Source organism: Chiloscyllium plagiosum, unplaced genomic scaffold, assembly GCF_037043375.1.
Source record: "Chiloscyllium plagiosum isolate Xiang-an unplaced genomic scaffold, Cpla_swu_hap1 HiC_scaffold_18, whole genome shotgun sequence".
NCBI lineage: Eukaryota > Metazoa > Chordata > Chondrichthyes > Orectolobiformes > Hemiscylliidae > Chiloscyllium > Chiloscyllium plagiosum.
The window spans coordinates 5,312,227-5,373,174 of record NW_028270156.1 but is presented as its reverse complement, the minus strand read 5'-3'; the positions used below and the strand labels follow the sequence as shown (position 1 = coordinate 5,373,174).

Genomic DNA, 60,948 nt, shown 5'->3' with positions numbered 1-60,948 from the left:
GTTGTCCATTCGCATTGGGTTTGAGTGAGCCTGGCTGGGAGTTCACCTGCGCTTTACCTGGGGCCAGGTGAACTGCAGTTCCCGGGAGCTGCCACTGGGGGTGCGAGCGGTGAGTCCGCGACGACCGCTGGGTGTTGTAGTCCGGAGGTGCGGAGCGTCCCCTAGCGGAGCGAAGGTCGTCCCGCGGGATAAACTACAACCCCCGGCATGCTCCGGGGCAGGCGCACCTGCGCAGTGGCAGCGGCACCCTGTGATTAAAAGCGGCGGGAGGCGGGAGGCGGGGAGGAGGAAGAGGGTGTCTGTGGTGAAGTTTGTGTCGGTTCGGAACAGCCCCCGCGCTCTCATGGAGACCGAACCGCTCCTCGGGAGCCGTCGCTCCGACTCCTCCGGGGTCCCCAGCACCACCACCACCGCCAGCAGCAGCAGCAGGAACTACAGCAGCAGCGGCAGCACCAGCCAGATCGGTACCGGGGGGGGGGGGGGGACAGTCAGGGGGTGGGGTACCGGGGGGGGGGGGACAGTCAGGGGGTGGGGACAGTCGGGGGGGGGAACAGTCAGGGGGTGGGGTGGGGTGCCGGGCTCTGAGGTTGGTTGGGGAGGTTGGTGGGGGAGGGGGTGGGTGGGGTGATGGGCTCTGAGGTTGGTGGGGGAGGGGGTGGGTGGGGTGATGGGCTCTGAGGTTGGTGGGGGAGGGGGAGGTTGGTGGGGGAGGGGGTGGGTGGGGTGATGGGCTCTGAGGTTGGTGGGGGAGGGGGTGGGGGAGGGTGACGGGCTCTGAGGTTGGGGGGGATGGAGAATGGGTACTAGGGTGGGGTGGGGGAGCTATACTGCGGGAGGGTGGAGGTGGAGGTGGTGATGGAGGAACCATGGTACTCTGGGACAGACTGGGTGTGAAGTGGGGTAGAGGTTGGGAATGGGAGGAGTGGAGGTAAAGGAGGGGGCTGTGTGGGGCTGGGAATGCTTGGGGTGGGGATATGGGTGGGGTGTGGTACAGGAGAGTGTGGGTGTTGGTACTAGTGAGTGGAGGAGGTACTGGGAGAAGGTGGTGTTGGGGGGTGATCGGTAATGGGAAGGGGATGATGAATCACTACTTTGCCTCTCACCTGAAGTGCCCCCCCCCCCCCCAGTGTCTGAGGGGTTGTGGACCCATTGTGTTTGTGTATGAGGGGAAAAAGTGGTTGAATGGGAATAGTTTTATGCACTTGCAGTATGTTGTTTTGATTGTCTGAGATAACAGCAGGAAGTGTTGGATAAACTTAGCACTTGTGGGGGGCTCTGAGGAAGAGTTGTATCCGTCTTGAAATATTATGTTTTTCTCTTTCCAAGGGTGATCTGGGTGTGCTGAGCTTCTCCAGCACTCCCGTTTTACGCTTCAGATAATTGTAATATCAAAGTAAAGCAGTCAGAATAAGATGTAGACTTTGTGGCTCTTTTGCAATCGTGTATAGTTTAGATGTCTGTTAGTCTTTTTTTGGATTAGGGTAGTTACTTTTCTTGGTGATGTAATTCATCTGACATGTTGTCCTGAGAAAAATTAATGTTCATGTAATGAAAATTTTAATTGCAGATGTGGTAAAATAGTATTTTAAATAGTTTTGGCACACACCCTTTGTGTCAGAGTCTGGAAACCAAACTAAATTAGTTCCATTTGCATGCGTTTGGCTCATATCCATAACACACAGGACCTGTGTTACACTGCAATGTTCTTCGCAGGTTGGTGCAACATTGAGGGCCGAAGTCAATCTGAAGCCCATCTATCCTAAACTATTCCATTTTCATCCATATGTTTATCCAATGACCATTTAAATGCCCTAAAAGTTGGTGTCAACTAGAAGAAAGTGAGGACTGCAGATGCTGCAGGTCAGGCAGCATCCAAGGAGCAGGAGAATCGACGTTTCGGGCATAAGTTGGTGTGTCTACTACTGTTGCAGGCAGGGTGTTCCATGCCCCTACTAACTAAAGAAACTACCTCTGACATCTGTACTATATTTATCACCCCTGAATTTAAAGCTATGTCCCCTCGTGCTAGCCATCACTAACTGAGGAAAAAGGCTTTCACTGTCCACCCTATCTAATCCTCTGATTATCTTATGTATCAATTAAGTCTCCCCTCAACCTTCTTCAATGATGAAAATAGCCTCCAGTCCCCCAGCCTTTCCTCATGTGACCTTACCTCCATACCAGGCAACATCCCAGTAAATCTCCTTTTGAACCCTTTCCAAAGCTTCCACGAGGAAGCCTGGGGCCTGACTTCCTGCGAAGCTGGGTGGTTGCAGAAGGTGGGGAGCAGCCGGCCTCGGCCATCTCTCGGGAGGCCAGGGGATAGCAGGCTACTGGGAAATCTCTTCAGGAGCCGGTCGAATGGGTGTGGGGAAAGAAGGGAAGACTAAGGACAGCTTCTTGTTGGAATAGGCCTGCACTCTGCATTGTGACTCTGGCTTTCCTTCACCTGGCTTTGATCAGTGCAGGGTTTCTCGCTGGAAGGTTGAGAGCCATGAGGAGAAGGTTTCACACAAACCAGGCCCAAGGCTGCCTTGCGTGTTCTATTAAATCAAACAACCTTCCTATCAGAAAGATGTTGTGAAACTTGGGGCGGCACGGTGGTACAGTGGTTAGCACTGCTGCCTCACAGCGCCAGAGACCTGGGTTCAATTCCTGCCTCAGGCGACTGACTGTGTGGAGTTTGCACGTTCTCCCCGTGTCTGCGTGGGTTTCCTCCGGGTGCTCCGGTTTCCTCCCACAGTCCAAAGATGTGCAGGTCAGGTGAATTGGCCATGCTAAACTGCCCGTAGTGTTAGGTAAGGGTGAATGTAGGGTTATGGGTGGGTTGCGCTTCGGCGGGTCGGTGTGGACTTGTTGGGCCGAAGGGCCTGTTTCCACACAGTAAAATAATGTAATCCTTCCTGTAATGTAGTGACCAGAACTGTATGCAATACCCCAAGTGCGGTCGTACCAGAGTTTTTTACAGCTGCAGCATAGCCTCCTGCCTCTGAAACTCAATCCCCCTACAATAAAAGTTAACTCATTGTATGGCTTCTTAACAACCTATCAACCTGGGTGGCAACTTTCAGGGATCTATGTACATGGACACTGAGATCTCCCTACTTATCTACACTACCAAGAGGAGAACGTGAGGTCTGCAGATGCTGGAGATCAGAGCTACACTACCAAGACCCTTGCCATTAGCCCAGGACTCTGCATTCCTGTTGCTCCTTCTAAAGTGAATCACCTCCCACTTTTCCACATGAAACTCCATTTGCCACCTCTCAGCCCAGCTCTGCAGCTTATCTATGTCCCCCTAATCTGCAACATCCTTCCACACTATCCACAACTCTACCGACCTTAGTGTCATCTGCAAACTTACTAACCCATCCTCCTCCACCCTCATCTAAGTCATTTATAAAAATAACAAACAGCAGTGGCCCCAAAACAGATCCTTGTGGCACACCACTAGTAACTGAACTCTGGTTGATGGGAAATGTTCATCCTTAGTCATAGAGATGTACAGCATGGAAACAGACCCTTCGGTCCAACCCATCCATGCCGACCAGATATCCCAACCCTAATCTAGTCCCACTTGCCAGCACCCGACCCATATCCCTCTAAACCCTTCCTATTCATATACCCATCCAGGTGCCTTTTTAAATGTTGCAATTGTACCAGCCTCCACCACATCCTCTTGCAGCTCATTCCATACTCGTACCTCTGCGAGAAAATGTTGCCCCTTAGGTTTCTTTTATTATCCTTCCCCCACCCTAAACCTATGCCCTCTAGTTCTGGACTCCCCAACCCCAGGGAAAAGACTTTGTCTATTTATCCTATCCTTGCTCTTCAAAGCCTGAAAAACTACCCACCACCACCCTCTGTCTTCTACCTTTGAGCCAGTTCTGTATCTAAATGGCTAGTTTTTCCTGTATTGAGATCTAACCTTGCTAACCAGTCTCCCATGGGGATCCTTGTCGAACACCTTACTGAAGTCCATATAGATCACATCTTCCGCTCTGCCCTCATCAATCCTCTGTTACTACTTCAAAAAACTCAATCAAGTTTGTGAGACATGATTTCCCATGCACAAAGCCATGTTGACTATCCCTAATCAGTCCTTGCCTTTCCAAATACATGTACATCCTGTCCCTCAGGATTCCCTCCAACAACTTGCCCACCATCGACGTCCGGCTCACTGGTGTATAGTTCCCTGGCTTGTCCTTGCCACCTTTCTTAAACAGTGGTACCACGTTAGCCAACCTCACCTGTGACTATCAATGATAAAAATATCTCAGCAAGAGGCCCAGCAATCACTTCCCTGGCTTCCCACAGAGTTCTCAGGTACACCTGATCAGGGGATTTATCCACCTTTATGCGTTTCAAGACATCCAGCACTTCCTCCTCTAACGTGGACATTTTAAAAACCACCACCCCCTCCACTGTCGTCTTTCAGACCTTAAGACATGAGCAGAAATTAGGCCATTCAGCCCATTGAGTCTGCTCTGCTGTTCAATCATGGCTAAGTTTCTCAACCTCATTCTCCTGTTTTTTCCCAGTAACCCATGATCACCTTTATAAACCAGAACCTATCTATCTTAGTCTTAAATATACTCGATGACCTGGCCTACATATAGCCTTTTGTGGTAACAAATTCCATAGAGTCACCACTCTCTAGCTGAAGCCATTTCTCCTTTATCACTATTCAAAAAGGTCTTTCCTTTTACTCTAATACTGTGCCCTCAGGTCCTAGTCTGTCCTACCAGTGGAAACGTCTTTCCAACATCTGCTCTGTCCAGGCTGTTCAGTATACTGTGCGTTTCAATTCGATCCCCCTCATCCTTCTAAACTCTGTGTATATATCCAGAGTCCTTAAACGTTCCATATGTTAAGCTTTTCATTCCTGGGGCCATTCTTGTGAAACTCCTCTGTCCATCCTGCAGGGACAGTACATCCTCCTTGATCTGGAGCCCAAAACTCTGCACAATACTCCAAATCCCTCTACTTTTCCTATTCATGTATCTGTCTTTTAAATGTTGTAACTGTACCTGCCTCTGGCAGTTCATTCCATATGCAAAATTTTCTGTGGAAAAAATTGTTTCTCCAGTTCCTCTTTAAATCTTTCCCCTCACCTTAAAATTGTGCCCTCTAGGTTTGGACTAGCTATCCTAGGAAAAAGACCTTGGCTATTCACCTTATCTAATTACCTCATCATTTTATAAACCTCTAAGGTGACCCCTCCACCTCTTACATTCCAGGTGTTAAAAAGTTTTTTGACCAGATTAGATTCCCTGCAGTGTGGAAACAGGCCCTTTTGGCCCAACAAGTCCACCCCCCCCCCCCCTCTGCAGAAGAGCAGCCCACCCAGACCTATTTCCCCTCTGACAAATGTACCTCACGATATGGGCAATTTAGCACAGCCAATTCACCTGACCTGCACATCTTTGGACTGTGGGAGGAAACCGGAGGAAACCCATGCAGACACTGGGAGAATGTGCAAACTCCAAACAGTTGCCTGAGGCTGGAATTGAATCTGGGACCTTGGTGCTGTGAGGCAGCAGTGCTAACCAGTGAGCCACCGTGCCGCCCTATCTAATTCCAACCTATTTAGCCTCTCCTTTAAAACTGAAACCCTCCAATCCCAGTAGTGTCTTTGTAAATCTTTTCTGCACCCTTTCCAGTTTAATAACATACTTCCTGTAGCAGGGTGACCCAAAAATGTAAGCAGTACTTCAAACATGGTCTCCTCAATGTCCTGTCGAGCCACAGCATGATTTGGAAACTCCGATACTCTGATCAATGAAAGTGATGAGATGTGAGAAAATCTTAGCCTCCAGATGCAAATGTCAGGCTTTGGAAGTCTATGGGAGTAGTTCCTGGCTACTGGATTATGGATAGGCTGGATGAGGGTCTGAAGCAGCAGCTTTGAGTTCTAGGGAGCTTTCCTTGTGGAATGCTTTGATGCATTGGTCTATCCTGTCTACCATTTCTTTTGACATTTTCAAATTTAGTTTCACACTCAACCTTTTTCTACAGAGCCCTGGAATTTAGGGTTTTTGTAACAATAGTAATTGCTTTTTTATTTGACTTGTTAAATTGCTGAGGTAGCAGTAAGTACTTTGGGGAAATAACTACTTTGAGGTGATATTGATTTGAAATAAAAATTTGTTCCTAAATTTTGTTAACATATTTTTGCAGCTGAATGCAGATTATCTTTCATTTTTAAACAAACTCTAGTGTTTATTGTAGCACATGTATTTGAGGACTATTTGTTGGATTATAGCCTGGTGTTGTGATTTTTAACTTTGTACACCTGGGTTCAACACCGGCAGCTCCATTTGAGGACTAACATCCATTAGTGAAATGAAGTATTTGTTGGGTTCTGATCTGGTAACTGAGTTGATTTGCTTTTCATAGGCTGAAAGACAGCACTTTTTTTTTAAATCGACAGATGACCTGTACATACAGCAAGCTGCTGTGTTTATTGAAGACGCAATACAGGTCTGATCTTACCATTATTTTAAAAATAGTTTTCCATTTTTCACTAATTAATGGTTCTTGAATTAAATCAGTTCTGTTGCTTTATGAAAATTTTAGTACCTGTTTATATTTAGGATATGATAAATTTGTTTATATCAGGCAAGCACGTGACTGACTTGAATGTCTTCAGTTAACTGTTGCAGTTATCTTCCTGCAATGTTTTGGAGGTGTTTGGGTGAAACCCAAGTGATTATTCAGTTTTAATAGATACCACATTTCACCCATTAATCACGCCAGCACTCACTGGAGAGATTATCATTATTATTGCCTTAATTTTAAAACTTAATCTCTTTACTGCACCATGAGAGAATTGTCATGTTGATTGGTGTTTGGTTATTAATTCAGAAGTTTTAAAATGTTTGTTGGCACCATTTGCCAAAATCAGTAATCACTGTCTTACAGTAGGGATAACAAAAGTTTAATTTAAAGTGGTTTTGCTGATAACAAATGTTTGCTCAAATATTACTGTTGATTCAAAGATTATCTTTTATCTTTAAACTATGGTGGCAGTAAACTTTCAGATCTGCACATTACACTGTTACTGGTTTTGCAGGAACTGATGCATGAAACTTCTAACGCAGCATAATACAAGATAACAGGAGTGGGAGGAAGTAGTACAAATGATGGTTATTGAAGCAGGAGAAAGCATGCACACTCTCCTTTGTACAATACCTGCCATTTTCCTGTGTACCATGAGCTATCCTACCAATGGATTAATATTCAAACTGTCCTGATGCCCATTAATTTTGAAACTAATTATTTACCCACCTTAACTTTCCCTAACCTTTTTTCTTTTTACTTTGAACTAACCTTAAATATGCAGCTAGTTGTGAATTTGTTGTCTAATCTGGCTGTTTTAACTTTGCTTGCAGTATCGTACCATCAATCATAGAGTAGATTCCCAGTCCCTACGGCTTTATCGGTGGTACTACTCTGAGGCTTGTCAGTGGTAAGACCTGGGGTGTTTAAAAACACTCTTTCCATTAATCATAGAAGTATTGTGGTACAGAAGGAGACCATTTGACCCACTTATATCTGCACTGGACCAATCTCTCAATAAATGGATGCCTCTTATGACTGTTTAATAACCTTACTGTGCTTTTACAATTGCGACAACCTATTGAAGGGTGCTGTAGTTAGTGTTTATAAACATAACTGTTAGTTTTGTCGATCTAAGGCAGCATATATAGATATTAAGAAGGTACTTTCTAAGTTCTCCATCATGAAAAGCTTGTTAGAAAATTGTAGGAATATGGGTATAAAATTAAATAGAACAATGTGGATAAAGAAAATATTTGGACAAGAAATACAGTTGGGGGGGGGGGGCGGAATGTTTGTTAGTAACGTGCAATGTAAATGTGTTTGGCGGGGCGGGTGGGGGGGGGGGGAGGCGGGGCGTGAAGAAATGTGTTGAAAGGTTGGATGTAATGTACCTCCCAAGAAACTGAGTCTGTTTCTATCCTGTACGTTTGGGTAATTTTGTTCTTCCTGTGTCCATTTCAAGCTTCATAGGCTTGTAAATTAAACATAATAGTTTAGCAAGTCTCTAAGACTTTAAAGACCCAGGATTCATTCAAACAGCCTGACATCACTGAGAATGTCAGTTTTTACCCTTGCACTTCACACGCATATTAGCAGGAGGCTAAGTTGCAGCTCTGCCTCTCCGGTTTCTTTTTACACCATTCTTGCGTCTTTCATTCTCAGGGTTTTGAGCACTGCTATCTTTGTGGTTTTGGCCTTGGCCTTTTTTGAGAAACCTTCATCTTTGAGTGTTACATCTGATCTCCGACTCCGCCATGTACTTTGGGAGCCTCCTTGTGGACTTACGGAAGGCATTGAAGTATTTTGTCTTGTCTTGTTCATTATCGATGTAGTGATAAAAGTAAGTATGTTTTTTTTTCTTAACCCCCCCCCCACCCATCTCAATGTCCTTTCTGAAAGGCCAGGAGTCATTTTTGCTCAGTCTTAGATTGTAGTGTGCTTGCAAGATTTTAAATTGAGTATTTAGCTAAACTATAGTTAGACTGGAGTGTAAGCTAGGATTTATCTTGTTCATAGAATAGAATGGTGCCATTGGATCCAACAAAATCTTAATGCTTCTGACAAAATTATCCAAAAATTTTCTGTCAAACCAGTGAAAGCTGAACAGTGGATTAGTGCTTGAAGTTTAAATTTGTCTATTTTTCATTGTCAAGGGCAGGCGTGGGGTTAGATCTTCTGGAGCGACCTGAAACCAATTGCCCCCTTGACAAAAGATGGCTAAGTGGGACTCTTGTTGGTAGGCCCATAGAGAACCTAGTGTGTGCACATTACTGTTGTCCAGTACATTGTGACTTTCGCCCTGATTTCATTTGGAGTTATTTCTAGCAGGTATATACCCTTTTCAGAAGTCCATCCCTTTTGCTGTCAAAGCACTCCATTAACCCACATCCCAGTTCAGCACTGACGTAGATCTGAAATTGGGGCTGGAAAGAGATGGGTAAGGTTAACTGGGTGAGCAGTCTTTTGTTGAGAATGGGGAAACCTAAAACTAAAAACGGTAATAACTTTTCAGCTTGATAACTGAATGCATCACTCAAGGGTCATGTCTTTGGTTAGTTTGAAGCTGCTTTGTAAATTTGTAAAGCTGCTGTTTTTAGATTTGGTGAACACTGTGTGTTTCTATTGTGCTACTGGCTGAATGAGGCTACAGCATAAATCTATGTGCTCCCACAATTGGCAAAAGATGCCTCCTAGTTGGGTTTTCTGAAGCTATTGGAGCGCAAGTTGTCTACTATTGGGTCTGATACTATGCCTTTTAGCACCAATTAGTGGTTTTGGTGGTTTTATGCTTCATCTAAAGCACCACAATAGCAAATGGGGTGTGAAAATTCTTAACTTGGTTCACAGGATTACAAAAAACTGTTTATTCCTTTCCAGTGTCCATGTGGTTTGCAGGGCACGTCTGTGTCCGCTTATTTACTAGCGCTCTTTGCATCCCGGAGCTGATCTCTCTATTGATTCTTTCAAAATGGCATTTTTATACAGAGCTATTTAATTGGATGGAAAGAATTCCAGAAATCAAAATGGCTGATTGCCTATGCTCTTGTACTTGCTGCTTCCATTGTGGACTGGACCGTGACTCTTTGCTTATTTTGTGAGGAGGTAAGATATAAGTTCACGAAAGCTCCTGATGTATTATTTTCTTCATACCTTAATAGGTTTTGTAAAACCAGTGCATAAAAATGAAAATAAACAAAAACAAATGTAAGAATCTCAGAAGGTTCCCTGTACCTGAAATATTAACTGATTTCTCTCCTCAGATGCTGCCAGACCTGCTGAGATTTTCTGGCAATTTCTGTGTTTTGTTTCAGACTTCCAGCTTCTGCAGTTGTCTCAGGTTTTTTAAAGTGGGAATATGGCTTCAGCTATATAATCTGAAGCCTTGTGTTATACATCAGCAGTATATTTGAATGGTTTAGTGAAGTCATGTTACATGGTACGGAATTTTGTGTCTGAATGACATGGCCATCGGAGGAAAGGTTAGGAAAATGTAACAAGACAGACTTTCAGCATTGAGGGAAAAAAGGTTCGAATAGCTAAATGGGAATCATGCTAGTAAGTGGTGAGGGCCCTATTTGCATATGATGGACCAGACCAAATCCCCTTCAAATAGATGAAGGAGATGTAACTCTTCTTGTTTAAAGAGAAGTGTAAGATGCTGTGTTCCAGATGTAATTTCTTAGTGCTTGGCTTTAAGAGAAGGACGTTTTATTCTTAGCCTACTGTTTAAATTATAAACCAAAGAAAGGAGAATCTATACACTTTAACTCTATTGGGAAAATGTAACAGGATAATAGATTTAACCACTAAACAGCAATTATTCCAAAACACCCTTGGCAAAGGCAAATTCAGTGTATTGATTGTTCGATGCGTGATTCTGCGAGCAAGAGAGAATCCAAGCCTTTTAGCTGTAGCAGAGGGATTAATAACAGCTTTTGGAGGTAACATCAAAACCCCAACAACTACTGAAAACTAAACTCTGCCTCTGGTTTTGTGGGACCCTGACTCCACCCATTGTTTCAGCTGTGAAAAAGCAAGCCCGAAGGCCACACAATCTGTTTGCCTTACTGGCTTGGAATGGACCACCCGACAACTATGGATCAAATGTTGGGGTGGGGGGGAAGAAATCAGGACCAAATACAATCAGGACAATCGTATTGTCACAATACACTAAGAATTTTATAAAAATGTGGCAAGAATAGCTAATGAAGGCCACTAAAGGGGTGCAACAGATGTGCAGAGAGATTGAGGAAGTATAAAGCTGCTAATTTCTGAATAGCCTTCATGTAGCATCCCTGCAGAAGGTCCCTTTCAGGATGGAGAGGTTATTCCAGAGGCCAAAAATTTACAGACCTCAACTGTTTGCTCCAGATAAGTGAAATTGTCACTTGGTGACAGCATTACAATGCTCTGGGACACTGTTGCAGACTTGTCATCTGAAAGAATGGGTGTCCATCCTATCGCAGTGGTCACCAAGCTGACTGTAACACTTCGAGCCACTGGGGACCTCTGAATTCCCTCAGTTGCCCATCCAAAATGCTTTCGGGCTGTTACTGATGCTATTTGTGCCAGCTGATGCTGTCTTACTCCTTTCTTTGTGAGGAGGTCAGTGTTGCATCCCAGTCGGTCAGCTTTGCCAACATAACTGGCTTCCTCCCAAGTGCAGAGCACGAGGGATTTCTGCTCAAGATTTTGGTGCTTCATTTGGTCTGGTGTTGGGGGGACTAGGAAGAGGCCTTGCAGTGCACTCTAGTGTGCGTGTACTCCTAGTATACCATGCTGTACACCATTGGAACAGAACCTGTTGGTCCAGTTTTTGACTTTCGTTCTTGTCTATTTATTTGAGTAGATTTTGTGATGGTAAGAAGGTTAGTACACTCAATGCAGTTACCATGGTTAAGAAAATCACACTTTTGTGACTGATATCACTCTTGGCTTATCCAGCTACAAACTCTCACTTGCTCTTTTTCACAAGGGCAGCTTTCCTGTACTGCCTCACTATCTAAAACATGCAGTCAGCATTCTTTTCTGCCATGTTTTAAATAAATGAGTAGCTAGCTCTTTTGACAGTACTTTCAGGTAGATTTGTCAGCTTAAGGTTCTACTTTTGTAGCTTTTGATGCCATCTTTGCAGAGCAGGCGACAGTGAGGACTGCAGATGCTGGGGATCTGATTTAAATGTGGTGTAGGAACAGTACAACCGGTCAGGCAGCTTCAGAGGAGCAGGAGAATTGATGTTTCAGGCATTAGCCCTTCGTCGGAAGCTCCTGAAACATCAAATCTCCCGCTCCTCGGATGCTGCCTGACTGGCTGCGCTTTTCCTGCACCACATTCTTCGACTCTTTGCAGAACAAGTTGGAAAGCTGTATTTACTACATTGTCTATGATCAAGTATTTGAACTGCACTAAGCTTTGGATGATTTCTGTATTTTGCTTTTTTTAATTGAAGAAAGTAAGAATTAGAAGACTTTTGCGGCCATTTTTCCTTCTCCAAAACTCCTCACTCATGAAAAAGGCTTTTAAATGCCTACAACAAACAATACCACAAATTACAAGGTAAAAACATGAGGTATTTAAAAGCTGCTTTTCCTCTCTCTCTTTCTTTACTTTTAATGTAACAATGAAGAAGGATGTTCTAAGCAATGCTCCTAAGAGAGGGACTAGGTTATCATGAGGGGTGTGGGTAGGATAAATGGGCAAGATCCTTTGCTGTAGTTGGCAGGGGGATGTGGGTGGGGGAAGAGGGAAAGAGTCCAGAGCTAGAGGGTGTAGGTTTAAGGTGAGGTGGGAAAGATATAAAAGGGATACAGAGGGTGGTGGATGTATGGAATGAGCTGCCAGAGGAAATGTTGGAGGCTGGTACAACTACAAAAGATGTTTGGATGGGTATATGAATAGGAAGTGTGTGGAGGGATATGGGCCAAATGCTGGCAAATGGGATGAGATTAGTTTGATATCTGGTTGGCATGGATGAATTGGACTGATGAGTCTGCTTCCATGCTGTACATATCAATGATTTTATCTTGGGATAAGAAGTTTAGTAGTCTCAGACCAGAAGCGTGTGGATAAAATGCTTTGAAATGGTGTGTTAAACCTGGGTGTAGGATGGTTTGAGAGAAAGGTTGTTATTATTAGATTTTCTAGATTGGGAGCTTAAGACACAGTTTACTTAAGCCTACTGAGGTGTGAGGGAAGAGATTTGAGTGCTACACGTGATGTTTTTTTTGGATCTGTAAAGGAGTGTTTTGATTAGTGGGATTGTTTGTTTCAGAATCTCTTAAAGGTATATTATGTCTAAATATTTGCTCTATTAATCATCTTGTGCTTAATAAAAAGTTTCATTGTTAAAACCACATCTGCAACATTGTGTGCTTCTATTTCAGTGAGAGCCCAACCATCAAATCTGGTTTTTGGTTTTACCAAACCATAATTCAGTCTGGGATCTGACATGACCAGTGCTGATGTCAGCTGGAATCAAAATGCTGTCAGTTCCTTAACTTGCAAAAATAATTCACGACTGGACTCTTGGGGTTTTGCAGGATAAAGCACTGGATCTGCATTTTTGGGCAAGAACTTGACAAATAATGTTTGTTACTTTAATATGAGGATTTTCTTTTAGAACACACTGCATGTTTGCAAGATGCAAAATAGCAGTTAGTACAAACTACCAGGGTTGTTAGAAAAGCGATTCTTTGGAATATAATTGACCCATTTTCATACTGTTTTTGGTTCAATCCAAATTTTTTGATTTGCAATGAACCAACTTTTATTTCCTAAATAGGATCCAGTGAGTATCCCAGGTATTTAGAACAAAGTTGCAAGATTCCACTGTTCTGAACAAGAAGTAATGAACATTGTATTACTGTTGTAACTTTTAACGTAATATACAATAGTATCATATGAGACTTTAATAGGCAGAATTAGCCTGAGGTAACTAAAAAAGATGCTAGGGGACACCCTATAGAGCACATTAAATCTTAACTTTTCATCAAGACAGGTCCCACAAATTTATTGTTAGTGATCCTGGGACATCAAAGCACGCCAACTTTACGAGGGTTTCCAACTGTTCTCTTATCAAAAGACCTAATGTAAAAAGTCCCTCAAATAACACTCAATTACGGGCTGCCTCAATACAGAGGAACTAGGTAAAAACAAGGACTGCAGATGCTGGAAACCAAAATCGAGACTAGTGTGGTGCTGGAAAAGCACAGCAGGTCAGGCAGCATCTGAGGAGCAGGAAAATCGACATTTTGGGCAAAAGCCCTTCAAGAATAGAGGCAGGGTGCCTGCAGAGTGGAGAGATAAATGAGATGAGGGTGGGGAGAAAGTAGCATAGAGTCCAATAGGTGAATGGGGGTGGGGATGGAGGTGAGAGGTCAGAGGGGATAGGTGGAATGTAAGATAGGCAGGTAGGACAGGTCATGGGGATGGTGCTGAGCTGGAAGGTTGGAAGTAGGGTAAAGGGAAATGAGGAAACTGGTGAAGTCCACACTAATGCCCTGGGGTTGAAATGTTCCGAGGCGGAAGATGAGGCGTTCTTCCTCCAGGTGTCGGGTGGTGAGGGAGCGGAGGTGGAGGAGGCCTAGGACCTGCACTACTTCGGCAGAGTGGGAGGGTGCGTTGTAATGTTGGGCCACAGGGCGGTGGAGTGTCCCAGAGATGCTCACTAAAGCACTCTGCTAGGGGGTGTCTAGTCTCCCCAATGTAGAGGAGACCACGTCGGGAGCAACAGATAAAATAAATGATATTGGTGGATGTGCAGGTAAAACTTTGGATGTGGAAGCCTCCTTTGGGGCCTTGGATGGAGGTGAGGGAGGAGGTGTGGGCACAGGTTTTGTAATTCCTGCAGAGGAAGGGAGGGTGGTTTGTTGGGGGGGGGTGCACCTGACCAGGTAGTCACGGAGGGAATGGTCTTTGTGGAAAGCAGAAATGGCTGGGGAGGGAAATATATCCCTGGTGGTGGGGTCCGTTTGGAGGTGGTGGAAATGTCGTCGGATGATGTGGTTTATGCGAAGTTTGGTAGGATGGAAGGTGAACCTCAATTATCCCAATGACATGGGTGGGGAATATTTTGTTTGGATAATTGAATGCAGGATAACAGTTTAGCCAATCATCGGGACCTTGCGATCTTGTCTGGATAATCAGAGTTCCTCTGTAAATGATTGCTTAAGTTCTAAATTGCCGCCTTTTCGTAGACCCCGAGATAACCACCAAACTGGTACTGAGTCTGGGTTTCTCAGAACATTAGCATCTCTCAACTACATAAGGCAAATACAGGCTTGTAGCATGTTTCGCCTTATTTTCTGTAGTATTGATGTATCAATTGCATACTAGCTGCTTTATTACCCTTTTGTGGCTCCTAGGATTTTTTCCCCTGAGGCTTAACTGTACAGAACTATCAAACACCTCCTGGGATTTCTTCCTGAGCCCCAGAACTGTGTTCTCATAGCACGACCAAGACAACTTCCTGTTCAGAGGCTGTTGAACTGTTTCGCAAGATATTAAAACATTTTTAGAACAAATCTGCCCTGAGTAAGCTGAACCAAGTGTAGTAACCAGAGCTCAAAGGTGGCTAATATTGAAACACGAAGTGCCCTGAATGTTGCATTATTGATTAAAAATAATGGTGGGGTGGGGGCAGATTGAAGCTGTTAAAACCATATTGTTTCTGCATTGAATTTTTTTACCATTACTTTTAAACAGTGTTATGTTGCTGTTAGCTTTGCACCTGTTACTGTTTACTATGATCGCCATGCTGTTGTTCACTCGAGTCCAGGTAAAGCAACTTTCATATTATCAAGTTACTTGTCATTAAAATATGTGCACAGGATGATTGAGAAAAGACAAGCATATTTGCAAATTGTTTGTTCAGTTCTTATTTCATGAACAAAGTTTTTAATAGGTTGGGGTTACTGAGTTTTGAGAAGACTTGTAGTTCAGGTTGAGGTTCTGGATGTAGGTTTGTTCGCTGAGTTAGAAGGTTTGTTTTCAGATGTTTCATCACCATACTAGTAACCTCTCCAGTGAGCCTCCGGATGAAGGGCAGGTGGTAGAGCCTGCTTTCTATTTATGTTTCGGTTTTCTTGGGTTGGTGTCACTTCCTGCGGTGATGCCATTTCCTGTTCTTTTTCTCAGGGGTCATAATGGGATCTAAGTCGATGTGTTTGTTGATAGAGTTCCGGTTGGAATGCCATGCTTTTAGGAATTCTCGTGCATGTCTCTGTTTGGCTTGTCCTAGGATGGATGTGTTGTCCCAGTCCAAGTGGTGTCCTTCCTCACTTGTATGTAAGGATACCAGTGGGAGAGGGTCATGTTGTTTTGTGGCTAGTTGATGTTCATGTATCCTGGTGGCTAGTTTTCTGCCTGTTTGTCCAACATAGTGTTTGTTACAGTTCTTGCATGGTTTTTTGTAAATGACATTAGTTTTGCTTGTTGTCTGTATAGGGTCTTTCAAGGTTGGTGTTTTTCTAGCTTTTTAAAAACTAAACAAGCGCACATGCCTGATTTTAGTTATTGCTATAATGTTACTGAATGTTCCCTGCTGAACTATTTTAAAAACCTGTAAAGGAAATTTATCAGAAACCCACTGTACTTGTTTTCTACTTTTTTCTGTACATTTTCACTCTTGAATTCTTTGAGCTCTGTCAGCTGGTTAACTTAAAACCTAGTATGATGCATGTTTAAACCTCTGCTGCGCTCTCAATTGGAGTGGGGACCAGCCTGAGTGATGGTAAGGTGCCTTCAGGGAGGAGAGTTTTGTATATTTAGATTTTGGAGCCTTGTCATGTCACTTGCCTCTATTTAATTCTTAGTGCCAGGCAGTCACTTGTGTAACTCTCCATTAGATTTAACAATTTCTATTCTCCTGAAAGACTAGAACATTTTTTGGTTGAGGGAATGGGGGGAGAAGTTAAGGAGGAAGAACTTTTAAACAAAAATGGGATGTTTGTGACGATTGTGTTGGAAAATTGTTCCAGACAGTGATATTTCAGTCAGAAATTGACTCCCAAACCACCTGATTATAAGGGAATTACTGAGGCAAAAACAGGACTAGACTTTTTACCTTTGAATATGACTACCTCTTATGTATTTTGCACAAGTTTCCCTACATTTGGTCTAATACTTTGTCAAACAATTGTAAAGCCTACGGAACCTGGGCAGCACGGTGGCACGGTGGTCAGCACTGCTGCCTCACAGTGCCAGAGACCCGGGTTCAAATCCTGCCTCAGGCAACTGTCTGTGGAGTTTGCACATTCTCCCCGTGTCTGCATGGGTTTGCTCCACTTTCCTCCCACAGTCTAAAGATGTGCAGGTTAGGTGAATTGGCCATGCTAAATTGCCCATAGTGTAAGGTGAAGGGGTAAATGTAGGGGAATGGGTCTGGGTGGGTTGCTCTTTGGAGAGTCGGTCTGGAACTTGTTGGGCCGAAGGGCCTGTTTCCACACTGTAAGTCATCTAATCTTAAAAAGTGTATTCAGTGCAAATTGCTTTAATCAATCTTGAAACATCCTGCAGACGGCTGAAGATGATCAAGAGTGGAAGACTTATTTCCGAAATTTGCCGGAATCTTTGACCTCATTATTAGTACTGCTGACGACAGCTAATAACCCTGATGGTAAGGGTTTTTGTTTTCAATGTTAATCTTCCTGCTCACTAAATTTTTGGATTGCCACCTGACATGTAGATCATTCATAGAATGCAATTGAAGGGAAACCGGTTTAATATCTTATCTGAATGAAGTGCAGGTAATGAAATAACTGATTCATCTTTCAAATGTAGCATTTTGTTTTATAAAATGCTTTATAATTTATATTTTACAAATAAATCATTTCCTATTTTATCAGTTCTAACTTCTTCTTTGCTTCCTCAATAAATTTAGGAGGACTGGGCTATTCAGCCCCTGAACCTGTTCTACAGTTGAATTAAATGGTCAGCAGGTGTTCAGAAACTTTAATATCTTGATACTTTTTTAGTTTCATAATTTTAAACGAACCGATATTGAGATAAAATTGACCTAGCATCAATGATTGTATGTGGAAGTGTTCAAAACTACTTTGCCTACCAAGGTTATCTTGTTTGTTGCATGTACTTTGTCTTTTTTACCCCATGCCTTGCAAAGGCCATTACTATGAATCCTCCGTTGTTTTGGTTTCAGTAACAGCTAAGGTCAGTGACTGTTCTTTGAACCTTGGTCACTGAGTATGAGTGAAGTGAGAAAGGGCAGGAGGGCACTATATTCTTCCCTGGTGTTGCACTGAATGGATAATCACTGGGATGTGATGGACAGAATCTACTACTTGAAATTGCCTTTCGAAAGGTACCCTTGTCCCAGACTTTGGTTGACAACAACTGAGCTGACATGATTCACAACTCCTCAAAAACCAGGCCTCACTCCCTGAAAATGGGTGGAGTTGTACATATTATCGCTGCAATGGAGTCTGACAGATTGGAAATGCTGGGTGCAATGGTGTGCCCTCTGTCAGCCATGTCTTTAGACACTCCTGAAAATCAAATGGTCCAGGAATAGTGTTGGGCATGTTGCAGTTGTGACTCGCCCACCACTTTTTTAAAGGGCTCCTGTGTCATTCCTGACTTGGCAAAAGTCCAGGCCTTGATCTTTAAGGTTCTTGTACCTGGACTAAAGGGGCAAGATTGTGTGCACTTTCAAACTGAGGAGGAAATGCTCTCCTGCAGTTGGTGTGAGAATGTAACAATAAATGGTGGGGTTTTTTTTCCCTTTATAGATGTTGATTCTAAATATTAAGTAGCATGAGAAATTTTTGTAATGTTTGACCAAAAATAGCTTTGAATCTGCGACACTTGGTCTGGATGGTGTTTAATAGTGTCACCTGGTTACAGTCATTCTTGGATAATTAAATTTGTTTTTCACTTCTGGTTATCTGACATTTGAAATTAAAAGATACAGCATTGCTTTCTGGCTTGCTTGCTCGCTCACTCACTCTCTTTCTCTCTTTCTCCTGATAGTGATGATCCCAGCCTATTCACTCAATCGAGCCTATTCATTGTTCTTCATTACCTTCAGTCTTATTGGTAAGGCTTTGTTTTTAACTTATGTACAGACATACCCTGAACAAAAAATGTGCAAGCTAAAAGCCTTAAAACAACATTTGAACAGGTAATACTCAGACTATGTATCCTTCATTTTTGATTGTGGACCGAATTGGTAAAAGGATAATTTTATGACAAAGATTTGAGGAAGGAATTTGCTGTACTCTCTTAAAAAGCAAGTTGCTGAAACTTACTGTGGGTGGCATTTGCACTACTTCTTTGTTCAAACAACAGGGGAAGATTTTTGTACACTGCCCTGATGGTTTGGGGGTGATGGTAACAGGCTGTACAAAGTGAGATGTGCTGGCAGTTAAGCTGGTGGATGTTAAGTTGGTGGAGTTTTGGGCACCAACAGCCATCTGCCTTACAAATTATCTTGCTCTTGGGTAGCTGAACAGTGCTGATGTTGTAACTCCAGTGAAATACCAAAAATCTGGTGAAAGCCAGTTGCTGTAGGTTGTTGCTTTTAACTAATAAATCAGACGACATTTGTGAGCCAGTTGGTCTGGTGCCTTCCATGAGGAGCAAATCATTGTGAGCAACTCTGAAGGACCAGGTCAGAGCAGAAAGATGTGGAAAAACAAAAAAATTGTAAGGTGTGACATTAAAAACTTTGTATCAGTTAACCTAAAGACCTAACAGAATGAGAAAGAGCACCTTTTTTTTTTTTGGCCCTCAAGTACTTGCCTTTGTTTTCCCCTCCCCTTACTCCATTGTTGGCTCATCACCAGAGCCTTGAGTGCCTCTGGCCTGCTGTTTTTTTTTTTTTCCCCAAGCATTGCATATTTCTCACTAGTCCTTAGAAAACCAAAGATTATTTTCTCTCACCTGTTTGGGACACTGTGTAGGTTATGTAAAAAGATGCTGCATAAAACATCTTAATTTGAGTATGTGCATCCACCTTTTTCCAAATGATAAGTGAATATAATAGAATATTCTGTATCGGAGTGTGAGTTTTAGCCATTTTGACTTCAGATCAGTATTTTAGTCTTTGGTTACCACTGCATGTTGTTTAGGACTTGGAACTGCTTGCCTAATGATGACCTTGTAAGCATTATTAATTTGTTGGGGCAGCTTGGTGGTTCAGTGGTTAGCACTGCTGCCTCGGTGCCAGGGACCCGGGTTTGATTCCAACCTTGAGTGACTGTCTGTCTGTGTGGAGTTTGCACATTCTCCCCGTGTCTGCATGGGTTTCCTCCTGATGCTCCAGTTTCCTCTCTCAATCCGAAAGATGTGCAGGTGAGGTGAATTGGCCATGCTACATTATCAATAGGATTAGGTGCATTAGTCAGAGGGAAATGGGTCTGGGTGGGTTACTGTTCAGAGGGTCAGTGTAGACTTGTTGGGCTGAAGGGCCTGTTTCCACACTGGAGGGAATCTAATCTAACTCTAATCTAAACTGATCTGGGTCCACTCATGTTCCTTTATCTTTGGACCAATTTTTCTTCCCTTACCTGGTCACGTCGACATGTGGCTCTAGACCCATAGCAGTGCGTTGACTCTAACTGCTATTGGGCATTTGGGGGTTGTGGGCGATAAATGCTGGCCTAGCCAACGTTCTAAAATGTGGAATGATCCTTTCATGCAACTAGCTTTATGCTTTTTTTGTTCTTTTTTTTTAAAAAAAAAACCCAGAATATTTGAACAGGAGTAGGCCATTTGATCCTGAGTCTGATAACCAGTGTGATCATGGCTGATTGTCCAACTTCAGTCCCCTGTGCCTGTCCTCTGCCCGTATCCTTTGAATGCTTTAGCCTGAAGATCTATATTCAACTGACTTGATAAGTCAATGTTCTGGCCTTAACCATTTTCTGAAGCAGCGAATTCTGTCACGCTCTGCGTGAAGTAGTGTCTTGGTCCTAAATGGCCCATCTTGTATCCTTATGCTGACCCCTGGTACTGGAGTCCATAGTCATTTATCCTGCCTAGTCCTGTTTTGAATTTTCATAGGTTTCTGTAAGATCCTCTCATTCTTTTAAACCCCAAGTGAATATACTCCTAAATAATCCAGACTCTCTCTGCTCTTGTTAATCCTGCCATCCCAAGAATCAGTGGTAATGTAACTGGTAATGGTAGATTCTACATTTAATTGAAAGTTAGCAGCTTCTAAAAGTCTTCTAAAATCTATTCTTTCATGTAACTGAACATGCTTAATTTCTGTATCCTTCAGGGACATACTTGTTAATGAATTTATTGACTGCGATAATATACAACCAATTTCGTGGCTATTTACTGGTAAGTAATCTGTTCTAGGCATTTCAAAATGGCAGTTGTCTTCAGATGAATTTCCACAGCAATGTCAACATGTTTAATTTATTGCATGTCTGTAATGAGGCAGCCAACTGTGTAGTTTGGCTATTTTCACTGTTCACTTTCAGAATTCTGAATCCAGAAATGAGGAAACACACTGGGTATCTAGTAAGTGATTCCTCTTAATTTTGAAGGTTGGAGAAAATTTGACTTCAATGTGTTTTTTTTTAATTTTCATCTTCCAAGTTTTTGGATGACTGTTCTGAACTATTATTCAAGGCAGTAAATTGGCTCCTTCACTTCTTGTTTATAGTTCCTTTGACTCTCCCAGTGTATAGTCCATGTTTTCCCCTGATTAGTTCTTCATACAATGTGCACCAGTAGAGTCTGCCCACTTTTTAAATTTAGGGAGTGATTAGTCTCTCTGCTGTAAGTGTTCATATTACTGGATTGTAAACCAAACATGAATGCATGTCTTGGTCTACCCATTTGTAATTGGGATTGGTGTAATTTGTGATGCATATGTTTTGTATCTGGTTGAAGAGAAATTTAGTGTCTGCTTACAAGACTTAGTCCACTTCAAACTTAAGGTGAAAGATGGCATTTTTACACAGATGCTTAGCATTTTGAGATTTTTATAACACTTTTATGAAATAGTGAGAGTAACTATTTGAAGGCATTGTATCTTAGTAGCTTTTAAAGGCACTAACAAAAGAATGCATGTCCGTCTGGTAACGGATTTTGAATATTGGATTATTTTAATTATATCGCCATTTTTTTGAAGTGTTACGAGCATCTTGTTTTCAACAAAAAATTTGAGGACATCTTTTTTTTTAAAAAGAGGAGAAACTTATTTCTTAAAGTAGAATTATTTACTTATCATTCAACTTGTTGCCAACATTTCAAATTACAAACCAAATTCTGCTCTGAACTTCTAGAAGTTTTACCACAGCCTCTATTAAATTAAATGCTCTCCTGGTTATATTGAACTGTACAGCTTGAGGTGGTAGTGCCTGAGATTCTCTAGCTGTTATTGAGGACCAACCTTTTCAGTCTCAACAGGTTTACTGGTACTTGAGAATTTTGCGTAACTGCTTTGAGTATGAAAAGAAACTCTTTAACTTGCTATATATTCAATTGAATCTCAATATGAAATGTTTTTCTTTTCTTAAATCTAACAATAACCCCAACAGTAATTGTGGAAAAGTCAGCTAAGGCAGAATTTTTATTCCAGGTTGTTGAATTTCAAAAGCCAAGACCTTTAACTAAAGAGTAAGTTTTTAGTTCCGAGTCAATCAAGGATTTTTTTGGATTTTGAAATTTTTTGGCAATACATGTATATCTCTGGTTTTTCTTTCAGCTTTCAGAAGATCTCTAATTTTGGCCTTTATAAACATCATAAATATTAGTGGTACACCTTTTCTTTGCTTTTAGCTCAAACTTTAAGTTGAAGGGCACTTTCTCTCTTTCTCTCTCTTCCCCCCCCCCCCCCCCCCCCCCCATAAAATGGATTAGTCATTGAGTTATTGTAACTTTTTTTATTATAAGGGCTTGCATGAAGTTGAGATTGCCAGCTCATGCTAAAAATTAGCAGTATGAAATGTTTTGATCATTCAGCTGAACTGTAATTTTACAGGTCCAGGATCACCTCTGTTTTCTATTTCACTGCACAGCACTCTCTATTCTTCCTGAAGTGTGGTTAGGCATGATTTCACAGAACATCGCATATAGGCCCTTCAGCCCCCTAGTTCAACAGGTTGGCGCAACAATCTGAAGCCCATCTGTCCTACACTATTACAATTTCATCCATATGTTTATCTAATGACCGTTTAAATGCCCTTGAAGTTGGCAAGTCTACTACTGTTGCAGGCAGTGCATTTCCATTACCCCCACTTACTACTGGGTAAAGGAACTACCTCTGACATCTGTCCCCACTCAATTTGAAGCTACATCCACTCATGCTAGTCATTACCATCTGAGGAAAAAGGCTCTGTCCACCCTATCTCATCCTCTGATCAGCTTGTATGTCTTAATTAAGTCACATCTCCTCAACCTTCTCCCATGACAACATTCTCAAGTCCCTCAGCCTTTCGTCCACAAGACCTTCCTTCCATACCAGGCAACATCACAGTAAATCTCCTTTTGAACCCTTTCCAAAACTTCCACATCCTTCCTATAATGTGGCAACCAGAAATGTACGCAATAGTCCAGGTGCGGCCGCACCAGAGTTTTGTACAGATGCAGCATGGTTCCGAAACACTCTTTCTCTACCAGTGAAGCTAACACACTGTATGCCTTAACAGCCTATCAACCTGGGTGACAACTTTCAGGGATCTATGTACATGGACACTGAGATCTCCCTGCTTATCTACACTACCAAGAACCTTACCATTAGCCCAGGACTCTGCATTCCTGTTGCTCCTTCTAAAGTGAATCACCTCCCACTTTTCCACATGAAACTCCATTTGCCACCTCTCAGCCCAGCTCTGCAGCTTATCTATGTCCTTCTGTAACCTGACACTATTCACAACTCTACCAACCTTCTGCAAATTTACTAATTCTGCTATGCCATCAACCAGGTCATTTATAAAAATGACAAGCAGCAGTGGCCCCAAAACAAATCCTTGTGGTACACCACTAGTAATTGAACTCCAGGATGAACATTACCCATCAACCACCATTCTGTCGTCTTTTTGACTTTGATCCAAACTGCTAAATCGCCCTCAATCCCCTGCCTCTGTATTTTGCACAATAGCCTACTGTGGGGAACCTTTATCAAATGCCTTATTTAAATCCATATACACCACATCAGCCACTTTACCCTTATCCACCCGTTTGGTTACCATCTCGAAGAACTCAAAGTTTGTGAGGCACGACCTACCCTTCACAAAACCATGTTGACTATCCCTAATCAACTTCATCATCAAGATGATAACCTTTTCCAACACTTTACCCACAACCGAAGTAAGGTTCACTGGTCTATAATTACCAGGTTGTCTCTACTCCCCTCCTTGAACAAGGGGACAGCATTTGCCACCTCCCAGTCTTCTGGCATTCATCTTGTAGACAATGATGACATAAAAATCAATGCCAAAGTTTGTGCGGTCTCCTCCCTGGCTTCCCAGAGAACCCTAAGAGAAATTCGGCCCAAGGAATTAATCTATTTTCACACTTGCAGAATTGCTAATATCACCTCCTTGAACCTCAATCCCACCTAGTCTAGTAGTCTGTATCTCTGTATTCTCCTCAACAATATTGGTCTTTTTCCAGTGTAAATAATGACAAAATTCATTTAGTGCCTCCCTTATCTTCTGACTTCACACGCAGCTTCCCACTGCTATCCTTGATTGGCCTTGATCTTTGTCTATTTATCCTTTTTATTCCTGATCCACACATAGAAAGCTTGAGGGTTTTCCTTGATCCTATCTGCCAATGACTTCTCACGACCCCTCCTGGTTTTTAGTGCACTCAAATCTTTCCTGGTTAACTTAATTCAAGTGTCCTAACTGCACCTTCACATAAGCAGTCTTACTCTTGACAGAAGATTCAACTTTAACCACAGTCCTTGTGCTCAACCACATGCTCCCTGCCTGACAGGTACATGCTTATCAAGGACATGCAGTAGGTGTTCCTTGAATAAGCTGCCCACTTCAGTTGTGCCCATCCCCTGCAGTTTCCTTCCCCATTATATGCATCCTAAATCTTGCCTAATTACAACATAAGAACCTTTCCCACAGCAATAACATTTGCTCTGCAGCATATATACCTATCTCTTTCCATTGCTAAAGTAAACACCAATGAGTTGTAATCACTATCACAAGTGTTTATTTACCTCCAAATCTAACACCTGGCCAGGTTTATTACCCAGTACAAATCCAGTGAGGCCTCTCCCCTTTTGGTGTGTCTACATATAGTGTAAGGAAACCATCCTGCACATGTTGGACAAAAACTGACCCATCTAAATACTCAAACAACAGTATTCACAGTCAATATTTAGAAAGTTAAAGTCACCCATAACTATCCTGTTACACTCACTTATATCCAGAATTATTTTTGCTATCTTTTCTACATCTCTGGGACTATTCAGAGGCCCATAGAAAACGCCCAACAGGGTGACCTTTCCTTTCCTGTTTCTAATCTCGGCCCACACTACCTCAGTAGATGAGTCCAAGTGTCCTTTCTGCCACAGTAATACTATCCTTGACTAATAATGCCACACCACTCCCTTTCTTACCATCTTCTTTGATCTTACTTAACATCTAAATCCTAGAACCTGCGACAAACATTTTCTGACTCTGCTCTTCCTATATCTCCAAAATGGCCACAATATTGAAGCCCCAGGTATCAACCCATGCTCCAAGTTCACCCACCTTATTCTGATGCTCCTGATGTTGAAGTAGATGCATTTCAAACCACCTTACTTGCCAGTGAACTCTCGCGTCCTTGAAACCTTCATTTCTGACCTCTCTACTCTCCACCTCCTTACACTGTAACGACAATTTGGGTTCCCTTCCCCCTGCTGAATTAACTTTAACCCTCCCAAAGGCCATGAGCATATTTTCTACCCCCCACCCCCTGTTTGTTATTGCACAAAGTTTCCACCCTAACTGCCTGAATTTCTGCCTTAAATCCTCATCCCTTTTCCTACCTATGTTGTTGGTGTCTGTGGACCATGATTTGGGGTTGCTCCCCCTTGATCCTGAAAGCACAATCTAAGATGTTATGAGCCCTGGCACCTGGGAAGCAACACACCAACAGTGAGTCTCCCTCCTACAATGAGGCGACCAGAACTGAATACAATATTCCAAGTGTGGTCTAACCAGGGCTCTATGGAGCTACAACATAATCTTGTGGCTCTTACTCAATCCCCCTGCTAATGAAAGCCAGTACACCATATGCCTTTAACAACCCTGTCAACTTGGGTGGCAATTTTGAGGGATCTAGGGACATAGACCCCAAGATCCCTTTGTTCTGCTACACTGCCAAGAATCCTGCCTTTAACCCTGTTTTGAGACAAAAAACTGCAGATGCTGGAATCCAAAAGTAGACAAGCAGGAGGCTGGAAGAATGTAGCAAACCAGGCAGCATCAGAAGGTGGGGAAATCAACATATTGGGTGTAACACTACTTCAGATCTGGGGTTGGGTGTAAGGGGCGTTGCAGATAAAAGGGGTAGGTTGGCAGGGCGATGAAGTAGGGATAGGGGAACACAGGGTGTGACCTGGGTTGGTGGGAGAAATGAACCCTGTTGGTGGCTGGCTGGAGGGGAGGGGCTGGGAAGGGAGACAGGTGATGGGAAGGCAATTTGGAGGAACAACACCTCCTCCTTTTCCACCTGGGCAGCCTACGGTGCAGAGGACTCTACATTTGAGTCCTCATTTCAAATAACTTCCCTTCCCATCACCAAACTCCCTTCTAGCCCCTACTCCCTCCTTCCATTCCTCTCATTGACCTGACCTGACTTGTCCTGACCAACTAGGTCATACCCTCTGCCCGTGTTCACCTATCCATACCTCCCCACCCTGTTTCTGTGCCCCAGCTCCCCTTAGATCAACCTTGAAACTCACCACTTTCTCTGCATGGATGCTGCCTGACTTGCTGAGAGCTGCAGTATATACTGTTTTCAGTACAGTTTCCAGCATTTGTAGTGGTTTGCTCCTATCTAGAATGAAGATTAATTTGGCTTGATATCACCTCAATGCACCTTAAATTGAGTGAAGGAACCAAATGGGGAAAATAAATTACTGTATCACAGGATTTTCTACTCTTGAAATTTTGAATTACTATAAGTAGTTATTGCTGATTTTTTTTTTTTTCTTCAGAGTTCAATTCAGACATCGTTAATTCGAAGATGCTTGGGAATTCGAGGAGCATTTGAGGTGCTTTGCTGTGAGAGTCCAAGCAAAGCTGGAAGAAGAGGTTCTATGTAAGATTAGTGAATACTTTTTAAGAGATTTGTTGTGAATTTGTTTCAAAAGCAACATGCTTGAAATGTATCCCATTGCTGAATCATTTAAATTTGCACCATATTTTTATGACTTGAGCGTTGATTGAAGGTAGCTACGATATTGCAATTTTTGACAGGCTGAAAGGAAAAATCTGACTTTATACTGTGATTTGAAATGAGATGTTTTGGAGAATGAAAAATGGACTAGATGTCAAAAATGCAGTGCTCTGGCTGAATCTGGAGTTGATGCAAGATGTGAATGAGTGGACAGATGGATGGTGATTGGCACTAAAGTTTGAGACATTGCCAAAATGCCCACTTTGTCGATTGAATGGGGATGGAAACTCCACTTTTATGCCAAGATCGCAAGTAGAATGCTTGATGTCTACAATTAAATGGTTTTAAAATGGCCCTTTTTTTTTTCAAATCAGTAGAATGACTGTGAGCACCAACACAGTGCTGCAAGTCCTGCAGAAAGTGAAAATGTCTTCAGCGCACAAGCAAGAAATGATAAAGGTGAATAAATGTTTTTTTTTGTAGAGCTGAGATATAAGGGATGATTTGGTGGATCTTTTCCACAAATATGATGGCAATGCTGACTGCCTCCCCATTTTGTTCTTGTAGTCACATGAGCCAAAATTTACTTCAAAGAAATACTCATGAAGCCCTTAGCTTTAGGTGGGGACCAAAGATGATATACCCTAGCCATTGACATCATCCCTCTTGCTGTCAGTCTAGAGCTGAACTGTTTGCCAATCCAGTGTTTTGTCTGACAGCTTGTGCCATTGCTACTTATGGATTTAACTATTAGGCTTTCCCTGGTTCATGTCTTGGCCTCTGACTTTTCAACAGATGCCTTCCAAATCTGCAGCAAGTTCTGAGTACTTATTATCCCAATTCTTGCCAAGTCAAACAAGTCTTGGTTTCATATTTTAGAACTCTTGTCCTCGTTGTTGAACTCTCCGGCTCTACGCCTCCTCATGGTTTTTAAACTTTTCACTATTTACATGGTTGTATTTTGAACCTGTTGGGTACTGTATGTTTTCAGCTGCTGAAGCCTGAAATTCCACAATGTCCTCCCCAAACATCTGCACCCTCATCTCCTTTTGACCACTTAACATGCCTATTAGGTTGGTTGTCTACTCTAATATCTCCCCATGTGGCTTGTTACATTTTTTATATTTTCTGAAACACTTACAAATGCATATCATGTTCTAAAATTCTTGGAAACTGAAAGGTTATTAAATGTTCATCTGGAGTAGATTCGCTGAAATTTAATCCCCAGTTTGTCGATATCTTTTTACCCTAAGACTCTACAAGTGGAATGTAGGAAAATCGTAAGTGAACTCAGTTGGCAACCCTGGTATTTCTGTTTTGACTGGATCTGATTCCATGTTCTGTTATGTCAACTGATTTAGGGAAAGCTTTAAGGTGCAAGACTTAGCCTTTGACTTTTATTTTGGAGATTATTATCTCTTGGATGGCAATTTTCTTAGTCTGGAGGGAGGTGCTTTCAACCACAACCTGAATGACTCTGGAAAAAGTTTGAAATAATTCTCCTTTTAAAAATTTTCTGCAACACATCTACAATTAATTAATTGAAAATAAATCCTCACCACAGCTTAGTGTTACAAGATCTCTCTGGTGGATGTACTACCACAGTCCTTGCATCTAAGGGTCTGCTTGTTCAGCATGATGGTCTAATCAGAAGAGGCTCTTGTCTTTAAACAATAAATTAATCTTGCTTGAGAGTAACTTGGTACAAGTTACATTGGCATGAGGGACAACTTTAGAGACCTGAAGGAGGTCTCGATATTAGGTTTCATTCCATTGAGGTTCAGGCTTGTTTTATTTGCTTGTGCCAAATGAAATTAAAATGGTCACTGCTTAGTGCACTTCCTTGTGTTAACCCTTTTGGTTGCTTATGCCCTTGTGCTATGTTTGTTCATTTAAAATCTTTTTTTGCTTTTTGCAGCAAGTGAAGGCATTCACTCATAACTGTGTTACAGCAGAACAGTTTCGTGCACTCTTTGATGAATTGCACAAAGAGACAATGAGAGAGGTAATTTAGTTCGATTTTGAATGCATATTTAATTTTGAAACTGGTATCAGTCCCTGGGCTTGAAATGCCAACCTAATTCTGTGGAGGATACCTGGCATTTAATGTCTTTCATCAGAAATACCTGCGGATTGAGTATACTGCAGTTGCTTTTTCCATTAAAGTGCTTTAAATTTTATTACATCAAGATTTTTATAATTCAGACTAAAATTTAAGAAATTTAAAAGCAAACTTATTACGCATTTCTACCGGTACAAAAAATGTTGTTTTTTTCCTTCAGTATCCGCCAAAACCAGTGTATCGATCTGTTTTCTTGCAAAAGCTCCAGACTCTGTTCAGCCATCGGTTTGTGGATTACTTTGGAAACCTAATGGTTGCGGTGCATCTGATTTGCATTTTTGTAAGTTAACTTTTTTATTGCCATGATACCCAATGTAGTTTTAGATTTGTATCTGAAAGGGTAGTTGCGGTGCAAAGATAGTGTCCTGGTCACTGGTCTCTAGCTCACCCTGCTCCAGAGGTGTCATAATGTGTCTGAATGGATAGGTTTTGAGGGGGAGGAAAAAGTAAGGTTAACTGTGATGCAAATTTTGCTGGTAACCTGAACTCCATTTGGTACCATGCCTTGTGAAAGAATTGCATAAGCAGAAGTTGTTGTTCTGCAATCCTTTGTGTGTCCAAGTTATTTCATAATTTGGAGATGCTGGTGTTGGACTGGGGTGTACAAAGTTTAAAAACCATACAACACCAGGTTATAGTCCAACAGGTTTAATTGGAAGCACTAGCTTTCGGAGCGACGCTCCTTCATCAGGTGGTTGCGGAGGACACAATTGTAAGACACGGCATTTATAGCAAAAGTTTACAGTGTGATGTAACTGAAATTATACATTGAAAAATACCTTGATTGTCTGAGTCTTTCATCTGTTCGAATGACCATGATAGTTTCACTTCTTTGTGTAAATCACAAAACATTTCTTAAAAAGTTGCATTCTCAGATTCGCTGTAACAATGAGTCTTAGCAAGACAATGTTACACAATAAATTAATCATGTTTGAGAGTAACTTCCCTGTCCCAATTCTAAATAAAAGCTTCTAAATAAACCAAGCATTGCAAAGATGGGATCAAGCTGGCAGCTCTTGCTCCCAACTTGAACTTCTTATTTGATCTTGAATGTTTTGTGAGAAATAAAAGCTGAAATGTCACTATTCACTAAAGATCACAGTGGGTCAGAGTGTCCATGGCAGAAGCAAGCCAATGTTTCAATTCTGACCCTTCAGCTCAGGACAGTTAAGGACTGTATAAAGATAAGAGAAGTATAACATAGCAAAGATGAGTGGGAAGCCAGGGGACTGGGAAACTTTGAAAGAGTAGCAGAGGATAACTAAAAAGGCAATACGTGGAGAAAAAAATAGAGAATAGTAAAAGCTTTTTAGTTAAGACTAAAATTGGGCTCTTGAAGACAAACAGGTGAATTTTTTATGGGGAAATGGCAGAAGATTTGAATAGGTACTTTGGATCTGTCTTCACTGGGGAACGCACTCAATCTCCCAGATGTAATAGTGGCTGAAGGACCTAGGGTAATGGATGAACTGAAGGGAATTTTGTATTAGGCAGAAAATGTATTGGGTAGACTGTTAGTCTGAGGGCTGCATCTCAGGGTACTTAAGGAGGTGGCTGTAGAAATCATGGACGCATTGGTAATTATATTACAATGTTTTGTTGATTCAGAATCAGTTCTTGCGGATTGGAGGGTGGCTAATGTTGCCTCACTTTTCAAGGGAGGGAGAGAGAAAACGGGGAATTTATAGACTGGTTAGCCTGACATCAGTGGTGGAAAGATGCTGGAATCTATTATAAAAGATGATACAATAGGTCAGCATCTGCATTGAGTTATGAAGGGGAAATCGTGCTTGACTAATCTTCTGGAATTGTTTGAGGTTGTAACTATGAAGATAGACAAAGGAGAGCCAGTGGATGTCATGCACCTGGACTTTGAGTTTTTGATAAGGTACCACGTAGGAGATTAGTGAGCAAAATTAAGGCACATGGTATTGGGGGCAAGGTACTGACTTGGATTGAAAATTGGCTGGCTGACAGGAAACAGTGATAAACGGGTCCCATTCGGAATGGCAGTGACCAGTGAGGCACCACGTGGTTCGGTGCTGGGACCACATCAATGATCTAGATGAAGGCATTAAAAAGTAATATTAGCAAATTTGCTGATGACAAAGCTGGGTGGCAGGGTGAAATGTGAGGAGGATTTGAGAATACAGGGTGACTTGGACAGGCTAGGTGAGTGGACGGATGCATGGCAGATGCAGTTTAATATGGATAAATGTGTGGTTATCCACTTTGGTGGCAAGAACAGGACAGCAGATTACTCTAAATGGAGTCAAGTTAGGTAAAGGGGCAGTACAACAAGATCCAGGTGTTCTTGTACACCAATGAAAGCAAGCATGCAGGTACAGCAGGCAGTGAAGCTAGCTAATGGCATGCTGAAAATGTGTTTTTGGAAAAGTGCAGCAGGTCAGGCAGCATCCAAGGAACAGGAGAATCGACGTTTCGGGCATAAGCCCTTCTTCAATGGCATGTTGGCCTAACAAGAGGAATTGAGTCTAGGAGCAAAGAGGTCCTTCTGCAGCTGTACAGGGCCCTGGTGAGACTGCACCTGGAATATTGTGTGCAGTTTTGATCTCCAAATTTTGAGGAAGGACATTTCAGTTTGAGGGAGTGCAGGGTAGGTTTGCGAGGTCAATTCCCAGAATGGTGGGACTATCATATGTTGAAAGATTGGAGCGACTGGGCTTGTATACACAAGTTTAGAAAGATGAGGCGATCTGATTGAGACGTATAAAATTAAAGGTTTGGACAGTCTGGAGGCAGGAATCTTTTTTCCACTGATGGGTGACTCCAGAACCAGAGGACTCCTTTTTAAAAATAAGGGGTAGGCCATTTAGAACAGAGTTGAGGAGAAACTTCTTCACCCAGAGAGTGGTGGGTGTGTGGAATGATCTGCCCCAGAGGGCAGTGGAGGTCAAACCCCTCCATACTTTCAAGAAAGAGATGGATAGAGCTCTTAAAGATAGTGGAATCAGGGGTATAGGGATAAGCAGGAACTGGATACTGATTGTGGATGATCATAATGAATGGTGGTGCAGGCTCGAAGGGCCAAATGGCCTGCTCCTGCGCCTATTGCCTCTTACCTAGACAAGAAACGTTAGCTTGCTGTCTCCATGGATGCACTGTGATCTGCTGTAGGTTTCAGCATTTTTTATTTTGAGTACATATTCTAGCACCTGCAGTAATTTGCTCCTATCATTCCAACCATTGACCTTTTAGAACTAAACAGGAGGTTTGGAAGCCTCTACCCACAAAAGTGGGTTTAGGAGGATTGTAGAATGGAATGTGGTGTTATGAAGGTGTAAGGAGTACTGTACCTTTAATGCAGTTCTGCTAGCTTTTCATTCTTAAACAGCACCAAGTGTTCTGAACAAGGTAACAATATAACATTTGGTTGAACAGCTCGAGTAGCTAGGTTGCCTGGAGATTAAAAAAAACAAATTCAAATTCGGCCAATTAGTTTAAACTATGCACAAAATATCAAACTCTAGTCAAGTCTGAATTTTAGTAGTTTGGCAATATTAACACCAATTAAATATCAGATACTTTGGGGGTATAAGACTGGGAGGAAAAAAAACTGAAAAGACCCAGAAGGTCAGCATGGTTTTGTGAAGGGCAGGTCGTGCCTCACAAATCTTATTGAATTCTTTGAAAAGGTGACGAAGGAGGTTGATGAGGGGAAAGCGGTAGATGTGGTATATATGGATTTAAGTAAGGCGTTTGATAAGGTTCCCCATGGTAGGCTACTGCAGAAAATACGGAGATATGGCATTGAGGGCGAGTTGGAGGTTTGGATTAGGAATTGGCTGGATGGAAGAAGACAGAGGGTAGTAGTTGATGGCAAAGTTTCTTCATGGAGTGCCGTCACTAGCGGTGTTCCGCAAGGATCTGTTTTGGGACCATTGCTGTTTGTCATTTTTATTAATGATCTGGAAGAGGGGTTAGAAGGTTGGGTGAGCAAGTTTGCGGATGATAGGAAAGTCGGAGGAGTTGTTGACAGTGAGGAAGGATGTGGCAGGTTACAGCAGGATATAGAGAAGCTGCAGAGCTGGGCAGAAAGGTGGCAAATGGAATTCAATGTAGCTAAGTGCGAGGTGATTCACTTTGGGAAGAATAACAAAAAGATGGGGTACTGGGCTAATGGTCGGATACTTGGTAGTGTGGATGAGCAGAGGGATCTTGGTGTCCATGTACACAGATCTCTGAAAGTTGCCACCCAGGTAAATAGTGCGGTGAGGAAGGCATATGGCGTACTGGCTTTTATTGGTAGAGGAATTGAGTTCCGGAGTCCTGAGGTCATGATGCAGTTTTATAAGACTCTGGTGCGGCCGCATCTGGAATATTGTGTGCAGTTTTGGTCGCCATACTATAGGAAGGATGTGGAGGCACTGGAACGGGTGCAGAGGAGGTTTACCAGGATGTTGCCTGGTATGGAAGGAAGATCGTATGAGGAAAGACTGAGGCACTTGGGGCTGTTTTCATTAGAGAAAAGAAGGTTTAGGGGTGACTTGATTGAGGTGTACAAGATGATTAGGGGGTTAGATAGGGTTGACAGTGTGAACCTTTTCCCGCGTATGGAGTCGGGTATTACAAGGGGGCATAGCTTTAAATTAAGGGGGGGTAGATATAGGACTGAAGTTAGGGGTAGGTTCTTCACTCAGCGAGTCGTAAGTTCATGGAATGCCCTGCCAGTAGCAGTGGTGGACTCTCCCTCTTTATGGGCATTTAAGCGAGCATTGGATAGGTATATGGAGGATAGTGGGTTAGTATAGGTTAGGTGGGCTTGGATCGGCACAACATCGAGGGCCAAAGGGCCTGTACTGCGCTGTATTCTTCTATGTTCTAAGGGTCTGTTTCCATGCTGTACATCTCTCTGACTCTATATGACTCTATTAGTGAGCACTCTGAGAGAGAACTTTCTAGAGGAGTTTGCATGTCGTATCAATGGTGATGGGAAGAATGAGTGAGTGTTTCAAGATTTTCATGCGAGTGTTTTTAACAGGTTACTTTGGTGCATGATGCAGAAACACCTATCTCTGAACGTGATGGTTTCTTTTCTGGCGTAAGTAGCTTTTGCTGCAAATGTATTTTTTTTATCAAGCAGTTATTTTCACTTCTATTTGGCAATGTTGCTGAGCAAGTAATTGTTGTCTTACTGGGTTTTGTAGATTGTGAATGGATCCTTTTCCCTGTACTATCTTTTGGAAATGGCAGTGAAAATCTTTGCGTTGGGCATTAAAGGTTATTGCTCATACAAAAGCAACCTATTTGATGGGCTTCTGACTATAATACTACTGGTAGGTGTAATGACTTTTATACAACTGTGTCTATAGTAGTCGCAGTTTATGCCTTAGTTTGACTTTCTCGTGGTAGTTCTTTTCTTGTGTAATCCCATTTTACAAGCAAATTGCATAATAACAGCACCATTTAAATGAATGGAGCCAGAATTGTTTTAAAACCAATAAACAGCTTTAAAAGTTCGTGCTATAGAAAGTGGTCCCCAATTTGTCAATAGTGCTATAGTGAATTTGCATTAACAAAAGACTCATTATAGCAGAATGATCTGTATTTCTCCAACCAAAAGAAAATGCTGGAAAATCTCCAAGTCTGGCAGCATCTGTAAGGAGAGAAAAGAGCTTGATCTGTATTTCTTTTTTGGCTGTCAATGGATATTGAATTTGAAAGTTTGTTTATTTTTAACAAATTAAGTTGAAGGAAGGCAACTTAAATTTGAGCAGAGGTTTTTAGAAAATTCAGAATTAGTGAATAAGTGAATAAGTGAAGTAAATGAAGTTTGAATACTCAGGAAAATCTCTCTGCTAATGTAGGAATGTGTCATTGACATGTTCAATATGCTGCTTTGCATTACTAAATGCAATTTTGTTGATGGCTGCTGATCTCTCCAAAAGACATTAACAGAAGTAGGCCATTCAACCCACTGAAGCTGCCCAAACGTTCGGTAAGATCGTAGTTAGTTTGGTCTCCAAACTAAAGACAAAAGAACACCAAGGCTTGAGATGATGGTACACTTTCCTACCATCATCTCAAGCCTTGGTGTTCTTTTGTCTTTAGTCTTCCCATTCTCTCTTTTATGCTGTCTTCAGTAGAGAGGATGGATTGCACTTCAAAACTGAAGTTTGCTATTCAGAACTGAGATTATAATTACCCTCGTTGCCAGTTGCATCATGGGTAAGATGTCAGTCTCCTGCTCAAGTGAGGAGAGAGGGATAGTAGGCTAGCAAATAACAGCTGAGGTTTTGCCTATTTACAGATGTATACTGTAAAATGCCTAAATATTTAGGAGATGGAGCAGTCCTTGGAGATAAAGAATCAGAAGCCTTAGCAACCATCTGTCTTTCTCTTCTCAGCCAGAAAAACACTAGACCAGATCTCCATGTGCAAGTGGCAGCTTTGTTTTAATCCAGATGTGACTTCCCAAACTCGGGCTTTTGGTCCTCCTTTTAAAAAAAAAAACAGTTACTTTGGATGGCTATCATTTAAGTTTTGTAAAAGGAAACTTCATGGTTTTGATTTGGTTTTTTAGATTCTGCAACTGTCCTCTCTTGTGCAGTATGGTTGGCCTCGTCCAGGGTGGTATGTTGTTTCTTTAACTTTCACCTTGTCACAAATTTATGACCTCTTTCTTGAATTTGAAGAAAAAATTGTGATTTTTGTATTCCTGAAAGCGCACAACCTGCAATTTCCACTCTTGAATAATTTCCTGGCCACAAAGTGACCTTGTAAAAGGATGGATTCTACAGGAGATGAAGAATAAAAATTTATCCCTGCATGAAAAATCTTTTCATATGACATTTGTGCATTAAATTTGTCTCATTCTTGTTTTTAAGAAGTAGCAGAATGTTTTGACGTTTATGATTTAAAATTCTTTTGCTTTCTAAAAGCATTTAAAAAGTCTTGGCATTGTAGCGCTCCCAAATTTTTCCTATCAAATTACTACTCACCTTTTGCCAGTACCTAAATTTTTTTTCTGGAGTGTTAGAATGAACTCCAAAAAAACCAAATTGAAACTTGGGTGACATTTTCAGTTTGGGCATCATTGATGCAAGAGGTTTACTGCTATGATTGAAATGAGATGCTTTCAATGACTTCAATTGGTCTTTAAACTTGTCCAGTCAAGTGAACACTGAGTTAGGGAGATAAACCCAAACCCAATTTTTGGACTCTATGTTGGAGGCTTAGTTTTGAAGTGTATTTTTTTGATACAAAATTTCCACTTAACTTTGGCAAATTTCCCTTAAAGTTAAGGTACTGTATTTTTGTTTATTTATTCCCTATTGACATTGCTGCTGTAAATCAAGGTAGTTCCCTTTTTTAAATCTGTCAGACTGGAGAGTAGGGTGGTTGCAAATCTTCTAACTGTTTTGCCTTATGTGGATTTTTGAGTTTTCAAAGAAAAAGGCCTCTTGGATGAGGTGGCATTTTGGGTATCTAATATTTTTCTCGATTCCCAGGAATCCTTTCAGCAAATATGTTAGCATGTGTCTTATCAAAGTTTCCTTGTTTCGTTAGAAGTAACTTCAATCCATTTCTGGAATTCTTTCCTCCTATATCTGACTTTTTTTCTACAGGAATCCAGTGCTACATGGATTGCTGTCTCTTTGGGAAACAGTTCGGCTGGCAAATATGCTCGTTGTTTTCAGATTTCTCCGGTTAATTTCCAGTATCAAGGTGACTTGGATCAAAATATCTTTGACTCTTTTATGTGAAAGAAATTTCTGGCAGTGCAAATACGGTGAAGCCATTAACTTTTTAAGTGGTTTTGGATTAAATAAATGCATATTTGATTCTCAGTACATGCTTCAATGAAACGTTTGCTTGTAGTTCTATTAAATGATGTTTCTTGTGGTGGGAAGGTAATTTGCAGCCACAGTTTTCTGAAATAAAATTTAAAAGATGTATACACTACTGTTAAACATTGAAGTCAAAACTCAACTTGAGCTTCCAGTTTTGGAGCACCCCAGTTTGTCAGTTGTGTAATCTAGTTTTACTTCCAGCAAGCTGTTTTTTAATCTGATTCAGCAATGCTCCTGTTAGCTAAGGTGATATAAGAAGTCGGATATGGCTATCATGGTTTTGAAGAATCCAGCCAATGTTATTGCATCTAACTCTTGAACATAAATTGGGCGGCATGGTGGCTCAGTGGCTAGTGCTGCGGCCTCACAGTGCCAGAGACCTGGTGGTTTATATAAGCACCACACAGGCATTCTCCGTTTTTCCTCAGGGTAGTCCAGATTCCTCCAGTAGTCCAAAAATGTAAATGTTAAGTGAGTAGGCCATGCTAAACAGTCCATAATGTCCAGGGATATGCAAGCTCAGTGGACTATCATAGGAGGGTGTGTCTGGGTGGGATGCTGTTTGGAGGGTTGCTGTGGGCTCAATGGGCTGAATAGCCTGCTTCCACACTAGAGATTCTATGACAAACATTCAATTAGAATTGGGCAGCACGATTCCAGGAGCATGTCATGCTTCAGGTGATTACCCAGTGAGTAGGGAGTATGAAACCCTGAAGGACTCTGGTTAAATGCAGTGATATGATGAGCATATCACTTAAAAGTAAAATGACTGAGGCAATGCAGTACAAACTAAGACATTGCCGCAAGCAGTTTCCACATGACCTGCAGGGTTTCTTGATGCCAAAAGAAAAGCCTTGCATTCTCCAAGGTGTAAGTGATTCTCTTTTTTGCAGTGGAATAACTCCTGTGTCCTTACTGATACCGTCTGTTTCAGTAAGGACAAATTCTAGTGACTTGGATTTCCTCCAATCATCATGTGCCAGGATGAGCATTGCTGTCTGCTGGAACTGGTGGCAAAGTTCACAATTAGAATTAACTTGCAATGCCTACAAGAATTTGAGTTCAGAATTTTTATTTTTGTTTTGCAATGTGAAACATTTGTGGCAAATGCCACTGTCTAGAGTTGTAGCCTATGTTCAACTAGATGTTGTAGTTGTCATGCTGCAGTTTGCATGTACTGAAAAATGATCAGTTCTACTGTCAGAATTAGCAGGAACTAATTGCTGAGGTTGGTTCCTGATGACTGTGTTTTTCAGGATGTGAAATCGGAGGAGCTTGTACAAAGCTGACTATAGCCTTTGTATCTGTGCTGCAACTAATACTTCCTGTTTGCATTTTTCAGTTAATGGCCTTGGTTGCTAATAGTCTGTTTGATCTGATCAAGAATTTACGAGCTTTTGCTGGAATTCTTGTAGTAAGTAGAACAATTCTCTATTTGTGGGGGGGGGGAGAGAAACATTGAAAGTTGCCATTAATTGTTGAGCCTAATGTCTGAGAAAATCCAATGTGAACAAGTAATCCGATTGAGGAACATTATTTCAACCTGTGCCTCTTTTGCTTGAGCTCTATTTGTGGCATAAATTAAGTTTGCTGTCAAGATACAGGACAACTTCTGGCACCAGAAAGGAGTTAGTCCTTACGGGTTCAAAATAAAGGAGTTTTCCTTGAATATCTTCCCAGGTATTTAAAGTCCCCTTTCCTTCCCTTACTTTAAAAAAACATGGTTCATTCATAATGTCTTGACTTGTTTTTAATTTAAGTAACTCTGGGCCCGTCTTTGACCTCTTTACTCCTGATTAGTCTCTGAGTTGGTCATTATTCCGACACCTCGAATTGACTGATGCACTTTTCCCCAAACCCTAGAGTTTAAATGATGTTGTTCTGTTATTTGACCTGATGTAGAGGTAAAGATGTCGCAACAGGAGTCTGCTATTTTGAGTCTGCTCTGCAATTCAGTGATAAAGATAATGGCTGACTCTTTGATTCCACTTTCCTGACTGTCCCCATAAGTACTGATTTTTTTTTTTTTTCCCAGCTTTAAAAACTTGTCTATCTTCTTGAATGTACTCACTCGTCCTCATCAGTGAAGAATTCCACTGATTCATGATCGTCCCAGATGAAATTCCTCCTCTGCCTTAAATATTTGCCCCTTACTTTAAGATTACGCTCTTAGAGTCTGCCACAAGGGAAGATAACTTTCCCTACATCTATCCTGTCATGTTTCCTAAGAATCTTTGTTACAATAAAATCGCCTTTTATTTTTCTGAATTCCCATGAGCTCAGGCCCAACTAACTATATTTGGGATCAACCTAGTGAATCATCTCTGGACTGACTGCAATGCCAGTAAGCCTTTCCCTAGATAAGAGACTGAAAACTGTTCAGTATTCCAGGTGTGGCCTAACTGGTACTTGGTATAATTTTCACCAGGCCCCCATGTTTTTACTTTTCCCTTCTTAAGGGTTAGCATGCCATTTACCTTCCCTATTGCCTACTAAATTTAGGTGCTCACCTCTTTAGTTCCTACATGAGGAATTCAAATCTTCCTCTGTCGGAAGATTTCTGCAGTCATTTTCTACTTAAGTAATATTCATCTCCAATGTTCTTCCTGCCAAAGTACGTAACCCCACGTTTTTCCCTTTAGCGTCCATCTGCCAAATGTTTGACCATTTGACATGTTTACATCCCTCAGACTGTCATCTTTGCGATTTGCCTTCTCATCTGTTTGTCATCCATAGACTTGGTGGTTTTAATGAATTTCCTTATCCAGTGTATTTTGTAAAGAAGTGTGGTGCTAGCAGAGATCCCTGTTACAGGTTGACATCTTGAAAATGTCCCGCTTATCACAACTCTTGTCCAATTCTCTATTCTTGCTAGTGTACTACTTCCAAAGGCATGGACTCTTAGCTTTAGGAGCTTTACCTTTCACTTGCAGTGCCTTTTTTATTATTGCATGCCCTTTGTAAATCCAGACTATATCCACAGGTTCATCTTTATTCTATTGTTATTCCTGCAATGAATTAGTATTGCCATTGCACTTGATTTTAAAGGTTATGTCATATTTTCAGACTCTAAAGAAAATTCTGAAATTCTCCTATCTTACATTTTGGAGTATGTCATGTCTTGGACAGGAATGGACTTTTATACAGATTGACGACAAATGCCTTGTATAACTCATTGTCACAAGTTGTGCTGTCTTAACAAAACACCCGTAATAATAAATATTTGATAATGGAAAATCATTTAGCAAAATGACTGACTAGTTGAATGCTAACTTTATTGTTTTGTCTTCTGTTCCAGGTGGCATATTATATTTTTGCAATTGCTGGTGTTGCATTTTTTAAAGACAAAATCCCAGCTCCCCAGAATTCAACAAATGCAAGGCAAGTTGCAATCTGGATGTTGTCATCTCTTCTGTGGGAAGAGAGCATTGGCAATCATGCTTCACTTGCCACAAGGCATCAGAAAGTTTATGAAATCTCCAATAAACCCAGCGAGGTGACCCACTTGTCTGCTCACTATTCAAAGTGAATGGTGTGGTGGCTCAGTGGTTAGCACCGCTGCCTCAGTGCCAGGGACCTATATTCGATTCCAGCCTCTGGCGATTGTGTGGAGTTTGGATGATCTGTGTCTGCATGGGTTTCTTCCCACAGTCCAAAGATGTGCAAGTTAGGTGAATTGGCCATGCTAAATTTGCCCACAAGCTCTGGGAAGTGTAGTTTAGGCACATTAGTCAAGGGAATGTAGAGTAATTGGGTTGTAGAATGAGATTGGATGGGTTACTCTTCAGAAGATCGGTGTAGACTTGCTGGGAAAAATGGCCTGTTTCCACACTAGGAATTCTGAGAACAAAGCAATTTACACTGTTATGTCACTAACAGAAAATTACCTTTACTATAACCTGCTTAAATTTTCTGCAAAAACCAGAAAAGGTTTCTAATCAACTGTCCAACTTAAACTAAATTTCTTAAAGTCTGTCTTCTGACTTGTGGTGAAAATGCCTAATTGATAGGGTAGACAAAATTCTGAAGATGGAGTCCATATTTCAAGCATGATTTGAATTGACATCTCTAATTTTAACACTGACCCACTGTTGTCAGTCAAGTGGCTTTTCTTCAATTCAGTAGTTCAAGTGGATCTGGATTTTGTTTAATTTCTTTTTTAATCTGTCTCTGTTTCTGTGCCCTTGAGCCCCTTAGAGGGGGAAAAAGGCATGTTCCACATGTAGGCTCTGGAAGTCTCTGGCTGACCTTATACTTGCAGTTCTGGTTAAACTGCCATTAATTATTGTCAGCGGGCTATGATCAGGCAGACTTGTCTTATCTCAAAGACACTCAATCTCAAAGCAAAATTGTTTTGCACAGCTACAAATGTGGAGCACTTTGTCACCTGCTACCTCCTCCACCCCTGACCCCCCTCCCCCCCCCCCCCCCCCCCCCCCCCCAAACTGAATAACAAAACTCTTAGAATTTAACAAGATTGAAGATTAGCTTCCATTTGTTTATTTTCTCAAAGCATATGGTTTCTTACCATGCCAATGTGACAATGCTGGAGAAATTGGTCTCGCAACTTTTTTGGAGAGAGTTTTGAGACCAATTGGTCTAACCTTTTTTTAATTTGTTAGTTTAAATTACTGGGGTGGATGGAGTTTACTGCTTGAAAAATGGGCTAAGCTTCATTTTTTGTTTCCAATGAAAATGTTTAGCTTTGACACTGAATGCAGCCTGATCTTTGTGTGGCCATTTGTTGCTTATGTGCAGTGACCATTTAGGTGGCAGTTTGATCACTGGGTACTTCACTGCTGAACTTCGACCCTGGTTTTGTTGACTGACTGGTTGTCCACACATGCTTACACCTGACATTAGTGAGCAGGAGTGGAGACCCTCTTTAATTATTGCACAGTTCTGCAGAATTCAGAGGCTTATTGTCATGTCCTTGCTGTTGCAGGCAGTTTAACATGGACCAAGAAAACCCTCATCTGAGTTATCCCTGGTTTATTGGCTGTACTACTATGGGTATAGTTAAGCTTTGGAGCCCTCAGCTAACTTTTTTTTTGTTTTGTGGTTTTTTTCTTTGTAGATATCATCTTCTCCTGCGTTGAGGGAAAAACAATTCAGGATACACTTAGCTTTTTAAACTTTGATTTCTGAAATATCAGACAGTGGAGAAATTGAGTAGAATCTGATAACACAAGTTTAACTTGTGAAGATGTGCACCTCCTTTATGATTTTTTTTTTGAAAAAATAAAATTGTAAAATACTGTGGACCCTGGATATCTGAAACAAATGGTAAGGAGGTGTGGCAGCATCTTTGGAGAAAACCAGTCAACATTTTGAGTACAGTATGACTCCCTTTTGGCACTCAGTTGTACAGTTGGAACACTTTTTTGTGCATGGCACAAAATTTCCCAGGATGTTGCCGGGAATGGAAGGGCTGTTATAAAAATGGGCTGGGACTCTTTTTTTTTTTCCCACGGGTGACCATGTGGAGGCTTATAAAATCACGAGGTGCATAGATAAGCTAAATAGAAAAGCTTTAGAGGGAAATGGACCAAGTGCAGGCAAGTGGGACAAGTTTAATTTGGGAACATGGTCAGTTTGAACTGATTGGACCAAAGGGTCAGTTTTCATGCTGAGTAACAGCTATCCAGTACAGTTTCTGGTTATCCTGGATTTAGACATTGCTGAAAAGGAACACTGAGTCAACTTTTTGCCCTGCATTCATCAGGACTGAACACAAGTCACTCTTTAAATACAATATTCAAGGGTACAGATTGCTTGGAGTTTGACATGCACTAGCAGGAACTGTTGACTATCTTGGTGTGCTGGTTAAATTCCAACCAGGTAAATTGGACAGCATCTTAGCAAGAGATTTTAAAGAATGTAAAAGCTGCAAGGACAATCAATGAGGAAAGTGTGCAATTCCTAGACCATTTGTTTTGCCTGCACACAACAGGGGACTATGTAAGAATAAATGAATCTCTCTCTGTGAGCTCAACTGAGTCCATAAATTGGTTTTACAGAATTGTTATTCTTAGAAAATTAGATCAGGTGTTGGCCATTATTTCTAACTCTGCTCTGCCTTTCAGTAGGGTGATAGATGATCATTTAACTCAGTCTTTTGTTCCTGCTTTCTCTCCATACTTATTGACTTCTTTAGCCCTAGAACTAGATCAGTCTAAACCGTGAAAACATACAGTGCACAGTCGGGGTTATTGAGTAAATGCTGGGCAATAGCAGCATCACGTTCAAGGTTAGACACTGCATTGAATTTTGCATGCATGGTTGGCCACTGGACAGTCGAGCAGACAAGTACAGTAGTTTGATACAGTCTCAGTTTCTTATGGTATGCAGCCTATATATCCGTCATTGAACCGGCACCAAAGCCCATACTTTGTACAGAAATTGAAGCTGTTGGTATCTGTGCTTTTTGCTTTTACAGTCTGAATGCAAGCATTTCACCTGAGAATATGACCCAACAGTGTGGTACCTATGAACAGCTGGGTTATTGGCCCAACAACTTTAATGACTTTGCTGTAAGTTGCTGAATTCTATACTAGAAATTGATCCAGAAATAACTACAGCATGCTTGCAGCGTATAATTTGCATGGCAGCCTCGAGGCTGAGTGAAAAGAATAAAGTCCAGCCAAAGTGATTTTAATTTTCCTCTTTTGATACATGCAAATCTCCTTCTCATAACATGTGAATACTTGGAGATTTAACAACTGTATTTCTTTATGGTAGGCTGCTTTGGTCACTCTGTGGGATCTAATGGTGGTGAACAACTGGCAGGTTTTTCTGGATGTTTTCTCAAGATATGCAAGTCCGTGAGTAAACCTTAATTGATTTGGGATGGAAAATAGTTTTTATCAAAAATAGTGTTACACATTGCATTTTTTCCTTTGCTGAGCCACAGTTGGAACTGAAGAAATGGAAAACTCGTTAGCCCTATTAACTTCTGCCTTTACAGAAAAGCAGTAAGACATGGGAGCAAGAGAAGGCTATTCATCCCCTCAACCTGCCCCACCACTCAATAGAGTTGTGGCTGATCTGACATTCCTCTCATCCATTTTCCTGCCCTTTACCCATAACCCTCTATTTCCCCAACAGAACTTCTTGATCAATAATTGCCTTAAGTGTACTCAAGGACACTGCCCCTACATGGCGTTCCAAAGACCTCCACTCTGAAAAGGAATACCTTGTCATTTTAGTGTTTAAATTGGTGCTCCTTAATTCTTAGACTATATCGTCTTTTCCGAGACTCTCCCATGAGGGGGGAATCATCCCCTCAGCATTTACCCTATCAAACCTCTTAGGAATTTCATATTTTTCAATGAGTTTGCACCTCATTCTTGTAAACTCCAATGGATAGAGTCCAAACCTGCTTGTCTTTGTCCTGAAGAAGGGCTAATGCCCGAAACGTCGATTCTCCTGTTCCCTGGATGCTGCCTGACCTGCTGTGCTTTTCCAGCAACACATTTTCAGCTCAATCCCTCCATACCAATAAATCTTCTCTGAACTGTCTCCAATGAAATGATTTATTTCCTTAAAGCGACCGAAGCTCTTCACAGCACACCAAATGACTTCCCTGCTCTCATACTCCAACCTCCTTGAAACAAAAGCCAACATTTCATTAGCCTTCCTGATTACCTGCTTGCACCCATGCTAGCTTTCTGTTTTATGCACAAGTTCCCCAAGTCTCTTATTTTGTGTTGTAGCTTTTTGCAGCTTCTGGCCTTTTTTAAATGTTCTGTTCTTTTTGCTCTCCTTTCCAAATGAACAACTTCACATTGCCCCTCATTATGCCCCATTTGCTGGTGTGCTCCATGCAGGTACTCATGTTATTATATATCTCCACGCTCGCTTTACCCATTTTGCACCATGCACCTTATTGTTGCCAACAAAGCTAACAGTTTTGGTCTTTGATTTACATATCTCCTGTTCAGAAGGAAACGTTCTCAGTTTTTGACTTTTTGGAGAGTGTTTTCATTTGCTGCCCCCTACTGAACATTTATATAAAAGTCCCTTTTTTATTCTAGATTTCCCCATGAGAAGAAATAGTCTCGAGTGACGTGTTGTTTTTTTATGGTTGATGAAAAACACCATTTTGTTGGAGACTTTTACCTTGGACTCTTTCATACTAATTCACAAGAACACCACAAACATGAAAGGGAGCACCATTTTATACTGAAGGACATGCTGATTCATGTTTAAATTTAAATGAAGGAGTTAACTCTTGTCAGTTAATTTTCAGTCATCACCTAACTGCCTTTTCCATGGCAATTTCTCTACACCTGCCAAATGTTGTTCTGCCTTGCGTCTTGCACATGTGTTGGGTGATGGTAATATTGAGCAAGTCAGATCCAAGAAAGAATTCTGGCTTGATAGATTACTTTGACTTTTTAACTATTAGTCAGACACTATATGTTCATGAGGCTTCACCAATATTGTGGTTTTGTGTTCAATTTAGTGATAACGACATCAACCAGAGTTTACCTGGAAATTGAGTTTAGAATCTTGGCATTTGAAACAAAGGGAAATGGTGCAAAGGGACAGCACCAACATGGAGTTGGTATGTTTCTTTCCACCATTTGTCATTAGTGAACCAATAAGTATAGCTTAACAAATCTTTGCTTTTAGTGTATTGTTATTGCAACTTTTCTGATTATCTGCACTGCTTATGTTTTCTCCTGAGGGGCTATTAAGGAATTAGAGTAATTAGAAATGTACAGCATGGAAACAGACCCTTCGGTCCAACCCGTCCATACCAACCAGATATCCCAACCCAATCTAGTCCCACCTGCCAACACCCAGCCCATATCCCTCCAAACCCTTCCTATTCATTATACCTGTCCAAATGCATCTTAAATGTTGCAATTGTACCAGCTTCCACCACTTCCTCTGGCACCTCATTCCATACACTTAAGTCTCTTAAGTCTCTTTTATAGCTTTCCCCTCTCACCCTAAACCTATGCCCTCTAGTTCTGGACTTCCCCAACCCCATGGAAAGGACTTTGCCTATTTACCCTATCCACACCCCTCTACACGGTCACCCCTCAGCCTCCGACGCTCCAGGGAAAACAGCCCCAGCCTGTTCAGCCTCTCCCTGTAGCTCAGATCCTCCAACCCTGGCAACATCCTTGTAAATCTTTTCTGAACCCTATCAAGTTTCACAACGTCTTTCCAATAGGAAGAAGACCAGAATTGCACGCAATATTCCAACAGTGGCCTAACCAATGTCCTGTACAGCTGCAACATGACCTCCAAACTCCTGTACTCCATACTCTGACCAATAAAGGAAAGCATATCAAACACCACCTTCACTATCCTAACTACCTGCAACTCCACTTTCTATTGGTCTTGTTTCTCTTTTTTTTCCCCTCTTGTCTTCCCCCTCTGGGCCATCTAGAATTTACTTAATCAAGAAACACCATCTAGTGTACAATCTAAGCATTAGCAAACATCCATGACTAATTTTTGCAAGGAAACTGAACTTCACTGTAGATTGAGATTACTCAATGTGGCAGTTGACTAATTCCACCAAGTTTATTTGGAATCACACTGACATCCTGTAAGATGCATACATCTTTTTTTTTTCCACAGGCAGTGGGCCAGACCAGTAATTATTGGCCACCCATGATTTTTCCCTGAGCTAAGTGGTTTACTTGTGGATATTAGATTACATTACAGTGTGGAAACAGGCCCTTCGGCCCAACAAGTCCACACCGACCCGCCGAAGCGAAACCCACCCATACCCCTACATTTACCCCTACATTTACCCCATACCTAACACTACGGGCAATTTAGCATGGCAATTTCACCTGACCCTGCACATCTTTGGACTGTGGGAGGAAACCGGAGCACCTGGAGGCAACCCACGCTCGGGGGTAAATTGCTGAGAGTCTGGAGTTGCATTTAAGCAGGACCAGATATGGGCATGAATGAACAAAACGTGTTCTTAACGCAATTGACCAGTGGTTTTGTTGTCACCATTACTGAGGCTAGTTCTGTTTTGAGATTTAGAAACCTAAAAGTTAGGAGCAGACCTAGCACCTTTTGAAATTGTTTTGCAATTTAATCTGATAAATGATCCTTTTGTCATTTTCCATATGTTCACTTTGTCACGACACTCCTTGATGCCTTTAATATACGGTTCTTGAATATACTCTGACCTAGCCGATTCAACTTTTTTGGTAGTGAGTTCAAGAGGTAGACCACACTGAGTGAAGAAATGTTTCCTCACCTTGGTCTAAATGGTATACTCCATATCCTGAGACCATGACCCCTGATGTGAGACTCTCCAGTCAGTGGAAATGTGTTCCCAATATCTCATCTTTAGGGTGCTTAGAATTTTATGCATTTCAAACTGATCATCTTTTGTTTTTCTGAACTCTGGTGACTATGGGTCCAGTTAAAGCAGACTCTGCTCCAGACAGTCATGCCATTTTCGTTATCAATCTAATGAACCTCTGCTGCACTCCCTCTACAGCAAATACATCCTTTCTTAGGCTGGGAGACCAAATTGCATGTAGTACTCCTAGGTGTGGTCTCACTAAGGCCCTGTATAATTGCAATAAAACATCCCTACTTCTGAGCTCAAATCTTGCAATGAAGGCCAGTGTGCATTTTACCTCCCTAGTTGCTTGCAACATCTGCCTGTTTATTTTTCATTGGCTAGAGTACGTGAGTACATCACGTTTCCTAACATATTGCCATTTTATGTAATGTCTTTCTGAAATTCACGTATGATTTTGCATTTTATCCATGTACAACATCTGCCATTATTTATTCAGGCTCCCAACTCCTTGCATCCTCCTCTCAATCTTGCCCAGTTTTGTGGTCACAAAACTTGTATATTTGCCATCTATCAACCAATTTTCCTTTCATGCTAGAATGTTATCTCCAATCCTGTTTGCTTTAATTTTGTCGAGTAGCCTCATTTTTTTTAAAATGTGAGGCCTTCTCAATCCAAATACACCATATCTACTAGTTGTCTTATTTGCTGTACTAGTTAAACCCTTCCTATTCCTATACCCATTCAGATGCCTTTTAAATGTTGTATAGAACCAACCCCTCCTTCCTCTGACAGATCACTCCATACATGCCCCACCCTCTGCATGAAAAAAGTAGCCCCTTGGGTCCCTTTTTTTTTTTTAAATCTTCCCTCTCCTCACCTTTTAAACCTATGCCCTCTAGTTTTGAGATCTCTTATTCTGAGAGAAAGACCTTGGCTATTCATCCATCAGTGCCTGTCGTGATTTTATAAATCTCTATAATGTCACCCCTCAGCCTCTGACATTCCTGGGAAAATATTCCCACCCAATTCAGCCTCTCCTTATAGCTCAAACCCTCCAATCCTGGCAATGTCCTTTTTATAAATCTTTTTTGTCTCCTTAATTGTTTCAAAGCAAGGACACCAGAATGGAGCACAGTATTCCCAAAGTGGTCTAACCAATTTTCTGTACAGCTGCTGTATGATCTCCAACTCTATACTCCATGTACTGACCAATAAAGGCAAGCGTGCTAAATGCCACCTTCACTAGCTCTGTCTACCTACGCTTCAACCAGTTAGGCTATAACTGGCTTGTAATTCTGGGAAAAGCTGAGCAGGTCTGGCAGCATCTGAAGAGAAATCAGTTCAAGTTTTGGAACCAGTGACTTTTTTTGTCAGAACTAGACACCAACCAGTCACTGGTCCTGAAACATTAACTCTGATTTCTCTTCACAGATGTTGCCAGATCTGAGCTTTTCCAGCAATTTGTTTGATTTACAGTATCCAGTCAGTTTTTTTATTTGGTCTGTAAGTCTTTGTTTTCTCTTGTTAAATAATGGGATCATGTTTGTCACCCCCCAATTTGTGAACTTGTCCGAAGTCCTTGGAAATTTGGAAGGTGATTGGCGGTATATCGACTATTTCCAGATTTAGAAATGCCGGTGTTGGACTAGGGTGTACAAAGTTAAAAATCACACCAACAGGTTAAAGTCCAACAGGTTTAATTAGAAGAACACTAGCTTTCGGACCGACGCTCCTTCATCCACAACCACCTGAAGAAGGAGCAGTGCTCTGAAAGCTAGTGCTTCTAATTAAACCTGTTGGACTTTAATCTGGTGTTGATTTTTTAACTTTTCTACTATTTCCAGGGCTATTTTCTTAGTACTTTGGGTTTTAGACTATCCGACTGTCAGCCTTAACTTTTTTCTAGTTTATTTTTAACTCCTACTAATTTTATTCAATTCCTCACACTCCCTAGAGCTTTGGTTTCCTTAAGTTGAGGAAATGATTTGTCGTCTTTTTTGTGAAGACAATGTGTTCAATTCTTCTGCCATTTTTTCCCCTCACTATTGCCTCCATTTATGACTAACAACCTATTTGTATTTGCTTATCTTTCTCTCTCCTATTTACAGAAGCTTTTAGTGAGTTTGTTCCTTGTATGTTTACACTCTGTGAACAATTAATTGAATGCCGAATGGAGTTTAAATTCTGCCAGTTGCCCTGGTGAGATTTAAATCGGTGTCCCAAGAACATAACTACTGAAGTACTAGCCCAGTGACCTTACCACAATCTACCTGAACATGGTTCTGCTTTCTGTCTTGGTGCACAATTTAACTTTAGATTTTTACTCTCATTAATTCTGTAACAGTAGTCTGTGTATTTTGCCATGATTTAGTGAACCACAACTGGGAGGTTGGGAATTTATATTGAAATAGTAGGGCAAGGGGCCACATTTGGGAAAGATGCAGTAAATCATGCACGGTGGCTCAGTGGTTAGCACTGCTGCCTCACAGCACCAGGGTCCCAGGTTTGATTCCAGCCTCTTGAGTTTGCACTTTCTCCCTGTGTCTGTGTGGGTTTCCTCTGGGTGCTGCAGCTTCCTCCCACAGTCCAAAGTTGTATTGGTCAGATGAATTGGCCATGCTAAATTGCCCATAGTATTAGGTGCATTAGTCAGAGGGAAATGGTTCTGGGTGGGCTGCTCTTCGGAGGATTGGTGTGGACTTGTTTGGCCAAAGGGCCTGTTTCCACACTTGAATCTAATCTAAAATCAGTACAGATGAGGTGGGAAATGATAAACAGACCATGACAAATCTAAGTAGAAGTGAATGAGTATCACTCTCTTTGCTTGTTTTGCAGATCACTTTCAATCTGTGCCCTCTCTCCCTGCTCCTTTTTTCAGAAGGATTTTGGAAACCTCTATCCGATCTGTCTTAGCTGCCTTGTCTCCAAGGAGAACAGTCCCAACTTCTGTCAGTCCTTATAACTGAGTTCCCCATCTCTTCTATGTTCTTGTAAAACCCTTTCCATGCTTTGAATTTGTGGTATATTGAACTAATTTTTGCATTAAATATGATGATTCTTCAGAATTGCTTTGCTGTACCTCCTGTACAAATTATTGCCAGTGGTTTTCTTGCAAATTATTGTAATTTTTACTTTTGGAGGTTCAATAGCAATGTCCTGCGTAAATTTAATCAGTTGAACTTCAGGTTTGTCCAACAGAAGTAGATGTGATCTAGAAGTATTTCTATTCATGAGCTGGATGATGTTACACTTTCAACAAGTGACTATTACCAAGTTGATAGTGATGTTTTAACAGGATTTGTATTTAAAAGCTTTATGGAGATGCATAACGTTTAAAAGGTCTGTGGAGAGGGGGGGAAGAATGTAGAGAAATTGGAATCTTAAGTGGGAAGCCAGCATGAAGATGAGTCACATGGCCTTGGCCAGTAACTTGTGGAATTGCACATAGCTCCTTTTGTCTCCAGTCAGCACCAAGAGCCAATTGCTGTGAAGCAATCTAATTTACCAATTAGTCTGTCTCAATTTTTTAATATGAATATTTTCTTTATGTACAAATTGCTGTCTAAGAACTTTTTTTTTGTAAGCTATGTTTAATTATAGTTGGCGTCGTGTTTAATTTCTAAAACAAGTCTTTTGATCTTGCAGGTGGTCCAAACTTTATTTTGTAGCTTGGTGGCTGGTGTCTTCTGTCATTTGGGTTAACCTCTTTGTGGCTCTGATTCTTGAGGTAAGTCTTGAGGAGAGGCTTTAGCAATTCCCACGTAAATACAAAAAAGCTGGTGACTGCACAAACTCTTGTTCACCAAGTGCTTGTTGTAGCAGTTTGGTTTTTTATATTTTTGAGTTTTCAATTAAAAAGGAATGCACTCCTTGAGTGGAAATGAATACCTGTTTTGGAATAAAAAACTTTTCAATTGTTATTGTAGCCCAGGATGTTTAATGGCACATGTTTGCCGCTGTTACTCTTCAGCCTTTTAAGTATGTATTATCATTGACATTTTTGCATTTGTTTTCTTGTCCTTTTTCTCACTCTCCCCTCTGAGTTCCATGAATACCAGAAAGGCGTTCCAGGCATTTGGTTGTTTTAAGTCTTTTTGCCACTTCTGCAGTGACCTGAAGGAAGAGATATGGAATTATCCCAATGTGGGCCTCATTGTTCCCATGTAATACTAAATGTGGTGTGAGACCTGGAAATTGATGCAGGGTTTTGATTTGTTTTTGCTTCAAATAATTGCAGAACTTTATCCATAAATGGGATCGGACTTATCACCCATCCTTCTCTGATCAGGAGTCAGAATATCAGATGAGTGTGCAGGATATGTTCAGGTAAGTTTCCCTACTGACTTGTATGGATGGTTATTGTCACTGCAGTGCATTATTCAAAACTCAAGATATCACTTGCTCTTTCATTTTGTTTTTTAAAAAGGCCCAATTCTTTGATTTAGTCCCAAGTTAGAAGACACATGACACCAGGTTATAATCCAACAGGTTTATTTAAAATCACAAGCTTTCAGAGCGCTGCTGCTTCAGGTGAAGTCACTTACTGGACTGTAACCTGCTGTTGTGACTTCTGACTTTGTCCACCTCACTCCAACCAGCATCTGCACATCTTAATCCACTATGGATTAATGAATGATTAATTAAAACTGTCACCATACCCATGTATGTTTAACCTGGTTACTTTGCTTGTTTTGCTAATTGCAGGGAACAACTGACCTTGATACACTTTCAACTGAAAGACACTTAGGGTTCCTTGACCTATTGACAATGACATTGGCCTATATACAGGTCCAATGATTAGCAACTTTGGCCATTTGTATCTGATTGGCCATGTCTTTGCAGTATTAATGACAATTGTTGCTGAGATGACTTAAATAAGGCTGGGACTGTGGAGAAGGATGGAGAGTCCTATCCAGTTGTGATAGCGCATTTCTAATCTTGACCAATCCATCTAAGGATCCCTATGGCAAGATTTTGTCTCAGACCAATAATACTTTTGATTAAAACTAAAGCAAAGTGCTTAATTACTGATTTTAGCTTCACCTGTCAAAAGCTAAATGCTTTAAATAGGTAGTGTGCTTGAGGATAGATTTTGAGGGGTGGAGGGGGTGTGTGTTTGAATCATCTTCATACAACATTATCCTGATTAAAAGGACACTGAGGGAAGATAGGTCTGGCAGTGAGCTAGACTAACTGTCGACATCATTTTAAGGAATGCATTAAGAAAGGAAAAAAAAGATAGGAAATCTAATGTAGAATCCCCAATATATGCACTGATGTCCTTATTTGGCTAAATTGTCAACAATCCTGTAGACTTTACAAATGTTGATCCTTTATGAACTGGAACTCTGTGTTGAAGCTGTTATATTGCTCATAAATGCCAGCAAATTTCAAAGAAATTTGTACACCTATTGTTTGAATTAATGAGCTGCGCAAGGTTCATGTGTTAAACATCTTGCTGTAACAAAGTTAAAGCATTAAATATTAAGGCAATTTAACAAAAATACCATCCTATAAACATTTGAAGCAACTGCAAATCTCCTCTGAATAAAACAAAGGACTGTCTATGTTGGAGATCTGAAACAAACCAAAACATGTCAGAGAAACTCTACATCTGGCAGGCTTTCTGTCCACAGATTCTGCCAGATCTGCTGAGTTTTCTTAAGCAATTTAATTATTTTGGTTTTGCAAATCTCCCATGGTTCTACCATCCCTTTTAAGTGGACATTGTTCTCTTGGAACCTGTCCAAAGTGACTCTTGCCAAAGAATTTGTCTTTCCCCCTCAACCATGTAACTCCCCACTTCAGTATTGTTTAAATCTGAACCTGAGCTCCCTCTGCTGTTCTTGCACAGAAAATCTGAGTTCTTTGCTCGTCAATCAGCTTGAGAGCTCATCAACCTGGGTGGGCAGAAACTGCTGACCAATCGGAGGTGAGCAGCCCCTGGGTCCTAAAGTCCAGGAATATATCTTTTGGGATTAGTGGCAAGGCTGGTGATTGTTGATACCCCTGCTCCCACCCCAAAAATAAACAAGTCTGTTCCCAGATTGACCCAAGCACCATGATATTCTCATCCGGAAACTACGCACTTTTCTCATGCATATTAGGTGGTGAGCTGAGGCTGTTGCATGGCTATTAATGAACGTTTTAAGGACTTTAATTGGGGGGGTGATCACAGAAGTTACCCATGGATCTTCTCACCCGTAAGGCTAGTGTAGCCAATTATTTCCCCATCCCACCTCCAAGGAGGAGAAAATGGTACCTTTTTGTCTTTAGCTCCGTGGTTCTGTCTGCATGGAGTTTCTGCACACAAGCTTTGCATCCTTGGCATTAATTATCCTTGAAGCTCCTCATCTCATTCTGTTCTGAAACTAAATCAGTTTAAAATAGCACTGTTTTTAATGAAATGTGGCATTCCCAGCACCACCATCCTCTGATTTTTGGGAGAAGAGCAGTTTACTCTGGTGAACAAAGATGCTTTGGTTGTTTACCAATGCAGTTACCAGGATGCATTTCTACCGGTTGACATCTTAAAGGTTTTCAAAATAGGTTTATGGCTCAATTAGTAGAATCTCTGCTGTCTCAGATTGTTCTGGATTCAAAGTCTGTGCTGGGACTTGTGCACAAAAATTGAAGGTTAATGCTCCAGTGTAGTACTGAAGGAGTGTTGGACTGTCAGAGGTGTTGACGTTTGAAAGATGTTCAACTGCCCTCAATGGGATAGATCCCACGGCACTATTTCAAAGAAAACCAACAGGACAATGTATCACTAGTTTGTGGTCAATATTTATGCCTTTTTATACACGTCTCGCTGGCTATTCATCACACTGTCAGTTGGAGCATGCTGCATCCACTAGTTGGGTTTCCTGCATTACAGCAGTGACTTGGCTTAAATAGTACATCATTGGTATTATAGCATATTGAACAGCCTGTGATCATGAAAATAGCAATATAGGTTAGTGTTTTTCTTTAAAAAGCATTCTGGTAGGTTACCAAGACATGCAATTCCAATGTCAGACCACTGGAACATTATTACCTAACCTGGGTCAGGGTTAAGTGTTTTTTCCCAAAATTCTGAATTTTTAGTGGAGGTTTTCACTTTGATGACATCACAACTCTACAACCACGATGGAATTTTGAATGATGTAGTTTTTCATGAACAGATGTAGCTGAGTTGGTCAACCAGGGGTCATTTTCTTGGGGTTGTTGGATCCTTTTCTTGGGTTTACATTTTTGGTGTTTAAGCTAAATTATTTGTTTCATGTGTATCCTTCAAAATTAGAGGGCAGGGAAATGAGCTTACTTTCTTTACCAGACTTTGCAATTTTGTTTATTTTAGTGGAAGCTCCCATACGTGCACATGCAGTTGTTAATGGGTTTGAAAGGGTTAATACTGAGTGCTATAAGCACGACTACTAAAATCATGAAAATGGGAGGATTCACGCTGCAGACCTAGTCCTCCTGACACCATTTGATACAATGTGGTTTACGTTGTATATACTTGTACAAATAGAATAAACTATATACTTTCTTTACCACAAGTGACCCTTTCAGTTAAACCAGACGATGGCTATCCTCATCGTCACTAGACCAGATGGGTCCTGGAAACCTATACCTGGAAAGTTCTGGTATTCAGCTTCATAACTCAGCACTATCAATTTATATTAAAATTTGCTGGGTATTATGTGTAAAATAAATGTACTCTGAATTTGTGTAATTAAAAAGATACAGATTAATTTTGCTTTGTCACCCTGATTCTTCAACTTTGTGTGTCTTTTCCTAACTACCCTTTTTCTTTTGCACAGAAGAGATCCATTCGCATCCATTGAGAATTTCTACCTTCTGAGATGCTTGTGTTCTTTAGCCATAATTAATATCTTCAGACTATCTCTGTTCTTTTTGAATTTTAGAGATGATCTTGAGGAACCAACTGAAGAAGATTTGTTGGAGAGACTGCGACAACATCCACATCTTCATCTACCAAGAGGGCCCATTTAGTCATGTCAGGATTGTATCCAAATGCTTGACAGACAAGGTGACTGCTCATCCAGGTTTTGCTGTAAAGGAGCCTAAAAATGGACTTAACCATTCCCCTCAAATGGACCAATTCTGACTCTGCAATTTTCCTCAGTGCACAAAAACAGGAAATAACTCTGAAGATGTCAGTAGCACTTAATGGACCAGAAGTGTCTTCGTAAAATACCACATGCTTTCTATATAAACACTATATATGTAACTGGGATTTCATTTTAAAATTTAATTCTTCACCTTGATTTTTAATACTGACTTCCTTTTCCAGATGTTTACTGCAAGATTGGTGAAAATTGTGGTACAGTAAATATTTATAAACCTGTATATTCACCTAGAAAATTGAATTAAAACTGTCCACATTTTTATTGTGTAATTCACTTTTTTACAGATTTTCTGGTGCTCACTTTTTTAAAAAAAAAACTTGCATCTTAAACACTGAAACTGGTTTGTTACTCGCAAATGGTCAATCAATATATTCTGCACTATCCCAGAACCTGTTTGTTAGCTTCTACCTGAAAGATACTTTATTAAACTTTTGTCAGTCAATTGTTTATGAAGCTTGGCCTGTGGCAGAATGAGTTTTTTTTTAATGTAAAATAAAGAGCTATTTTGTCTAAATGTGACTGTAAAGTGTTTGATTATCAAATGGCTTTGGTGCAGTGACTCTGGATTACCAGGAAAGGTATTTGTACCACCCTTCCACTAGTAGGCCAGAGTAATGGTATCTGCTTAGATTGCTGCACAAATGGGTGTGAAATGAAACAGGTAAGTATTTTTAGATGAGACTAAATTCCTTCACAGGCCAGCTCTGGCTTCATGGAAGCTCCAGTGGATGCAAACCCATTTAACATGGTCAAGGACTGATACAGAATTGGGGGGGGGTAGAACTGGTGGCAAATGGAGTTACCTTTACCATGTTGTAATTTAGTGGGACATAATGCTGTCGTGGTAATATCACAGAACTCCTAGCCAGTACTCTGACTTGGGTTTCAATACCAATGCTGCAGATGGCTACATTTGCATTGGGTAGATATCGAGACAGGAGAGTTGGCCTAATGATAGGTGTTCCCTGGTTACTGCCATCAACAGCAGTTAGCTTGGCATAAGAAAAGTCAAATCTAGATAAATTAACCCACTCCCTTTAGGTTCAGGTAAAACAGACATAGACTTTTCACTAGGCGAAAGTGAGGACTGCAGATGCTAGAGTACCAGAGTTGAAAAATGTGGTGCTGGAAAAACACAGCAGGTCAGGCAGCATCCGAGGAGCAGGAGAATCGACATTTCAGGCATAAGCCCTTCAGGAATTCCTGAAGAAGGTTGGTATCTGGAGTTGTTGCTGATGGCATACTGAAATTCTTTAATTTTTATCTGCCTCTTCCCAAACTGTAGTGTTCTGTTCCTGTTGGTTCTCAGCTCTTCTGAGCACTGGTATCTACCCACTATGTCCTAACTCCAATGGCACCTTTTGGGCTTACCTCCTTATTCTTCCTCTACCCTGTCATCTCAACTGATCTGGTTCAAGCCACGGGCTGGGCCTTGGCTGATTTTGGTTCACAAGTTTGCTGTTTTAACACGTGAACAGTCCCAAGCCAATATGGTGTAACCACTGATAAGTGTCACAAAATCCATCTGGTTCACTAATGTTCTTTTCTAGGGGAGGAAACCTCTTATCTACTCTGGCCACCTAGTGCGTCCATATCCAAGGTTATGTGGTTAACTCTTTATTGCCCATCGCTTAATTGCCTAGCTATAGCAGTTTAGTGCTGGCCTAATCAATGATGCCCACATTCTCCAAACAAACTTCAAAGAAAAAGACGGCGGCAGCAGCAATTTGGGGTCGGATGTTAGGTCTTGACTGATCCTGTCCCTTAAGCTTAAGGAGTTCCTATCCTTTTTATGGGTGGTCAGGTAATGAATGAAGAACTTAATATTAAAATTACATAGATTCTAAAATTGCAAAAAGTTGCAGAATGGATTTTGGGGGTCCTTTTGTATAAACCACAAAAAACTATCCTATGCCTTCTCTTACTTGCTAAAAAATGCAATTTGCCTCTGTTTAAAGCCAATGGACAATGAAGGTAGGAAGGTTTTGCTAAAACTAGATCTGATGTGAGAGAAAGTGAGGGCTGCAGATGCTGGAGATCCAGAGCTGAAAATGTGTTGCTGGAAAAGCGCAGCAGGTCAGGCAGCATCCAGGGAACAGGAGAATCGACATTTCGGTTATACCCGAAACGTCGATTGTCCTGTTCCTTGGATGCTACCTGACCTGCTGCGCTAGATCTGATGCGAATCAGACAACAGCTAGAATACTGTGAATAGTTCTGGGTTCCCTATACAGATGAGTCTCTATTTTCCAGCATTTGATTAATGGTAGTAGATTTGCCAACTTTAAATACATTTTAAGTCGTCATTGGGCGTACGTGGACTAGTGTAGGTTAGATGGGCTTCAGATTGGTATGACGGTCGGTGCAACATTAAGGGCCGAAGGTCCTGTACGGCACTGTAATGTTCTATGATTATCTGAAAATCAGATTATCCAGCAAGGTCCCAATCTTGGCTAAACTGTTATCTGGCCTTCGATTAACTGAACAAAATACCCCCCCCCCCCCCTCCCCCACTGTGTCCCTCAGATAATTGAGGTTCCTCCTGTATAAGGGAAGGTTTACTGCCATTGGAGGCACTCCAGATCATTTGGCTGATCTCAGGACTCTTATGAGTAAAGGTGGAGTAGATTGGGCTTTTACTTAAGAGGTTAGAATGAGTGACCTTATTGAAACGTAGATAATTCATGAGGGCTGAGGAGAAGGAAAGGGAGGGGGTGTTTGTCAGGATAAAAGGAGAAAATGTTTCAGTATTTATGGGGGTGTCTAAGGCCAGAAGATCTAATCAGAGTAAGGAGTCATCCAATTTAAGACAGATGAATTTCTTCAGAGGAGTAAATCTGAAATTCTTTACCAGTGTGTGCTTATCAAGGCTCGGCCATTAAAAATCAGTCTTGGCCTTGAGCATGCCTAATTAGTAATAGAATCAAAGGTTATAGGGGGAAAGACACAAAGTGGAGTTGAGGATGATCAGATCTGCCATGATCCCACTGAATGGCAGAGCAGACTAGATGGGCCCAATGGAATGCTTCTGCTAACACCTTTTTAGTCACACTTTTAAATGAGTATTGGCCATATTTGGTTATTGTTTGGAATGTAGAATTCTGTGACGATTTCCCAAAAGTGAGGCACACCAAGTGGAGAAGGTTGTCTCTGCTTTCCTTGGATTGGCGAAGGTTTAAGGAAGATTTGGCACAGACACCTTCAAAATGGAGAAGGTATAGAGTAGACGAGGAATAGCTTCCTATGGTAGAAAGCCCCATAACTGGAAAGCACAGATTAAAGATGAAAGACCAATACAGGTTGTGGGTTTATAAAACTGATGGGAAAGGTAGGTATATATTTAAATGCTTTGTATTTCAAGACCTGTTGCAAGTTGGTCAAATGGCCAATCTCCACTAATCTTTCTTCTGTTTAAATAGCTTTCAAATACTTTCCCTAATCTGAATTGTGAAGTATGCTATGTGATAGGGTAATAAATTGATTTGATAGTAACATTCAAAAGGGCAGGATAAATACTTGACATATAATCTATTCAAGTAAAAACAATGACTGCAGATGCTGGAAACCGCATTCTGGGTTAGAGTGGTGCTGGAAAAGCACAGCCGGTCAGGCAGCATCCGAGGAGCAGGAAAATCGACGTTTTGGGCAAAAGCCCTTCATCAGGAATAGAGGCAGAGAGCCTGCAGGGTGGAGAGATTATACAGCCTATGCAGACAGACCAACAGATCCAAAAATCCAAGTTCAAATCTCACTCTCGCTGCTCTGTAATTTAAACTCAATTGAATTTTAAATATGATGTTAATGGTCATCATGAAACCATCGTGGGTTCCTTTTTCTTAAAAGGAGGTAGCAGGTCCCGAGAGGAGAAAATCTGTTGTCCTTGATCTCCAGAGTCAGGTTTCTCTGACGCTAAGATCCACAGAAATGCAATTTGCTTCTGCACTGCCCTTTGTAATGATTTGGTAAGTGTACTAAGCTGTTACTCCATTGAAGAGGAAAGCATTTGTTGGGGTGGCATTGGGATGATGTACAGGGTGGGTCTGGGGTTAGGTTATTTGGCAAGCTCGACCAAAAGGCTACCAAATGAAGGTCAGACTGAATTGACTCACTTCCTTTTTTTGTGATGCATCATTTTGCGATGTTAATGTCTGAACTTTGGATGGACATTTGAGGGAATTCAAGGCACTCTTTAAGTTGCTGGATTTTAAAAGTTAATTTACAGGGAAATTTGTCCAATTTTAGGCCAAGGTAACTTTTAGTACACTACAGCTACCTTCCCCCACTCTCAGCCCCACTCCCTGCCATTTATTTCTCCACCCTGAGCCTTCCAGCCTCATTGCTGATGAAGGGCTTATGCCCAAAACGTTGATTCTCCTGCTCCTCTGATGCCACCTGACCTGCTGTGCTTTTCCAGCACCACACTCTTGATAGGGTCAATGCTGAGAGGATATTTCCCCTCATGGGTGAGTCTAGACCAGAAGACATAGTCCCAGAATAAAGGGGCACCAATTTAAGACAAAAATGAGGAGGAATTTCTTCTGAGTGTTGAGTCTTTGGAACTCTTTGCTACAGAGAGGGGCAAGGTCCTTGTGTATATTTAAGGCTGAGGTAGATAGTTTTTGATTTGAGGGGGAAATTGAGGGTTAAGGGGAAAGGACAGGAAAGTGGACATGAGGAATCTTGAGCAGCCATGACCCTATTGAATGGTGGAGCAGGCTCAAGGGGGTAGAATGGCCTACTCCTGTTCCTGTTTCTTTTGCTCTTAAAACCAAGAAGAAAAAATAATGCCATGCATATTGGAAATGGGAACTTAATCCAAATAAAAGTTTGAAGATCTACAGATCAGTCTCTCGATAATTGAACACTGATAATTGAGCAGTTTATTTTTAAAATTCATTCCTGGGATATGGATGTTTCTGCCAGGCCCATCATTTATTGCATACCTCAAGTTGGCCTTGAGCTGCTGCTATCCATTTGGTTAAGGTAGATACACATTGTAATTTAGGGAAGAGTTCCAGGAAATTGAGGGTGATGGTGTTCCCAAATCTCTGTTGCCCTGGCCCTTCTAGATGGTAATAGTTATGGGTTTGGCAAGTGCTGTCTGAGGATCTTTGGGGAATTTCTGCAGGCCATCTTTGTAGATAGTAGACATTGCTGCTCCTGAGTGTCAGCGGTGGAGGGAGTGAATGCGGATCTGGTGCTGATCAAGTGGACAGCTTTGTCCTGGATGCTGTTGAGCTTGAGTATTATTGGAGCTGACCCCATCCAAGAGAGGTGGGAGAGTATTTTGATTTCTTGGCTTTGCAGGTTAGCTGTGTAGCCGGGCAGGCTGCTCAAAATGATGAGTTTATGATGGATTTGCAAAGATTGGACAATGACTAAGGCATGCTGGGAAACTAAGGCAAGCCTTGGCCAAAGTGACTGTGCTAATAAACATACTACACAGTCCAGACAGGCTGCAGCTACCAACAGCTGAAAAATGTGTTGCTGGAAAAGCGCAGCAGGTCAGGCAGCATCAAAGGAGCAGGAGAATCGACGTTTCGGGCATAAGCTCTTCTTCAGGAATGAGCTACCAACAGACAATCAACCCGGTAACTGCAGACCCTACAATATAGGCCTGAATTCCGGCTTGAATGGAGTCAATAGAATGTCATCCTCAGGGCGACGGGAAACATTGAGGTGTACCAGACACAGGGC

At 41.4% G+C, this 60,948-nt stretch overlaps 1 protein-coding gene across 3 annotated transcripts; it reads left to right on the top strand.

Moving 5' to 3' along the window:
• The first annotated feature begins 300 nt into the window (after positions 1-300).
• Positions 301-55,765, top strand: tpcn2 (two pore segment channel 2). 3 transcript variants are annotated; one of them, XM_087996253.1, is made up of 25 exons: positions 302-464; positions 6,434-6,483; positions 7,395-7,471; positions 8,227-8,404; positions 9,550-9,666; positions 12,014-12,120; positions 15,268-15,340; positions 17,080-17,179; positions 18,550-18,615; positions 20,804-20,868; positions 26,705-26,808; positions 27,264-27,345; positions 28,805-28,891; positions 29,169-29,288; positions 34,011-34,070; positions 34,177-34,305; positions 35,553-35,602; positions 36,598-36,697; positions 38,165-38,236; positions 40,121-40,203; positions 43,262-43,355; positions 43,564-43,646; positions 50,762-50,843; positions 51,354-51,442; positions 55,027-55,765. In XM_087996253.1, exons 1-25 carry the CDS (start codon positions 344-346, stop codon positions 55,112-55,114), a joined length of 2,277 nt encoding a protein of 758 aa, XP_087852379.1. In that variant the 5' UTR covers positions 302-343; the 3' UTR covers positions 55,115-55,765. The 3 variants fall into 3 exon arrangements, 2 of the variants coding, with proteins under 2 accessions (XP_087852379.1, XP_087852378.1); XM_087996252.1 differs by having other exon boundaries at positions 27,261-27,345; XR_015760089.1 differs by lacking the exons at positions 43,262-43,355; positions 51,354-51,442; positions 55,027-55,765 and having other exon boundaries at positions 301-464; positions 27,261-27,345.
• Positions 55,766-60,948: the final 5,183 nt, after the last annotated feature.

Bases quoted from the DNA above. Each gene is read 5' to 3' on its own strand.
- tpcn2 (XM_087996252.1), top strand. From the start codon at position 344: ATGGAGACCGAACCGCTCCTCGGGAGCCGTCGCTCCGACTCCTCCGGG. The intron at 6,484-7,394 runs GTCTGATCTTAC...CTTTGCTTGCAG, and splicing joins TTATTGAAGACGCAATACAG to TATCGTACCATCAATCATAG. The intron at 43,356-43,563 runs GTAAGTTGCTGA...TCTTTATGGTAG, and splicing joins ACAACTTTAATGACTTTGCT to GCTGCTTTGGTCACTCTGTG.